This window comes from Phragmites australis, chromosome 24 (genome assembly GCF_958298935.1).
Source record: "Phragmites australis chromosome 24, lpPhrAust1.1, whole genome shotgun sequence".
Taxonomy (NCBI): domain Eukaryota; kingdom Viridiplantae; phylum Streptophyta; class Magnoliopsida; order Poales; family Poaceae; genus Phragmites; species Phragmites australis.
In genome coordinates, this window is record NC_084944.1 from 8208863 (window position 1) to 8269672 (window position 60810).

Consider the following 60810-nt stretch of genomic DNA (forward strand, 5'->3'; position numbering starts at 1 on the left):
ACGAAACTTAGATATTGACGAAGTCACCACATGCATCTCACTGTACCCGTCGTAGTCTACTATTGAAAAAATTCGTATTTATGAGACACACAAGAAGAGTATTGAATTAGTTGCACTTAGTGGAGAAACCAAAGCTAAGGTATTGGTTCCATGCATCGACTAAACATTTATGTCAATGCCAAAAGAATAAGCAACTCGTATAAGCCCACCTGCCAATAACACTGATGTTGGGGGAATGCCCAGTCTGGAGCTAATTTAGATGATGCATTGTGGTTTTACTATAGCTATCATAATATCTTAACCACCACGTGGTATGTAAAGAGGTGAAATACTCAAAATACCCCTCTATGCACATGATTGTAACATAATATCTTAGGGACAGACTGGTAATTTTTCTGTCCCTTCTCTCTATAAATAAGCCCTCAATGTGCAAAAGAGGGGGATCCCCAGAGGTGTTTTCCATTACACAGATGATGTTTCTCTCTGCTCTCTCCTTCCAGCTCACTATTCATATTCAAGCTTGAGCCTCCTCTTATGAGCGGGGCTCTCGTCGTATCCGTTCGAGGCACGTCTTCGTGCCCCAACAGCGTGCCGTCCGTGGGGGAGGTCTGATACAAAAAGCCATGAGAGGAAGGGAGTTGAGAGGACATCAGGAGAGCAGAACATGTTCTCAGACCGGGTCATGGAGGAGCACTCGTGCTGCTTGAAGGAGCCCATCATTGCGCAGGTGGCGCCCAAGAGGCCAATGCTGCTGCCAGTCACCAAGTCGCCATTGCACCCCAAGCGGATGCGATGTGCATGCCGCTCTTCGCTGCCTTGACAACGATATAAAAAAGCCGCAACAAGCGTAGCTCTGAGCACGTGAGAGCATTGTATCCTGGGGACTCGCCGCTGCGGACATGTAGGCCCCCGCCATGTGGTTAAATGTACGCGGGCTCGCCGTTGTGGTCTCATTGGGCCCTCCACCGGGCATGGTAGACCCAAAAGAGCTCCCTCGCAGAGGCGTGCTTTCAGTCTCACAGCTCGAAGGCAGGCTACGCACGGGTCTATAGGCCAAGACGGCGGCTCCGAACATAGCTCCATGTGGAGGTAAGCACACACGGCTCTGAGCACCGCTCCATGCAAAGGTAAGCACATGCGAGCCCTTCGCTATCAGAGGCACGCATGCCACTTGCTTATAGATATTTGCATATGCGCACGGTGCTAGTGGGTTTGTGAGTAACACTGCACGCACAATACTAGCAGCCCTTATTTTTATCCCCTTAGTTTGCTACTCTGCAGCCTAGAGTGTCGGTTGGCAAGCACTGCACGAGGCAAGAAAAATCAAGGGGCAGGTCATGACCACTCGATGTGGGTTCCTGACACACGCATCATCCACAGCAGGGCTTGGCGCTACAAGGCTTGACTAAAATACTCGCGTTCACACCTTGACCTCTGGATATTTATTCTCAGGGTTTAGGAAATAGTAGCATATTTATTTAATTGCCATGCACAAACACGAGTCTTTGTAGCCTGCGGTCTGCGTAGAAAGCACATGTAAGAGGACAAGGATAGCCTGTAACCTTCACGTGGCTGGAGGATAACTCTTGGCTATTGTGGTGCCCATGTGCCCTTGCACTAACAAGCTTATCTCTTTGTCAGACATAACAACCCAGCGTGCCCGTGTTATTTAGGCCCACCTTGTTGCACCTTAAATAGCTGAGTGTTATGCTGTAGTAGCTTTTTGACTATCGGGCTGGCGCGCACTTGCGTGTGACTATTATCATGACCCATAGGAACCTGTGTCCATAGGAACTCATGTAGACCATGTGGCCAGCCAGCAAGGGCGATCTTTTTGTGTCTAGGTGCCAAGCGTGTGCTTTTGTCTCTATCGGCTCTCCATGTTTGCAGGCCAACGAAGCAAATGGAAGCCCCCTCCCCGCTCACTCACGGGCATCGACACCATCGTGGTCGGAGGCCACATCGCCGCTGGCTCCTTGTCCTCCAGAGGCTCCTTCGCACCTTGCACGTTCGCCGGCGCCAATGACTCCTGGAGGCTAGCACTGGCTTCGAGGCTGAGTCCGAAGTCCCCTTTGTCCTCCACGCGAGGCTCCACGTGCCGGCTCCGCAGTCGCCGGAGGCCTCACCGTTGTAGGATCAAGGATACCGATTAGAGGGGGTTGAATAGGCGGGTTTAAAAACTAATTGCTAAGCGATTAGGAAAACTTCCAAAAATAAACTAAGGATCACTAGAGCAATAAGTAGAACAACTAAGAGCTAAGTTGAGGTTTGCAAACCTAGGGTGACATGCAACAATTTATAATCTAGAAAGATAAATTACTTGAAGTAAATTGCATGAAAGTAAATAACTCAATGATAAGGTAAATAGCTCAAAGATGACACAAGAGATTTTTTTTCCCCATGGTATCAGCGATTTGCCGATCACCCCTAATCCACGTTGAGGTGAGTTCAACTTCAAACCGCTTCTCTATCAAGTATTTAATTCTCACATGAGAAAGGGCTCATACGAGCAACTTGACCTTAAGCCGGAAATGAATAAGAACTACTCAAAACCTTGATTTCACTAGCGAAGCACTTTACCACTCCGGCATGGCGTGCTCAAACCTCTCACAATCACCACCGCGGCTCCTTCACAATCTTCCTTGAAGGGCTCGATGGTGCAACAACCTTCAAGCCGTCTAGGAGACGGCAACCTCCAAGAGTAATAAGTTGATGATGCTTGCTTGAAGGATCACAAGTGCCAAATTGCTCAAACTCTTTGAAATTATGCACTAGTTGCTCTCAACCTCTCAAAGATGCAATCACCGAGTTAATGGAGAGGGAGAGTGAAGGGCTAGAGCTCAAAGTATTGTATTTATGTGCGAGAGTCAAGAGGTGCATTCAATGAACCAGCCATGCCCTTATTTATACCCCTCTACCCAAAAACTAACCGTTACTGCCGTTCTGACAGCTCTGTGCAAGTGGTGGTCAGACCGCAGCACCATTGGCGGTCAGACCGCTCCCGTACAACGGCTACACATAACAGTTGAAATTAATTCTGACATAGCCTGGCGGTCAGACCGCCATCCTTCTCGGTCAGACCGACACAGCCTTGGCGGTCAGACCGCCATCCTTCTCGATCAGACCGACACAGCCTTGGCGGTCAGACCAGCAAACCCTGTAGTTAGACCGTAGGACCCAAAACTCTCTATGTGATTCTCAGTTAGATCGGTCAGTGTTTTGAGAAGATTTTATATAGCGGTCAGACCGCCCGAAGGGCTGATCAGACCGCCATTCTCAAAGGGGCAAGACTACCCTGGTTCATTATACAACGGTCAAACCGTCGCCTGGCCCGATCAGACCGCCAACACACAGGAGCACCCAAATACAGTCTTTTCGATGGATTTTCTCAAACTATATTTTTCAACTCTATATGAAATGCAAGTTTGAGCAATTTGGTACCACAGAAACCTTAAGTAACACACATCAACCCTTCTTAATAGTACGACACTTATCCTATCAATCCGATCAATTTTTCTTCTCTAATCTCCGTTGACCGGTAAAAGAAAATGCCCTACAATTATACCTTTGCCTTGAGCTAGCCATTCTTCATGTTTTCCACTCGTGCAACTTCTAGCTCCGCAACATCACTGTGACTAACATTTTCGTAACTCATTCAAACATGTTAGTCCACAAAAGATATATTGTCATTAATTATCAAAACACGAATTAGAGGCCTAAATGCTTCAACCGTCGCCAGCTCCGCAGATGCCGAAGGCCCCTCTGCACCCTGCATATTCACCGGCAAAAAAGACAAAGGTCCACTGCCCCGCACAATGCACCAGCATCGAAGCTGCAGGAGGCTTACGCTACAATATGCTCACGGGCGTCGGCTCTGCAAACCACCGGAGTCCACATCGCCGTTGGCTCCATAGCTGCCGGATGTTCACCTCCACGCCGGACCCTCGTTGCCTTTGCGCCGTGGGCCACTTCTTGCCAACCACCCTCCGGAACACCTCCGCGCCGAACCCTTGAAACCTGCGCTCCACCTCTATGCTCAGGCTGCTCCACGTCAGAGGTCCCCTCCGGCCTCGCCGAAGCCATCCCTCCGGGTCATCACCTCGTCTCCGGCTCACCCTTCACTGAAGGCTACCGTCCGGCCCACCTCCGGTGCCAAAGGCCCTACCTACGCTTCACCTTCGCACTCCAACAGTCTGCCTTGCCGGAGGCCACACTCCGCACACGGTTGCCATCCCCTCCATTGGAGACCCCTTTTGCGCATTGTAGCTTGAGGCCCTCCATGCCGCTGCCGGAGACCATCAGTGCAGCCGCCAGAGGCTCCTATAGCTGGAGGACCACTCCGAGCCCCACAGTAAGGGACCCTCCGTGCCGCCGCTGGCGGCCATCTGATCCGCACCAGGAGGTTGTCTGATCCACTACCAAAGGCCGGCCGTGCCGCCACAGGAGGACCTCCACGCTACAGCCGAAGGACCTCAGCACCGCGGTTAGAGGATCTTAGTGCCGCAGCCGGACGCTGCTCGAGCTGCCACCAGAAGCCCTTGCGCCGTAGCCTGAGGACCTCACCACCGCAGCCCGCCCGCGCCGCTAAGGGAGGCCCTCCGCACCGTAGCCGGAAGTTGTCTGATCTGTAGCCAGAGGCCGCCCTCCACTGGAGGCCCCTCTCTGCGGCAATTTGATCTTCAACTTCCCATTCGGCATCGGCCCCCTCTGCTCCTGCAGTTCCAACTTGTTCGCACTTGGGACAACGCCACTCAACCTCCAAGGCTCCGGTGGGCATGTGCTCAAGCTGGTTCTATCAGAAACCTCGATTCTAAAGTAACAAAAGTTCAAGGTGTGGAGGCATGTTGGGCCTTAAGGTTGCAGCCCATCTGAACCGAGAGGCCCCACTGCTAAGTGATGTACGCGTCGTCCACATTAGCTGCCAAGAAGGGGCCATGGAAGCTCTCTCGGTACGACAGCACCAGGTCATCGACTATCTTCAGAAATATCTCTCCCAGGTCAGACTGCTAGGGATTCATGGTACGGCCGTGTGGTGACACTGTTGATGTCCATGTTGGCCGGTTTCAGGTAGTACTCATTGACAAGCCATGTGTGGAGCTGCAGCAGGAACAAAAACCAATTCTATGACCTTGTGATACCTCGTTGCTTTGCAACTGGATGGCAGTCCTAAAATTGAACCCACCACAACATTACTCATACAGGGAGGCCCTGCACCAATCCTCTGGTGGTCGGGATAATAATCTAATCAGACTCAAGGTTCGGAGAGTGCCATACCAATGGTGGACCTTGGTGAGTTCCTGCACGGCAACGGTGTCGTTCCGTGCAACATGGTTGAGGTGTGCGAGAAGCACGGGTTCTCCTAGTGGTGAACTACGGCTTGGGCTCGGCACTGCTCGCCGAAACACACCACTGCCTAGGCACCTTCTACGTGTGGCTACCCACCGAGTAGCACCACGCGCAACACCACCCAGTACAAGTACCCACACAACCCTTTTAATTGTGCAAAAACCAGGCTAAGCTCTCAACGAGTATTTACATCAACTAGATGAGAACACATCAGCTATATAGTAACATATTTAGCTCTTGGCAAATATTTACGTAGATCATACTCGCTGCCTACATTTGACCTAGTCATGACTTGTGCTGCAAGGTGCTATTTACTGATAACAGTAAGTACAAAACTTAAGTTATACCTTTCCTCAAATAGTGCCTAGAAATTGAAAACTTCCTCACGCGGAGATGTTTAAAAACCTCCGCACGCGAAGAGCTCTTAGAAACATGTCTTAAAAACCGCCGCACCTGAAGGCGTTGTCTCGGTAGCGTAAAGCTCTTAAAACATGTCTTAAAACCTCTGCAAGTGGAGAACTCTTAAAAACATATCTTAAAAACCCTCCAGCATTGCTACATGTCAAAGAAGTGTGGAACCTTTGGCATTGCTACATGAAGGAGAGGTGTGGACCCTCCAGCATTGCTACATGCTGGAGAGTTGTGGACCCTCTGGCATCTTTAAGGCTCAGCCTACGTGCCAGAGAGATGTGGACCCTCGGGCACTGCTACATGCCGGAGAGGTGTGAACCCTCTAGCATCTTTAAGGCTTAACCTATGCGCCGGAGAGGTGTGGACCCTCCGACATTGCTACATGCCGGAGAGGGTTGGACCCTTCAGTATTGCTACATTGCAGAGAGGTGTGGACCTTTCGGCATTTTTAAGGTTCAACCTATGTGTTGGAGAGGTGCGGACCCTTTGGTATTACTACATGTCAGAGAGGTATGGACCCTTCGGTATTGCTATATACCAGAGAGGTGTGGACCCTCCGGCATCTTTAAGGCTCAGCCTATGTACCGGAGAGGTATGGACCCTCCAGCATTGCTTTATACCAGAGAGGTATGGACCCTCCAGCATCTTTAAGGCTCAGCCTACGTGCCGAAGAGGTGTGGACCCTCTAGCATTGCTATATACCAGAGGAGTGTGGACCTTCCACCATCTTGAAGACCAAGCCCCGTGCCGGAGAGGTCGCATCGAACCACTAGCCAATGAAGAGTTTAACGCTACTCACACCCAACGCAACTAAGCACCCCTAAAAATCGCACCCAATGACCGCTAGCAGCCGCAGAATGCGAGGGAGCCAGGATAATGAGACAAACGAAGTGTGGTACGACCAAAATTAAAAGGAGAAGTCAAACACAGTACAATTTTATTCATACATACATATACACACATTCATACATTGTACATACATACTTAGATGTACACATGCATACATATATACCTGCGTGCATATACATATACTTACATGCGGTATAACCACCTTAGAAGCTTCCCTACCTTGGCTAAAGCCATAGCAATAGCGCTAATAGAATGCGCCCTCCGCCTGCTCGCGGTCACAGAATGCGAGGGTGTCGGGGGGGGGGGGTCAGGGAGCCAAAAGGCTTGGTCGATCCTGCACAGGCTATAGAATTTTGCTATCCCTGTCAGAACACATTATTTTCAGAACCCTTCGGCATCTTGAAGGTAAAAGCCTTTGTATTGGAGAAGTAGAAAACCCTCTAGCATCTTGAAGGTAAAAGCCTCCATACCGGAGAGGTAATTATTTTCAAAACAATTACAGGAAAAATGCAAGAGCTGAGATTCCAACAAACTTGAGTGGGACTCGGAATATGCTACCCCTCTCAGCCTCGTCGTCGACTCCACCTCCGGCATCCACTGCTGAGAGGGTAACGGGTTGCCCCTCTTAGCCTCGCCGTCAACTCCACCTCCGGCATCCATCACTGAGGGGGTGGTGAACTGCCTCCCTCAGCCTCGCCGTCGACTCCACCTCCGGCATCCTCTGCTAAGGGGGTAGCAGACTGCCCGCCTCGGCCTCACCATCGAATCCGTCTCCAATAAACGCTACAGGGCTCCGGATGGCACTGCCTCCATCAAGCCTCGCCGCGTCCTCTGTCGAGGGGGTAGCATACTGTCCCCTCGGCCTCGCCATCCACTCCGCATCCGGTAAATGTCGCGGGGCTCCGGATAGCTCGCATCCGTCAAGCCTCACCACGTCCTCCGCTGAGAGGGTAGCAGATTGCCCCCCTCGACCTCATTGTCGACTCCGTTTACGGCTAAAACGCCGTGGGACTCCAGACGGCCCGCCTCTGTCAAGCCTCACCGCATCCTCCACTGAGGGGGTAGCATATTGCCCCCTCGGCCTCACCGTCGACTCCGTCTCCAGCTAAAACGCCGCGGGGCTCCGAATGTCCCTACCTCCATTAAGCCTCGCCGCATCCTCCACTGAGGGGGTAGCAGACTACCCCCCTCAGCCTTGTCGTCAACTTCGTCTCCTGCAAACATCGCGGAGCTGCGAACGGCCCGCCTCCGTCAAGCCTCACCGCGTCCTCCGCTGAGGGGGTAGCAGATTGCCTCCCTGGGCCTCACTATCAACTCTGTCTCCGGCTAAAACGTCACGAGGCTCCGGATGGCCCTACCTTCATTAAGCCTTGTTGTATCCTCCGTTGAGGGGGTAGCAGACTGTCCCCCTCGGCCTCGCTGTCGACTCCTTATCCGGTAAACGCCACGGGGCTCCGGACGACCCTGTCTCCGTCAAGCCTCGCTGCGCCCTCTGCTAAGGGGGTAGTAGATTGCCCTCCCCCCTCGTTCTCGCCGTTGACTCCGCCTCCGGTTACCGCGGCCAGGGGCTCCATGACACCAGAAGTTTCGGTTTTGGACTGGAGGTTCTGAGTTCACCATGACACCGGAAGTTCCGGTTTTGGATTAGAAGTTCCGAGTTCGTTTAACCTTTATGCAAACCAAACACAACTCAATTCAAACTTTTGTCAATGACTCATCACATGCAAACCAAGTCACATATCCACTTGGTTTCTCAGATTGCATGCTCATGCACCACGGCTAGCCAGTGAGGGCATGCAAACAACATCGATTCGACTAGCGTGTTCGATGATCTGAACCCTGGTGGCCTGATGTGTAAGTGTGTGCAGCGGTGAGGAGAATGATCAGGTGACTCACCGTCCATGATGGATATGATATAATATATGTGCAACCCATTTTAATTAGATTCACTCAAATAGCCTGTGTAGATTTTAAACTAAAATTCTTTAAAAAAAACTACTTTTATAACTTCTAACAATTATTAGGGCTTCAAATAAAATCCAAAAAACCGAGAAAATTCACTAATATTCTTCTTATGTGATAGACTAATTTCTAAAATTATTTCTAACCCTATGTTATATAGTAAACAGTGAATTTTGGCTGCAGAACTGATAGAAAGGCTAACAAAGTGGCATGGAAAGAATTCAAAATGAAACCGGTGATTGATAAGGAAGCTCGTTTCCTCGAGTGGCAAATAGGGAAGAGGAAAAAATTTCGATGGCAAATAAGGAATTTCCCCTTTTTAAATTGATTTGGTGGGTCCCACAAACATTGTGACATGCAATGCTCAATTCCAACTGACAACCGTGGCCCCCGTTTTCCTTCTCTGGCTTCACTCCACACTGTGGAGGGCCTTAGAGTTTCTAGATTTTGAAAAGCTTCTTGTGAACTTTCAGCACTAGTCGGCACGTTAGCGAGACTCTTGTAGCGGTTCTGTAGAAGGTGCCACTTTGCTCATCTAGTCTCCCTTGGATAAAGTCAGAATTTAGATTCTTCAACTCTGGGCATTGGGACATATTTGCGACCTGTAAAGAATACAGTGTTAGTTTATTCATACTCAAAGTTAGTTCACGGCTCCATCGAATAAATGCAGAAGCAATTCACCGAGTCGATAATTGTTTTACCTTGCTTAGATTATGTAGCTCATTATCTTGTATGCCATGCAGGTAATCTGCAAATTTTATTATCAGATATCAAATACTTCATCTGAGGAAACACGTCTATGCAATTAGAAAAGAAACACACAGGTCTAACCTGTATAAGCCTGATCTTTGAATATCAACAGGCTGCGAGGCATCAGTAGAAGTGATGAAGATGTAGGATCAGATTCATTTAAACCTTCAGGTTCATGCAAGCCAGAGCCATTGATCTCCATCTTAGTAGGCGCCTGCAACTCATCAGATCCTAAGTTCTGCAGATCAGTATGTTCCTGCCCTTTAAGCCGTTGATGGGGCGTGAAATCAATCACAACAGGTGAAGAAAGCGATATGATAGCAACAACAGGGTAGTAGGCAGGACCATCTTGGTGTGGCTGAAACGCACAATGTTATGGTAGTTTAGCTAAGGGCAATGAACAGCATGCAGCCAGAGGGAATGAACAATGATCACAAACCATGATCCCTTGATTAGGATGATACTCATTAATCAGAACATGATTGATTGCTGAAGGAAATAAATCGCTCCACTGGCAGATTCGGTCGGTTATCTTTGTTAGCCAAGGAGGCACTGCAGCACGAGATGTATGAAAAGTTGAATTTCAATGATAAAACTGATTGATACTTGAACAATTAAAAAACACATGTCTGAGAATGCAACTTGTGAGTGTTTCAGAAATAGCGCAAGAAATGGCCTTCAAAAAGAAATAGCGCAAGAAATATATTACTGTTTCTTTTGCTATGCAGAAATCAAATAGGCAAAACTGAAAACAAATCAACCTATTCTGATAGAATTAGGAGATAAGCTAGCTCAATTGTTTGAGGGTGTGGATGTATGCCTAGACCACCCAGGTTCGAGTCATCTTCGACGCGAATTTGGGTTCATATTTTTTTTCTTATTTATAATACCACCTAGTTTCTCCTAGGTCGGTCGAGTTTTTATATTCTGATAGAATTTTGTCTGCTAGGACAGTAAAAATAAAAGGATGTGACAGTCCTAATGCAATACTTTCAGAAAGAAATTTTTCATAGAAAGCAATTGGTTGTCAATTTATGTAATTTTTAATACATTGATGGTCAAAGCTAAAAGAGTTTGACCAAGAAGAATCCTAAAACAACTTATATTTGAAATCGGAGGGAGTAATTTATTATTTTTCTAACTGAGAAACTCCCAAGTACCTAATATTCAAACAAACATACAGTCTAGATTGACTTTCCGACTGTTTGGAAGACATTTAGGTCTTGTTGGAGTAGCTCCAGCTTATGTGCCTCTTAAAGCTAGATCTAGGACAAGCAAGGTGAGAACTTGTTGGCTTATCCTCTAAGCCTAAGCCCTTTGTACTAGAATCTCCAAATAATCCAAATCGAGGTGAAGGTGGTTTAGGGGATCTATAAGTTGAAGCCCTTGCATATATGATTTGTTAGGAAAGCGCACACTAAGCCAGTCAGACACACAAGCCATTAAATGATCACACTAAGCCAGTCAGACACACAAGCCATTAAATGATCAAATGATCATTATGTTGCGCATGTGATTCCTCCACAAAAGGAAAAGAACAAAACTTCGCCCAGCTAAGAAAGAAGTAGCTGTTGTTCAAGAAGCAACACTAAATCACTGGGCTATCATCTACAAGTACTAGCTATTTGGTGGTTCTCAAACACTTGTAAATCTTTTGGAGTTATTAACAAAATGCCACTGGGGAGTGACACTTCGACAAATTTCCAGTGGCATTTTGACAATATCTAAATCATTCCTCACTTTCGCAGACAATCAGGGTGCACTAAAATTTGTATTCTTATGCAGACCAGCTAATGTTTAGAGTTCCAACAAGAAAAGCCCTTTCCACGACAAGCATACTGGGACCGAGTTATACTGAAGTGTCACTTCAATTATGCAAAGATAAGCCTGATCTCAACAGTTCAATTCACAAACAGAGCTAAAAATTTGCAAGCTTCGGTGAGTACTCACAGGCCTGCGGCAGGAGCCCCTTCTCATGCACCACACCTCCTGCACAATCCAACACCGTATCAAGATTCTAGACCTCGCAGGTCGCAAGGGCCAAGGAAAGGAACAAGCTGAAATTCCCAACCAAACACCATAGGGCACCGCGCGCTACGCACCCCAGTTCTGCAGCCTCCTGTTCTTGAGGGATTTCCACTTGGGCGCCGGCGCCTGGTAAATCTGCGCGGCCGCCGCCGCAGTCACCAGCGCGTCAAAACCACACGAGATCAGGAGAGGGAAAAAGAGCGAACAAAACGAGACGGGATTTTGGTGGATGGGTGGAGGATCAGTAGGTACGTGGTGGAGGAGCTGGGACTGCTCGGACTGGGAGATGAAGCCGGGGACGTAGACGAGGGTGGGGATGTCGCCGACTGTGTAGTCCGCGAGGCTCCTCAAGGGCAACGCCGACGAGGGCCTCTCCGCCGCCGCCGCCCTCGCTTCTTGCGCCGTCCTGTCCTCCATTGCTGCTTCCATGCTTCGAGACGAGGTTCAGATCTGGTTCGGCCCAACTCGATAGCCCAGCCCAACACAGTGAACTGCTCAGCCTACTGGTCTGTTTGTTTTGGATTTTGGATTGTGCGCTATAATCAGATTATGCAAATAAATTGATGAATTCTAAAAACAGATTGTAGCAATTCAGAACTGTATTATGGTACAATCTACAATCTATCTTAGAGTAGCTTCTATAATCATAATCTAGAATTCAAATTCTCACAATCCTCAAAAGAAACAAATAGATCCTAAAGAAACAAATAGATCCTAAAGCATATACTGCATGCCTTCCCTGGGTTCACAGGGCTACACATCAATTATATAAAAAAATCACCTCTGTGCCAATTCACAAGAGACCACAAGAGCAGCGGCGATTCTGTGATGCCCGATAAGTGATCTGCCAAGGTCTTCCACTTCCAACGCATAAAATCTGTCAAGGTCTTCCACTTCCAACGCATAAAATCTGTCACTCCAGTGATCCAACGAATTGGGTGGACGCCCGGACTCCTTTCCGGAGCTGGACGATTGGCCATGATCAAGGCAGTCATGTAGGCGATCCAGACGTACTCCATGGCCTGTATCAAGCGTGTAGACTGTGTACAGTGTACTACGAGTTGACACAGGCCATGAACTACAACGAGCTTTTCTGTGGAAAGGTGAGCGTGAGATTCCTGGAGGAAGCTGGTTGCATGGCCTTTTGTGCTTCTGCCTAAATGTCACGGAGGATTAGGCATTAGGGACCCCAACTTACCATCAAAAGAGTCCAACCCAATTGTAGTGCCCTCGTTCTCACCGTTAAACAGCTTCTAGAGTAGCGAGGCAATTCCTGTCATTTCATTTGCATTAGAGCTACAAAACAGCCAGAACATTTGTGTTCGGCTACTCCATGTAACCAATGTGCAGATGTATTTGACGGATGACAATTTACGTGGCCAGTGAAGTAGAAAGGGGAAATGGAGTGTGTATAAACACAAATACTGAATAGTTGTATACCATTTCAAAAGTAGTTGCATATAGAGGTGAAAACGGGAAATTATATTTCTCAACCGCCCAAAGTCATGCGGAGCAAATATAGATACAACAATGACTATATGATATTATCCATGCCCAACTCCGAGAAAAAAAAAGTGGAACAAGATATAGGATGAGTGGTAACCATCCGAAATATCTGAATGTCAAGTATTACAAGAAAACATATTGTGATTTTACTTCAAAACATAATAATAAATAGGTATACCGTGATATATGAATAAATAGAAAATATAGAGTGATCTTGTTTTTACATCGGAGGATCACTTTCACTATGCTAACTCTAATTGCACCCCTATATTATTTAATGTACTGTGTAGGGATGTAACTGTAACTGAGGTAAATAATTTTCATCCATCCAACCAACGAAGCTTGCGGCTATATCCGCTCCAACTCCAAGCAAAAAATGTCGGATAAGATATATGATGAAATGATTACCAAGCACTATCCATGTTCAACTCCAAAAAAAATATAAGATAGGATACAAGATGAGCTTATATCCGTCCGTATTCAATCCGATTGCACCCTATAGTTGCATACTGTTATATTAACAGAATGACATAACTATGCAACTAGTTCAGAGTTGCAAAGAGGATGCTTTCTATGATCAGAATTTGCTCGTCCATTTAACACAAGTACCGACACAACGGGATAAGAGTCAAAAAGAACATGGGGTTCAAAACAAACACCCCTTCGGTTACTCATGGGGAAGAAGCTCATAATAGTTAACATGGTATCACATTTAAATATGTTCCATAATTCTAATGCTGAATACGATGTTGTACTTAGCGGAACAATATCAGCATAAGAGACACCCAACGTAGGAGATCAGGCACTGCCATATTTCCTTTTTCGAGCATGTGGGTCAAACGCCCTGTCGGAGCTTCCTTGGCCTTGCTTGTGTGCACTGTTACAAAACAAGCAAGTGATCACGATCAGGGAAAATGATATAAGATTGAACTTGAGCACAGAGCAAAGAAAAAAAGGAAAGGTATGTAGATTAAAAACAAAATGCCAGATCACTTGGCCACTCGCTGATAATAAAAAAGAACCCCTCGTTTGTAGGGACAACTCTATAAAAATAGGAAGACCCCAAAAAACTTGTACAGACAATTTGAGTGCAAGTCACAAGATGAGCAATTGGCTCATCATAAACACCATTACACGTTATCACAATTCTAATTTCCACCATTTAATAGACATAGTGACCAACAAACCAAAAATTGAAACACGTCGTTTTATGAAATAATACTGCTTTTGTCAATTAAAACTAAAAACAGAAGGAAACTGATGTTAGAGCTACAACACTATCCTTATGTTCCACATAATTTCCTAGGGCAAAAATCAAACTGTATCTTCCTCACAAGCATCTCACCATTCCCTCTCCCTCCGTAGCTTGCCAGCCAATTATTAAAGCTCTAGTTCATCATATAGCAGGGTTTGGCACACCATGACACGGAGGGATCAAAATGCGGATCAAATTATCAGCTAATGCCATGACCCATATTGATCCTATTTTAAAAACTTGCCTCAAATTTGAGATCCTAGATACACTCAGTTTACTTTTGTTTACTGGTAAGTGGTAAGAAGCAACTTTAGGCCTAGATAGATTCAACACAAATGGGGTGAGCAAGTGTTCACATATCATGCTTCTAAGATTGGTAATCTAATGAACAAAATATGCATGGGTAAATAGACAAAACCAGTAGCAATCTGCATGCATGAATATATATTGTACCAATTAAACAAGTTACATATATGAGATGGGATTACCTGTGCAGCTTTAAGTACGTGGGGAACTCAGTGGGAATAAAGGACTCAAAGTACCCACATCTTGTCTGCATAAACATGGTCTCCTCAATACAGGGGTTTTCTCCTGCTTGATATATTTCAAGAATGGCTTGAGAGTCTTCTTAGCCATGTCAAAGACAACCAGCCACGTCTCATCGTACTCATACCCCACCTCATCCTCATTTCCCGCTGGCTGCCTCATCACAAAGTACACGATATTTTGGTCATCCAAGTTGACGTGAGAGTATTGTAAGTGTGTGTGCGGGAGTTGCGCAACGCCATCAAGCACCCAGAAATCATCTGATTTGACCACATCATCTATGTCCCAGACCATTTCATTTCTTTCTGTTATCCTCAAGGTCCAAGAGGTAGCTGTGAAACAGGAAGTGCTTGCGGATCTTGCATTGAACATCATGCCATTGCCATAGGCCACTCAGATAACCTTCATGACACCACAATGCTCACTGACACCGACGGTCATATACATAACCGATAATGATTGGCCAGGGACATGACGATCCAGGCCAGGCAGTTGAGCAGGTAATGCCAGGTACTAGAGCTCGGGGTTGTCATCGAACACCTTGTAGAGCAAAATTGCGCCTTGGCAATAATCAACCCAGCAAAGGTAGCTCCCGAACGGGATGACCGCGTCAGTGGACCAGTGCCACAGGAGGTGCTCCAAATCCAGGTCAGGGCCATGGATGACCCGCGGCTTCTTGACCTCCCACCGGATGGGCCTGGAAATGGACCTGGACGGGAAGATGACGTGGAGCTCAGGCTCCTCTGTCCTGATGACCTGCAGCTCTGCCACAACAACGTCATCGTCGCCACGGCGCAGGATGGTGACGTCCAGGGCTTCTACCCCGCGCAAGTGTTCCGGGCCCTGTTCGGGGAAGAGACCTTCCGCTACACGAACCAGCACCTGCACAGGGTAGAAGCCCTGGACATCGCCATCCTGCGCCGTGACGACGATGACGTCACTGTGGCGGAGCTGCAGGTCATCAGGATAGAGGAGCCTGAGCTCCACATCATATTCCCGTCCAGTTCCAATTTCAGGCCCATCCGGTGGGAGGTCAAGAAGCTGTGGGTCATCCATGGCCCTGACCTGGATTTGGAGCACCTCCTGTGGCACTGGTCCGCTGACACGGTCATCTCATTCGGGAGCTACCTTTGCTGGGTTGATTATTACCGAGGTGCAATTTTGCTCTGCAAGGTGTTCGATGACAACCCTGAGCTCCAGTACCTGGCATTACCTGCTCAACTGCATGGCCTGGATCATCATGTATATGGCCAATCATTGTCGGTTATGTACATGACAGTGGGTGCCAATGAGCATTGTGGCGTCATGAAGTTTATCAGAGTGACCGATGGCAATGGCATGATGTTCAATGCAAGATCCGCAAGCACTTCCTGTTTCACAGCTACCTCCTGGACCTTGAGGATAACAGAAAGGAATGAAATGGTCTGGGACATAGATGATGTGGTCGAATCAGATGATTTCTGGGTGTTTGATGGTGTAGCGCAACTCCCGCACACACACTTACAATGTACTCACGTTAGCTTGGATGACCAAAACATCATGTACTTTGTGATGAGGCAGCCAGCAGGAAATCAGGATGAGGTGGGGTATGAGTACGGAGAGACGTGGCTGGTTGCCTTTGACATGGCTAAGAAGACTCTCAAGTCATCCTTCAAATATATCAAGGCGGAAGAAAACCCCTCTACTAAGGAGAGCATGTTTATGCAGACAAGATGTTGGTGCTTTGAGTCCTTTATTCCCACTGAGTTCCCCACATACTTAAAGCTGCACAGGTAATCTCATCTTATATATGTAACTTGTTTAATTGGTACAGTATATATCCATGCATGTAGATTGCTACTGGTTTTGTCTATTTACCCATGCATGTTTTGTTCATTAGATTACCAATCTTAGAAGCATGATATGAGGATACTTGCTCACCCTATTTGTGTTGAATCTATCTAGAACCAAGTCTGCTTCTTACCACTTACCAGTAAACAAAAATAAACCGAGTGTATCTAGGACCTCAAATTTGAGGCAAGTTTTTGAATTATGATCAATATGGGTTATGGCATTAGCTGAGAATTTGATTCGCATTTTGATCCCTTTAGTTGTATTTTCATCATATCTCTGTGTCATGGTATACCAAATGTTGCTATATGATGAACTGGAGCTTTAACAATTGGCTGGCAAGCTACGGAGGGAGAGGGAATGGTGAGATGCTTGTGAGGAAGATAGCTTTTGGTTTTTGCCCTAGGAAATTCTGTGGAACATAAGGATAGCGATGTAGCTCTAACATCAGCTTCCTTCTTTTTCAGTTTTAATTGACAAAAGCAATATTATTTCATAAAACGGCGTACTTAAATTTTTGGTTTTCTGGTCACTATGTCTATTAGATGGTGGAAACTAGAATTGTGATAACTTGTAATGGTGTTTATTATGAGCCAATTGCTCATCTTGTGACTTGCACTCAAATTATCAGTACAAGTTTTTTGGGATCTTCCTATCTTTATAGAGTTGTCCCTACAAACGAGGGGTTCTTTTTTGGTTATTATCAGCGAGTGGCCAAGTGATCTGGCATTTTATTTTTAATCTGCACACCTTTCCTTTCTTTCTCTGATATGTGCTCAAGTTCAATCTCGTATCATTTTCCATGATCATGATCACGTGCTTATTTTGTAACAGTGCACACAAGAAAGGCCAAGGAAGCTCCAACAGGGCGTTTGACCCACATGCTCGAAAAAGGAAATATGGCAGTGCCTAATCTCCTACGTTGGGTCTCTTATGCTGATATTGTTCCGCTAAGTACAACAACATATTCTGCATTAGAATTATGAAACACATTTAAATGTGATACCATGTTAACTATTATGAGCTTTTTCCCCATGAGTAGCCAAAGGGGTGTTTGTTTTGAACGTCATGTTCTTTTTTACTCTTATCCCGTTGTGTCGGTACTTGTGGTAGATGAACGAGCAAATTCCGATCATAGAAAGCATCCTCTTTGCAATTCTGAACTAGTTGCATAGTTATGTCATTCTGTTAATTTAGCGGTATGCAACTATGGAGTGTAATCGGATTGGATACGGATGGATATAACTCATCTTGTCTCACAACCTATATTTTTTTCAGAGTTAGACACGGATAGTGTTGGGTAATCATTTCTTCATCATGTATCTTATCCTAAATTGTTTGCTTGGAGTTGGAGCGAATATAGCCGCAAGCTTTCGTTGGTTGGATGGATGAAAATTATTTACTTCAGTTACAATTACATCCCTACACAGTACATTAAACAACATAAGGGTGCAATTAGAGTTAGCATAGAGAAAGTGATGCTCCGATGTGAAAACAAGAGCACTCTATATTTTCTATCTATTCATATATGGCAGTATACCTATTTATTATCCTGTTTTGAAGTGAAATTACAATATGCTTCGTTGTAACACTTGACATTCAGATACTTCAGACGGATACCACACTCATCATATATCTTGTTTCACTTTTTTTTCCTCGAAGTTAGGCACAGATAATATCGGATAGTCACACTGCTGCAAAAACCCTCTTCGCTGTCGGCTGAAGGATTGAGTCAGTAGTGATGCCTTGGACTATCACTGCCGGCTCGGTGGACCGGTAGTGAAGGGCCTTATCACTGCCGGCTCAAGAATTCAGCCGGCAGTGATACCCAAGGCATCACTACTGACTCAATCCTTCAGCCGACAGTGATAAACCTGAAATCACTACCCACTAAAGGATTCAGCCGGCAGTGTTTTGCCTCTCCTCCCTCCCCTCCTCCCTCTCTCTGTCCTCTTTGTACTCCCTCTCACTCCTCGATCTCTCTGTCTCTCTCTCAATACATGCATACAATGATACATATATTTAATGTAAATCAATAATAAATGCACCTTCATTAATATATCGTAATGAACACATATTTCAAGTCATAGGCATCGATAAACACACATATGTACATAATAGTTCTCACAGGTCACGCCCTAAAAAGTCGGTCGAGTTTAGCCAGTCCAGTATCACTCTACCTCTACCTCTACTTCCTCTCCCGCGATGAGGATCGCGTCTCCGCATTGTCGACTGTTGGCGTGTGTACATCCGGGGACGGGGGGGGGGGGGGGGGGATGGTGGTGGAGCGTTGGACCTGGTTACGCCTGATCGACCGCAGCGTCGCCTAAGCTTCAGGCTCGCCTGCGTGTCAAAGACATCGAAGTCTGACGTCTGAACGCCTCAACGGTTTGAGCCTTTGACCTCCTCCGCAGCACACTGATGGGCCACCCTCTCATCCTCCTCCTCCTGAGCACGCTTGCGGGACACAGCTTCTTGCTTCTCCACAGCGCACAGCTGACAAACCAGCCTCTCATCCTCATCATAGGCACGCTTCCTTGCCGGTGCTTCTTGCTCCTCTTTCGCATCATCGATGGAAGGCCATCCCGTCGATACCAATTTCGCATCATACATAGTAATTCATATCATTTATTAATAAATAGTAATTAATGACATACATTAATATCGTGTCATTTGGCGAAATATAATACGTTGTCAAGCCCCTTGGTAGCTTTCCTCCTTGTCGCATACTCTCTACTAGAAAGAATGGTGTCATCTGAAGATCTATGACGCGTGGACAGCACGATCAGTTCATAAAACTCGCTGTTTGGGTTGATAATATGTTCTAAAAAGAACTCGATGATCTGTTCTTGAATGCATGTATTTCTGTAGGTTGTAACGTATTTGTGCATAGTTTCAAGCACTATGTTTGAAGAATCGAAAGAATTAGTCCTTGAACATGCATAGAAATTGAAAAGAAGGTATCGATATGTTATTTCATACCTCAAGATCATTGAACCTAACAGCGTCTCCGTACGTGATGAATGCGTGCATGTTAATAACAACATAAAATGCGCAGAGATTGTTGCCGGCTGCCTACCTCATATACTTCAAGAGGGAACGATTCGTTAGTGGAATGAATTGAACCTTTTGATTCAGTAGGAAATGCAAGACATGAATATTCCCTGCGTACCGAAAAGTCGATTTTTACATCATATTGCTTCCTGAATGGAGAGTAGATGATACTCTTTTTTTGGAATCTTGTGTACACCCTATACATGAATATGAATACCAATTAAACTTAGATGCAATCGTCGAGAAGATTAAATGATTGAGTTAACATGTTTAGCATGTCAATGAGGTGTTAGTAAGTTGTTTGATCTCTCTTTTGGGAGTCAAGACAATGATCTTGCTCAAGTCTGGGTGGATGACAAGGAAGATCCAATTAATACTGCAAAATATATCACCATAGCAAATTAGTACTAAAATCGAGTTGCCCATAAAATAAGGACGCCCTGGCGCACAAACACGTACTCATAATTTTAGGGTAAGAGTATAAATTTCTTGTATTTGTGATGAAGCAGACATTTCAATAAGTAGTCCTCAGTAACTGGATTCTCCCTTATAAGTTTCTGGTTCATAAGCCTACGATTGATGAATCCTACTTTCTTATCTAAGTCTTGTCCGCATGCTTGGATCTCCATTCTACGAAAAAGAGAAGTTAGCTATGCAATTTCAAGGTACAAGATCATATAACGTGAACTATATGCATAAGTCACTTATAGAGTCCACACTCTGACTATAGCCATGTCGAGGTCATCTGCCTTATACAATTCATACAAGTCCTTGAAATACACCCAGAAGGAGCCATCCCCGTTGAGGAAATAATCATCTGTATATCTTACGAGGAACGCCTGAAAACCCTGTCTGGAATGCTCCATGTATCATTGATGTAATTGGCGTATTTGAGTCGTAAGGTTTCTTTCTATATCTAGTTTGACCAAAGATTTGGTTAACTCAAACGGCTATATAACATCCATCTTTTGGATATTCACTCCCACAGTAAGTCGTGCTAGTTCCTCTACTGTTACCCTTGATTCAACTAGGAAGTCTGTAATGCTTAGAGCATCCTTAATGATTGGGCCTAACTTGCCCTTGGCTTGCTTCTTACTGATGCGTTCATAGTCAGTCGGCGGCTTTCTTGAAGCCGCCCCCGTCTGTTTAACTTTGGCCATTTTCGTGAAAAATTTCACGGCATCTTCAGGCACAATAGGTTTCGATGGAGGTGGTGCAGGATGGAAATAAAACGTGACACTGGCATCCACAATCTTTTTGGTTTCCTCGGCAGTGAGTGAATAGACATCCTTGGGTTCCACCAACTTCTTAGATGCCACCGACTTTTTAGATGATGTCGTCTGCTTGATGCTACGGAACCTGATCGTGTTTTCCGAGCTGATGGCTGGGTTTTTGATGGTGCTGGCTTCTTGAGCGGTGGACTTTTTTGAGGCGATGGCTGAGCAGGTGGACTTCTTCTAGGAGATGGGTTAGGAGAGGGGGATCTAAGAGGCGACGACAGCCCAAGGTGTACCGGAGAGTAAAGGTTCTCGGGAGCTGTCCCTGGTGGAAACACTATGTAGGACTTCTCCCACGCGATAAATGTGTGCTCGTTCTCTCCATAGTGTTTACCCCCTCCTCTGTGGGGTAGTCTACCTCAACATGGTGGTACTGGTCAACTATCTCGTCTACTTTGACGATAGTGTAGCCCTCCGATATCAAACATCCGTGCAATTGTTTATGGGAGGCACGGGGATAAGCCACGTCGGAAGCCACCTTGATGGTAATATTCCTAGCATCAATGTGTAGTTCACACGGTGTCTGTGTTGTGATGAGGTCCACAGAATAAGTGATGGAGTCAGCTCCCGGAACTCCCGTAGACGCACAACTACTCCGACGACCACCGGGGTTGGAGCACGCACCATCAGGAGATGCTTCCAGCCGTTCCTGTTTGCTCACAATGACACCCCATTGACGCATGAGGGATTAGGACACTGCTGGTGCTATTTTTATTCTATTGTATGTTTCCTCTCCTTTTTTAGCGCTTCTTCAAGCATTTCCATCATCTTAGCTTGTTCTGCCGCTCATTCTGCATCTCGCGCTGCTTGGGATCTCAATCGACTCTTGTAACTGTTGACGTCGCCTGAGAATCCAAATTTCCAACCCATCACCCCCAACGCCTCATGTGCGACCACCGTGCTCCTTGTTTCCCAGGGCCAAGATGAGTTCGTCCCTATCCTTATCTAGCTCAAAAGAGCCTTGTGAAGACTGCTCGTGGGCTTCCGCAAGCTTTTTTGCAAGATCTTACGTCGCTTCCAGGTCTTTGAAGGTCGTAAAGGATAAGCTTCCATCAGACGAGTAAGAAGCACCCCTCCCAAGAAGGAAGTGTGTCGATCGTTCGCTCCAGCCCTCCGTCTCTGGTATGACACCTCTCTGTCGTAGTTCATCTAGCCGTTATTACCACTGCCTTTCTTTCCTCATGTACCCACGACTGCTGACTCTGTGGGAGTACAAGTTCTTCTTCAAGTTTGCTTTGTTCACCTCACTCAACCTCTGTGCTTCTTCCGACAACTTGTACTCCGCAAAGGCTTGCTAATGATCTTCTAGTTGCGGTCATTTGCGAAAATCTGGCGTTGTACCTTTCTTCACATACGTTCTATTTAGTGTCCCCTTCCAGTTCTTAAATGAAAGGCTCGTGATCATTAGCGTCTTACACTTAACTACTTCCATATTTGCCTCTTCAGGGAAGTCGAACTTCTCTAATATTATGGGCCACAAGATGTCGTTCTTGATCGAATCAGGAACCACGTGCGGATCATCTCGTTCACCAGTCCACAATCTGTAGTTGATGGGCACATGATCCTTAACAGCAATCCCACAGATTGATTTGTATGGCCCCAGAACTCTCTCTGGTGCAGTTGGCTCCCCTGCTGGTGAGACCTCCGTGATCACAAATCATCCCGTAGGCATCTTCGAGGGACCTCGGACACGATGCCGCTCCTAGGATTACTCGTTATCGTGACCCTCCGAAGCATCAAGCATCTACGCATAAGCGAAAAAACTATTGGGAACCTATACGATAATATGTACAACAGATGCATTAATCTACTTATGAATTATCTCATCACCTCCACATGCGTCTGTTTGGTCCAGGTTAAGGTAGTGGCTCGGGCTACCTACTTCAATGTTTGACGGCGGCACTACATCTCCTTCTAACACCTGGCCTGGATTGGCGGTTGGTGATACCATCACTTCTTGGGAGTTCTGCATATGAAGAAGACGAGAGGTTGAGTATTCTACATATAAAGAGCAGAGGAAGGAGGAAGATAGAGATAAAGCCGACGAGGGAGGAAGGGAGGTTGTCAAAAGAGTAAAATAACCATGAAAGAATCGATAGGTTACAACCACATTTAACAAAAAAAAGCTGCATCTTACAAAGCAAAATAGGCATAAAGGTACTGACAGTTAACACATTGATCTTACAAGTCATCATCTTACATAGCAAAATAATGATGATTCTTACAACCAGAACTAGAATTATAACATATTTACACGTGAAATCACATTTCTTATTTTCAAAGTTAGCCAATTTTAGCTCAACTTAGATGACTTGACTGTTGTATGCCGCAACAGCTTTATGTTTGGACTTGTATCCTTTGTAACATGCTTCTTTGAATCTATTAACTTGTGCGTGGCATTTCTCTCAACTAGAGAACACTCCACTTTGCTGACCATGATGAACAATATACCATGTCATAGCAGTCCTAAATTTTAGAGAATATACAAAAATGATATACTACAAATCACACTAACACCAAAAAAATTTACTACGAAGAAAAGATAGTGCTCATGTTACATTACAGCAAAGTGGCTCTAGCAAATGACCTTACTAGGACTTCAGTACTATTTGGCGGTTTAGAGAGGAAGCATTCTTCTCAAGGGTACCTTTACTGCTGGCTTAATATAACGACCAGCAGTGAAATGATACTTTCACTATCAGCTCAATTTGAGCGCTGACAGTGAAAGGGTACCTTCACTGCCGGCTCACTGCCGGCCCAATAACTTCACAAAGAGTGAAAGTAGTTTCACTACTGGCCTAATATGTCCACCGACAGTGAAACCTCATTCCGTACTGGCGGCTTGGGGTGCAAATTTTTTTTCAAAGTTCTGCGTGCGCGCGAAGAGACTCGAACCCACGACCTGCATAAGTAAGACCGAACAAAACACTGCGCTACTCAAGTGATTTCGATTTAATTTGTACTATGTAAACTTATTAACATTCTGTTGACCTAAAATCCTAATACATATTTATTTAAATTTGAACTTGCTATATACCAAAATTATATTTTATATATACCTAAATTTCCTGGTTCAATTTTCTAATACGATAAATAAATAAAGTAAATATGTTCATAACTATAGGTAATTCATTAAAAATTCAAAATAAATATGCTCATAACTTTAGGTAATTCATTAAAAATAAAAAGTAGTAATATATAGCAATAGTGCTAGCTTGTGCTATTGCTAATTCATTATTAAAAATCAAAAATCAATATGCTCAATAATAAAGACATCTTCCACCACAAACTAGAAACTAAAGATTCCATAACAAAAGTGAGGTATATTAATTGCATCTGAAACAAATTCATACATAGTAATTAATACAATTTAGCTACTTTGCCTTAACGATTCGCCCTTAATTATGATCACGGCGTACATAGGGAGGTTTATCGGTGTCTTCCATGGGACGTAGGTCGACGTCCTCTCCGAAAAGAGGTAGCATGTCGAATTGATTCTAGTCTTCCTGGTCAACAGCATTCTCCACTCCGACAATCATTCTTTTTCCTTGAAGAGCCATATGGCGCTCCTCCTTGTTAACCGGGTCTGGCTCTTTTACATAGAAGACTTGCATAACATCATTCGCAAGTACGAATGGTTCTTCTCTGTATCCAACGAGTTTTTGGTCCACTATAGTCATACCGTACTTGTCGATCTTCACACCCACTGGGAGTTTGACCCATTGGCATCGAAAAAGAGGAACCTTGAATACTCCATAGTCGAGCTCCCAGATCTCCTCTACGAATCCGTAGTAGGTCTCCCTATTTCCATTGCAGTCGTAGGCATCTATACGGACACCGCTATTTTGCTTGACGCTCTTATTATCTTGAGCTCTCGTATAAAATGTATAGCCATTTATGTTATATCCTTGGAATGTGAGGATTGTAATTGACGGTCTGTGAGCCAACACAGTTAACTGAGCACACTCTATCTGCTTATACATTACCTGTCTACGTAACCAGGCGCCAAAATGATCTCGGTGCTCTCGCGCGATCCAAATATCGAACTTCCCTGGGTTTATGGTGCGTAGCATCTTCTGGTGTTCTTCGATATATGGGTCCACTACAACTGATTATTGCAGAACTGCGAAATGTGCTTGCGTGAATGAAACAGGGTCGTTAGTGCGGAATGAGTTTGCAACTATTGTCCCTTTTCCCTGTAGCCTCCCCTAATGGCGAGATACAGGCACACCAATCGATTTGAGATTCATGTAGTCGACACAGAAATCAATGACCTCCTCGGTTCCCCAGCCCTCGGCCATGCAGCCTTCCGGCCGATTTCGGTTACGAACATATTTCTTCAAAACACGGAGCAAAGAATCAGTATCTCTTTCACAATGTGAACAATGAGATGCACCATGATATCAAAAAAACGATGGAAAGAACAACGCCTCAAGCTGAGATAGAGTCTCGACCACGTCTTCCTGTAGTTTATCTAGCTTGGTCGGATCGATGACCTTCTATGATATCACGTTGAAGAACGAACACAGCTTTATGATTGGATTTCGGACCTTCGATAGCAGAATATCTCTAATTGCAATTGAAAGCATTTGTGTCATCATCACATGACAATCATGAGACTTTATGCCAGTTAATTCTAAATCTTTCATATTTACTAGTCTCTTTATGTTGGCGGAGTAACCCGGTGGAACTTTGATTTCATGCAAGCACTTGCACATTGCAATTTTCTCCGTCTTGCTCATGCCGTAGCTAGCGGGACCAAGATATTTGTCGCCTTCTTCCATATCTTCGGGATATAGATCCTGTCTGAGTTTCAAATATTTTAGGTCCTTCCGTGCTTGGAGTGTATCCTTTGTTTTGCCAGGTATGTCTAGTAACGTTCCAATCAAGCTATCACACACATTCTTCTCAATGTGCATGACATTGATTGCGTGTCGAATCACCAAATCTAGCCAATAAGCTAAGTCATAAAAAAATAGATTTCTTTTTGAACATAGGAGCTCTAAGATTAGATTTCGAAACCGGTATACTCCCGCGTCCCTTTCCAAGGATAACCCTAAGTCCCTTTACCATGTCATATACATGTCTCCCAGTGCGATACTTAGGAGGTGATTGAGTCTCAACTTTCCCATCAAAAGCTCTCATGATGCTGCGGTACAGGTGATTCTTGCGGAGAAATTTACGATGACCTAGGTAGACCATTTTTCGGCTATTCTTCAGCCACAAGCTCTCTCTTTCATCCAAACAATGCACGCATGCACAGTAGCCTTTGACAGTCTAGCCGGATAGGTTGCCAAGGCAGGCCAATCCTAGATTGTTATGAACAACATTGCGCATAGGGTGAAGTTCTCTCGTTTGTATGCATCACATACCTGCACACCATCGTTCCACAGTATTACAAGATCTTCTATTAATGGTTTCAGTATACATCGATATCATTACCAGGTTGCCTCGACCCTGGTATCAGCACCGACATCATAATGTACTTTCGTTTCATACACAACCAATGAGGAAGGTTGTAGATACATAGAGTCACATGCCAAGTGTTATGACTATTGCTCATATTGCCGAATGAATTCATCCCATCCGTACTCAACCCAAATCTTATATTCCTCACATCTTCTGCAAAGGGCTCCCTTATATTTCCTATCGATGTTTCTCCACTGTGTAGAATTAGTGGGGTGTCTCAGCATTCCATCATCCTTGCGCTCCTCAACATGCCACCGCATCAGTTCAACATGCCTTTTGTTCGTGAATAAACGCTACAAACGGGGGACTATATGAAAATACCACATCACCTTGACAGGAGGCCTTTTATTCTTTCCTTCACCATCAATATCATCACGGTCACGCTTGTACCGTGATGCACCACAGACGAGACACGCTTTCAAGTCTGCATGCTCTCTGTGATACAACATGCAATCGTTTGGATATGCATGTATTTTCTGCACTTCCAACCCCAATAGGCACACAACCTGCTTGGCCTTGTATGTGTTTTTTGGCAGCACATTTTCCTTTGGAAGCAATTTCTGTAAGAACGGTAATAACTCTGTGAAGCTTGTATCAGACCACCCGTTGCTTGCCTTCAATTGTAGCAGTGAAAGCACGGTACACAACTTTATGTGCTCCCTCTCGCAGCCCGGGAACAACGGTGTTTTAGAGTCCTCTACCATACGCTGGAACTTTTAAAACTCTCTTTCAATGGTGAAGTTCCCCTCCCCATCGCGCAACATCTGCTCCAGATCTTCGGAGTCGGCGTCGGCCAACATCTCCTCTAGATCATCATCAACCAACGTATCTCCAGCGGGGGGCATATCGATGTATTCGTCAGTCAGCATATCGGTGCACAAGTCTTCGTCTTCTCTGCCAATGTATTGCCCTTCCTGTACGATCTCAGCTTCACCGTGCTCGATCCAACGAGTATAGCCAGGCATAAAGCCCCTTGGCATCAAGTAGGAATGTATCTGCTGGGTGGTGAAAAACTGCTTCTTGTTCTCGCAATCGACACATGGACAGCACATGTATTGAGATTATGTATTTGACTTGTGTGCCGCGGCTCGTACAGGAAACAATCCACGACATTCTTGTACTCTGCGCTCACACTGCTCGCATCGTACATCCATCTTCTATCCATCTACAATTATATCATTATTGTAATCCAATTCATAACATCTAGAAAATTTTGCGATCACCAATAAATAAATTATCTCGTCATCTCCTACTGGCAATTGGCTCGGGTTGGAGGAGCCGCCTTTTGTATGCTTTCGCGTACACTTCCGATGAGTATTTATTGGTACCATCCCTAGAAATTTTCTTTATTATTCAACCCTTTTGTAGGACTAATTAAGTAAAAATAAAAAAAATACTCATAAATAAAGTTTATATATTGGAGCTTGCTAATTAAATAAAATATAAAACATATAATTGGATCTTGCTACATACCAAAATATCATGGAGAAATTTTCTAATTCCTTAAAAATCAAAATAAATATGCTCATACCAAAAGTTTTCATATATGAGTATGCTAATTAATTAAAATATAAAAATATAATTAGAGCTTGCAACATACCTAAATATCATGGCTAATTTTTCCAATTCATTATAAATCAAAAATAAATATGCTCATAACAAAAGTTTCTATATATGAGCTTGTTAAATTAATTAAAAAATAAATATGCTCCAACCTATAGCTAATGTAAATCAATAAAAAAGACATTTTCCACCATAAGCTACTAGTTGAAGCTTCCGTATAATAAATGAGATATAATTGCATCTACATTGTCTTAAAACATCATGGCCATAGGTGCATCTCCATCTTTTCAAAATCTAGAGCAATTTAGCAAATAAAATTTAACTAGAAATGGATTGAAGATGAAGTTACATACCTTACAACACCTAGGGCATGAGGATTCCTCGAAATTTTGAAGCCAAGAACTTGGTGACCAAAAATGGCCGCCACCGAGCAAACAGAGCTCCTCTCTGTTGTGTGCTCGGGCTAGGGGAAGGAGAGAGTGACTTTTATATAGTCGAGACATCACTGCCAGCTCATATAACAAGCCGGCAGTGATTCCCTACTATCACTGCCGGTCGGTGGAGATGGAGCAGGGCATCAGTGCCAGCTTAAACCAACAGCCGGTAGTGATGCCCTTATCACTGTCGGTTCGTGCCACGATGACTGTATTTTTCTTACGCGGCTTATGAACCGGCAGTGATGGATCGGTATATATAGGGGTTTATGTAGTAATGTCATTGTTGTATCCATATTTGCTCCACAAGACTTTGGGTGGTTGAGAAATATAATTTCCCGTTTTCACCTCTATATGCAACTACTTTTAAAATGGTATACAACTATTCAGTATTTGTGTTTATACACACTATGTTTCCCCTTTCTACTTAATTGGCCACGTAAACTGTCGTCAATCAAATAATCTGCACATTGGTTACATGGAGTAGCTTGTTGTCAGTCAAATACATCTGCACATTGGTTACATGGAGTAGCTTGTTGTCAGTCAAATACATCTCCACATTGGTTACATGGAGTAGCCAAACACAAATGTTCTGGCTGTTTTGTAGCTCTAATGCAAATGAAACCAAGTGGATAAGTGTCTTAGTTTGCTTGTGATGAGTCATTGACAATGTTCGAGTTAGTTTGAGCTTTGTTAGCATGAGTTTGTTGATGCTTATCTTTGATCATGACTAACACAAGTTGGCGGAGATTGGGTTCGGTGTGTTTGACTTGGGTGCAGGAAGTTTACACTCACTGAATAGTCTGGTGAGAGGGTTTTTGATCTCACCAGATAGTCCAGTGTGTAACAGGAGAGAGCTCCAGAGCTTTTCCAACTCAGAAGCAGAAATAGTGATGAACATCGGAAGGTCCGGTGTGGGAAATTTTTTTTATCACTAGAGTAATTAACAGAGTGATGCAAAATGTGTCTGGTGGATTTGCCTCATCGGATTTTCTGGTGTGGTGCTCAATGAACACTGGATTGATCATCAGAGTAATTAACAAAGTGATGCAAAATGTGTCTGGTGGTGGTCTACTGTCTGGATTGTCCGGTGTTTGAGCCCAATTGATCACCGGAGCAATTTTCATAAGTTGTCCAGTGCAGAGGAGGCAGTACAGACCGAATGGTTCGGTGCTTGTACTGGTGTGAGCACCGGACCATCCGGTGTTCACATTTTTGCTAAGATGTGTACTTTTCAACAGGATTTTTATTTGGACTAACTTCTAATAGTGTTGTGATGGTATTGGAGATGCATGTTTGCTTGTCTCATGGTATGCAGGTGATGGATGCAACTTAGCGGTCGACGGCGGGATGATCGGGGCTTAGCGGGGGGCTTAGTGCCAGACGATCGATAAGGTTGAGCGGGGTCAAAGGTGATCCTAGCGGTACATATTGGAGGTCAAGAAAAGCATGAGGTGATGGTTGAAGATGGCTTGTCAATAAGGTCAAGCGAAAGGGATGCCAGTGCAAGTGACAAGACGGGTCAAGGAATCGAGAGCGGGAGAGACTTGCCGGTGGTCAAGATCACAAGACGGAGGGCACGCGTCGACATCGGGATGCTTCCTTGAGGTCAAGGCAAGCAGTTGTGAGCCACGCTTTGAGAAGCGTGCAAAGCGGTTTCGCAGTTTGGCCTCAAAACCGTAAAAGGATGTAGTGCACGTGACATCATCTCGAAGCTAGCGTCGAGGCGAAGCTAAGTCATGAAGGTGTCTCGGCTGTTCGATGGACGGAGAAAAATTTGGACCAAAATGCCCCGTGATTAGTAGGAGACCATTGTTAGGGAGAGGTATTTTGGGGACAATGATGTTTAAGGGTTAAGCAACCACCCTAGGCCTAGAAAAAGAGAGGGAGGGCTGGTGCTTACTCTTGAGCCAGCCATTTGAGATCTAAGAGATAGGTTTTAGAGGAGAGAAGAGAAGAGGATAGGCTTAGTCTTTGTAATAGTTTAGAGCTTTTGGAGAGAAAACACTTCTTGTAATCTGCCAAAAATAGGGCTGGCCTCTTTGTTTAATGAAGTGCAAGTTTCTTCAATTGCTCGTGCTCATCTCCTTCTAGTCTCCTTCTTTTGGCTCCACGTTTCGTTGCGAGTTTGTCTTTTGGCTTCTGTTTTTCGTTTCTCTTTTGGGCAGAAATTTTCAGCAGTTGATCTTCTTGTTGCTAGGGACATAAAATGAGCGTATAATAGTATAAATTTGGGTATTGCATTCCTTTGCCTCTAAGTCATCAACTTGGAGATTTTCCTTGCCCGGTGTCCCTCTTGTATGGTATCTTTCTAAAGGTTTGAACTTTTTGTGACTAGGATCATAGATTGACCTCATATTGAACATTGTGTTCATACTTCATCCATCGAGTCATGAATCTTGGTTCCTTCCTTTGTTTCTCTCTTTTAGATTCCGCTTTTGATCTTTTGAGGTGCGTTGGGTGATCAAGTAGGAGTCGGCTATCATGTTTCGAAAGAAATTTTGTGATGCGTATATTCACCCCCCCCCCCTCTAGTTGCAATTGGTATCAGAGCCAGTTAGATCACCAGTTGACCTTAACCGGTTTTTGTGATCCGTAGGCGACATGGAGAGACATGAGGAAATTCCTTACTTTGATGGACGTGATTTTTCGTATTGGAAGGTGCACATGGAGTCTTATCTCTTAAGTCAAGTAAGTGCAATATGAGAGATTGTGGACTCCTGATATGAGATACCTGTCGCTCACACCACTCAGACCCAAATTGATTAATATGAGTCCAACAACAAGGCTCGCAATATATTGTTCGCTAGCCTGAGTAGGACCGAATTTGATAGGGTCCAGCACATCCATACGGCCCAAGAGATCTGGTCTACTCTGAGTGTCTTTAATGAAGGCACTAATCAGATTAAGACCATACACCAAAGCACTAACAATCAAGAGTATCAAATGTTTGTGCAAGGCTCCGGAGAGTATTTGGATGCAATATTTGCTCGCTTTGATGGAATCATTAGCAATCTTCGCTCTACTGGTGATTTGCCATATTCTGATCACAAGAGAGCAATCAAACTCCTCTATGCTCTTGAGCGTAGCATTTGGGAGGTTAAGATTTCGAGCATTGAAGAGTCATCCAGTTATGACACATTAACTTATGATAAACTCTTCAGCAAGCTCAAATCCACCGAGATCGCCAAGGCATCTCGTCTAGGCCATAAAAACCCCTTGTCTTAGAACATGGTGTTGGTTTCAGGTCCTAGTGTTGGCAATCAGGCTGGAGCTAGCCTTTCTTATGCAAATGCTTCTTTTGGTGGCTTTGTTTTGTCTTCCTTAGTTTCTATCGCGGAGGAGCAAGTGGATACTTTGGATGATGAGGATCTTGCTCTCATCGTGAAAAAGTTCACTCGCTTCTACAACAACAGAAGAGACCAGAGGAGGAGCGGTTCTCATGCTTGCTTTGACTGTGGTGATACCACCCACTTTAAAGTGGACTACCCCAAGCTTAAGAAGAGGGAGGACCGCGACCACTACTACAACAAGCACAAGAAAAAGGACAAGAAACCCTTCTTTCAGAAGAACAGCGACAAGATAGCCAAGAAGGCAACCAAGGCGGCTTCAAGGGTGTTCGTGGCGGCTCTCAGCAACGTCGACACTTTCTCGAGTGAGGAGGAGACCTCGGAGGAGGAGGAGCAGCCCATGAAGACAAGAAGTAGGCCAAGGACTTCACCGACCTCTGCTTCATGGCGAACAATGACGACGATGACAACGACCTCGAGCATGATCCCTCTGAGGTAATGCCTTCCTACGACCAACTTTCTGCTCAAATCGATACCTTGAATGACGCTCTCGTTAGTCAGGATAGGCTTCTTAAGAAAGCGGTGCGTGAGTTGAAGGACCTTAGGCCTAAGTATGAGTCTGCATCTTCTGAACTTGCTTTGCTTAGGTCAGGTCTGATGAGGAGGAATGTGAGAGTTGCTTGGTTGTGATGGCTGAACTTGCAGAACTTCAGTCTCTGCATGCTAAGTTGCCAGTCGGCTTGAGATTGCTAACAAGAAGTCCCTTGAGGAGGAGTCTAGGTCCACTCTCCTAGGTGCTTGCAAAAATTGCCCTTTGCTTGCAAAGGATGTTGAATTGAAAGTCAAGCATATTAAAGAGTTGGAATCTAGATTGAAGAGTTCTGAGAGTTCTAAGGATGTGCGGTCGAATTGTTCCACCTGCACCATTTTTCAGGACAAACTCAGCTGGGTAAGAGAGCAAGTTGAGAAGCTTTTGGTCGAGAATGAGTATCTCTTTTCTCTGGTGAAGAAATGCTTAGAAGACAAAGATAAAATGAACTTGATCTTGGCCAAGACCAAGATGTGTGCTGATAAGACGTGTTTGGCGCTTGGTTTGGGTTTTGAGAGGGTTGCTTATTCCAGGGATGGGAAAATAGTCTTCACCACACCTACCACCCTAGAAGCTGAAAAGTCTAAAATCAATGCCACACTACAACCTATCAATAAGAAACCCACACCACAGCCTACCAAGAAGAAACCCACTGTGAGATCATATGATGAAAAATTGGTTTGATTGATGAAATTAGCAGAGTAAAGTGATTTAGCATAATGACATTAGGATGATATTCATGAGTTGCTAGCATAGTTGGTTTGATGCGCTATCATTAGTTGGGTATGCTTATGTTAACGTGTTGTTTTTACTTGGAGTTTGCGTGGTGTTACGTGAACTGATCTTGAGTCAAGTCGGGAAGGACTTGTGCTCGTACTCTATTGTTGTTTGATTCACGTGCAGGTGTTGCTCAAAGGCGAACATGGTCGATAACGGATCCAATGTTTCACGATGGACACAAGAGACGATCTGATCGTGAGAGGACGTGAAGACTAATTCGTGTTTAAGTCAGACCAGGCACGAGAGAGTCGTGTGGTGGCTGGACTTAAGATAAGAGTTAGTGTCAAAGACGGACTCTGAGTTGGTTACGCACATGCATGTGTGCATGGGATGTGTGCATGCATGATTATGTAAGATTTGTTGGCTAATTAGTTTAATTAGTGGAAGTTGTTTGTCCTCTTATGATTAGAGTAGGATAGAGACCAGATTGAATACGACTTGGAGTTGTAGTTCGATTCGATCATGTTTGTGCGTGTGGCTACCCTATAAATAGATATGTCTGTTGTATTGGTTAGGACAACGCAAAATGAGGCAGCACAACGCAGCAGAGAAATAGAGAAACTCAAGAGAGAGCTGTTTTGGAATTTCGTGGAAATGATTTCGTGGAAATCCTAGTTGGGTGCTTTCGTAAGTTGATGAGTTGTTGTTTCGAAATTTTCTCTTTGTTCTATATTCAGCGTGCTGGTTTTGATTTTTTATTAACTTTGTGCTTTTATCAAGTTTCATCTTGATTTAATCCATCCAAAACCTTGCTAGAATATCTAGTATTTGATCTGAGAAAATTTTGAATGGATTTGATTTAATCTCGAGTAGCTTTTTGGTCAACTCGACTAGATTTCGATCTACTCAATTCTGGTTGACACAGTCTGCTTTGCCTAGGCATAATTCTTGATCCACATATCTGATTTACTCGATTCTTGTGGAGTTAGTTTCGTATTTGAATCTAGAATCTGTTGACCAAAATTGAGAGCAATCCGACTAGTAGATCTTTCTCTACATCGTTTTTACTAGAGTGTGTACAATCTTTTTTGAGTGGAATATCGAATTTAAATCGGTTTTCGATTTGGGCGAGTTAATATTTGAATTTGGTTTCCGCAATCATTCACCCTCCCCCCCCCCCCCCCTCTGATTGGTTATTTTGCGCATATTCGATCCTACACCCACTCCACAACCAAAGAAAGCTCCATAGCCTAAGATGAGACTGCTTGTGAGAGAGTCTGGAGTGACCGACAGTCGTGCTCATGAGAGATGCTATCATTGCACCTACTGCCAGAGAGATAGTCATTTTGATTGGGTTTTGCTTTCGTCGTAGGAGGGATGAGCAGCGTGAGTGGGAGTCGAGTACTCGGGACATATACTGCCCCTCCGTTGGTGTACATGAGCCTTTTCATCGCTCTTACTCACGTGTCTCTAGTGCTTCTCGGTTTTGTCCTATAGGTGATGCCCGACGTGGATCCTACCATGACTCATATGGTCTTGGATCACGTGTAAGATGCTTTGAGTTGCAGCGCTTTAGCGGACCACGCTTTTCTAGTCGTGGCTCTCGCCCCTAGTGTGCTAGGATTGATATGCATACACCTGCTTTTACCTCTGCTCCTCGAGTGTCTCGGTGCTGAATTCCCAGGAAGTTTCTTACTCATCCCAACACTGAGCACTCGAGCATGTCTTATTTGATGTAGATGGCAGACAAAGGTCTGGAGAACAAGTGGTTCATTGACTCCGGTTGTTTGCGCCATATGGACGGAGATGCATCATGGTTCTCCAGCCTCACCTCGACGAAGCGGCATAAGTACATCACTTTCGGGGATGATCGGAAAAGAAGAGTGAAAGTCAAAGACACGGTAAAAGTAAATGAGAGTTTCACTCTCAAATATATAGCTTTGGTTGAGCATCTGAGATACAACCTTCTCTGTATATCATTTGCTAGATGAGGATTTGAAAGTGCGTTTCAAATACGATAATTCTCGAGTTCTTGATTCTTCCGGCGCATTAATTTGCAAGATTTCTAAAGTAGGAGAGTTTTTAGAGCTGACCACTCACTTTTTTTTGAACACCGAATGGTCAGGTATACACGTCTCAGTTAACACCGGACAATCCGGTGAGTTAACTTTTTCAGACTGCTAATTTGACAGTTGTCAGTAGCCGTTGCAAAATACCCTGGTGTTCTTCCATATAGCATCACCGGATAGTCTGGTGAGTTATATTCTATTTCATCGAAAATATGAACCTTCTGTTAAATGGTCCGGTGATGATTCCTTTAAGACACCGGACAATACGGTCAGATCAACTCTAATTTTCTCCAAAAGTACCAAGCTTCTGTTAAATAGTTCGGTGTTTGAACATTTCAGATCACCGGACAATCCGGCGCATATAACTTAACTTTTCTTTAAAAAATAATTCTTCTATTAAATGCTCCAGTGTATTTTCTTCCATCACCGGACAATCCAGTGAGTTCAAATTAACGTTTTCTCATAAATGAAAGATAGTCCGGTGAGTAAAAATCCCTCTAACACCAGACAATCTGGTGAGAGCAATCTTCCTATAACTCGTCTAATTTAATCGACTTTGAGTTCTAACTTCTCACCCATGGATTTATTTGAGCTACCTAGTGCTAGATTTTCGCAAGTGTGCATCCAACTATTTCTTAGGCTCAACTAGATCAAGCTACAATACTTAACCCCCCTTTATAGTATGGTCAAAAGACAAAAATAAATGACATATAACTAATCTAAGTGTCCTTCATCACCTTGTGACACTTAGAACTAGAATGTCCTTAATCTTGACGTAAAAATCATTTGATCGATCAATAGAATTTCATGAGGGACCAAGAAAACCATTCAATCATTGTAGATTAAAAAATTTGAATTTTTCAAAATATACGCATTAGTCATAATGATATGGTTGTCATTAATCACCGAAATATTTACCACTTAACTAAGGGTTTAGATGCTACAAAGTCATAGATCAACTTTCTTTCAAGAAGTATATGAAGAAAGATTTTAGAAATTAAACATCATGCTTCAAATGCATTCTTCACAAAATCAACTATCACAAGTAAACACATAAAAATCATAGTTGATTTGATCTCATTCGGACCAAATAAAATCTTGAGATTAAATAGATCACTAAAGAAGTACCAATAATCTCAAGTTTCAATTTAAAACCAAATATCGATCAATGAATTCTTGCAAAATTAACCTTTATATGAGCTTGACATACCACATAGATGCTAGATAAGCAATAATATCAATTCTAAGTGGTATTTCTCAAATATTCACAATTTATAAGTAAGTAAGATGCACCAAGCATAATACTCCCACATAATATAATATTCCATTAATTTCTCCAAAGAGCCAAATAGAATTTAATAAAACGAGTAAGATCAAATGAGGCTCCAAAACCATGCTCAACACATGAATGTGCAATACATCCTACCCATACTAGTTATATGACCTACACATACTAGTTGACAAGAAAAGCTAAGCATGCTGAAAACAAATTATAGCATATTAGCAAGCAATCGAGACATGTTTAAAATTTAGAAATAAGATCATGGCTAGATTTCAATAAAGTCTACACATGTTAGTATAAATACAAACCCAAAAATATGGCATAGATACAAACCTACACAGGCAAAGGGCTAAGAACCTTCAAAAGTCTCTGGGAACATCGGATATTCTGACTTTTCAATCAAAAGTTCCGATCTTTGTGCTTTTAAAAGTGTTGTCAATGCCCTCATCAAGAAGGAGATTGAGAAATCAAGTGGATAAGTGTCTTAGTTTGCTTGTGATGAGCCATTGACAATGTTCGAGTTGGTTTGAGCTTTGTTAGCATGAGTTTGTTGATGCTTATCTTTGATCATGACTAACACGAGTTGGCGGAGATTGGGTTCAGTGTGTTTGACTTGGGTGCAGGAAGTTTACACTCACTGGAAAGTCCCGTGAGAGGATTTTTGACCTCACCGGATAATATGGTGTGTAACATGAGAGAGCACCAGAGCTTTTCCAACTCAGAAGCAGAAATAGCGATGAACATCGGAAGGTCCGGTGTCGGAAGTTTTTTTTTATCACCAGAGCAATTAACAGAGTGATGCAAAATGTGTCTGGTGGCTTTGCCTCACTGGATGTTCCGGTGTGGTGCTCAATGAACACCGGATTGATCACTAGAGCAATTAACAGAGTGATGCAAAATGTGTCTGGTGGTGGTCTACTGACCGGATTGTCCGGTGTTTGAGCCCAATTGATCACCGGAGCAATTTTTAGAAGTTGTCCAGTGCAGAGGAGGCAGTACAGACCGGATGGTCCGGTGCTTATACTGGTGTGAGCACCGGACCATCCGGTGTTCACATTTTTGCTGAGATGTGTACTTTTCAATAGGATTTGGATTTGACTAACTTCTAATAGTGTTATGATGGTATTGGAGATGCATTTTGCTTGTCTCATAGTGTGTAGGTGATAAATGCAACTTAGCGGTCGACGACAGGATGATCGGGGCTTAATGAGAGGCTTGGTGCCAAACGATCGAGTCAAAGGTGATCCTAGCGGTACACGTTGGAGGTCAAGCAAAGATGAGGTGATGGTTGAAGACGGCATGTCAACAAGGTCAAGCGAAAGAGATGCCGGTGCAAGTGACAAGGCGGCCCGAGGAATCGGGAGCGGGATACTTGCCAGCGGTCAAGATCGCAAAACGGAGGGCATGCGTCGATATCGGGATGCTTCCTTGAGGTCAGGGCAAGCAGCTGTGAGCCACGCTTTGAGAAGCGTGCAAGGCAGTTTCGCGGTTTAACCTCAAAACCATGGAAGGATGTAGTACACGTGGTATCATCTCGAAGCTAGCGTTGAGGCGAAGCTAAGTCATGAAGGTGTCACAGCCATTCTATGAACGGAGAAAAATTCGAACCAAAATGCCCCATGTTTGGTAGGAGACCATTGTTAGCGAGGGGTATTTTGGGGACAATGATGCTTAAAGGTTAAGCAACCTCCCTAGGCCTATAAATAGAGGGAGAGGGCTGGTGCTTACTCTTGAGCCAGTCATTTGAGATCTAAGAGATAGGCTTTAGAGGAGATGAGAGAATAGGTTTAGCCTTTGTAATAGGTTAGAGCTTTTGGAGAAGAAACACTTCTTTTAATCCGCTTAAAATAGGACTGACATCTTTGTTTAATGAAGTGCAAGTTTCTTCAATTGCTCGTGCTCATCTCCTTCTAGTCTATTTCTTTTGGCTCCGCGTTTTGTTGCGAGTTTGTCTTTTGGCTTGTGCTTTTCGTTTCTCTTTTGGGCAAAAATTTTCAGCACCTTGAGATGTTGATCTTCTTATTGCTAGGGGCATAAAATGCGTGTACAATAGTAAAAATTTGGGTATTACATTTCCTTGCCTCTAAATAATCAACTTGAAGATTTTTCTTGCCCGGTGTCCATCTTATTTGGTTTCTTTCTAAAGGTTTAAACTTTTTGTGACTAAGATCATGGATTGACCTCATATTGAACAGTGTGTTCATACTTCATCCATCGAGTCATGAGTTCTTGGTTCCTTCCTTTGTTTCTCTCTTTTTCTTCCGCTTTTGATCTTTTGAGGTACATTGAGTGATAAGTAGGAGTAGGTCATCACGTTTCGAAAGAAGTTTTGTAAGACGTTTATTCACCCTCCTCAATTCTAACATGCAATGCTCAATTCCAACTGACAACCGTGGCCCCCGTTTTCCTTCTCTGGCTTCACTCTACACTGTGGAGGGCCTTAGAGTTTCTAGATTTTGAAAAGCTTCTTGTGAACTTTCAGCACCAGTCGGCACGTTAGCGAGACTGGCAGATTTGGTCGGTTATCTTTGTTAGCCAAGGAGGCACTATAGCACCAGATGTATGAAAAGTTGAATTTCAATGATAAAACTGATTGATACTTGAACAAGTAAAAAACACATGTCTAAGAATGCAACTTGTGAGAAATGTATTACTATTTCTTTTGCTATGCAGAAATCAAATAGGCAAAACTGAAAACAAATCAACCTATTCTGATAGAATTAGGAGATAAGCTAGCTCAGTTGTTTGAGGGTGCGGATGTACGTCTAGACCACTCAGGTTCGAGTCATCTTCGACGTGAATTTGGGTGCATATTTTTTTTCTTATTTATAATGCCATCTAGTCTCTCCTAGGTCGGTCGAGTTTTTATATTCTGATAGAACTTTGTCTGCTAGGACAGTAAAAATAAAAGGATGTGACAGTTCTAATGCAATACTTTCAGAAAGAAATTTTCATAGAAAGCAATTGGTTGTCAATTTATGTAATTTTTAATACATTGATGGTCAAAGCTAAAAGAGTTTGACCAAGAATAATCCTAAAACAACTTATATTTGAAATCGGAGGGAGTAATTTATTATTTTTCTAACTGAGAAACTCCCAAGTACCTAATATTCAAACAAACATACAGTCTAGATTGACTTTCCGACTGTTTGGAAGACATTTAGGTCTTGTTGGAGTAGCTCCAGCTTATGTGCCTCTTAAAGCTAGATCTAGGACAAGCAAGGTGAGAACTTGTTGGCTTATCCTCTAAGCCTAAGCCCTTTGTACTAGAATCTCCAAATAATCCAAATCGAGGGGAAGGTGGTTTAGGGGATCTATAAGTTGAAGCCCTTGCATATATGATTTGTTAGGAAAGCGCACACTAAGCCAGTCAGACACACAAGCCATTAAATGATCAAATGATCATTATGTTGCGCATGTGATTCCTCCACAAAAGGAAAAGAACAAAACTTCGCCCAGCTAAGAAAGAAGTAGCTGTTGTTCAAGAAGCAACACTAAATCACTGGGCTATCATTTACATGTACTAGCTATTTGGTGGTTCTCAAACACTTGTAAATCTTTTGGAGTTATTCTAAAATTTGTATTCTTATGCAGACCAGCTAATGTTTAGAGTTCGAACAAGAAAAGCCCTTTCCACGACAAGCATACTGGGACCGAGTTATACTGAAGTGTCACTTCAATTATGCAAAGATAAGCCTGATCTCAACAGTTCAATTCACAAACAGAGCTAAAAATTTGCAAGCTTCGGTGAGTACTCACAGGCCTGCGGCAGGAGCCCCTTCTCATGCACCACACCTCCTGCACAATCCAACACCGTATCAAGATTCTAGACCTCGCAGGTCGCAAGGGCCAAGGAAAGGAACAAGCTGAAATTCCCAACCAAACACCATAGGGCACCGCGCGCTACGCACCCCAGTTCTGCAGCCTCCTGTTCTTGAGGGATTTCCACTTGGGCGTCCTGTCCTCCATTGCTGCTTCTTGCGCCGTCCTGTCCTCCATTGCTGCTTCCATGCTTTGAGACGAGGTTCAGATCTGGTTCGGCCCAACTCGATAGCCCAGCCCAACACAGTGAACCGCACGCACCCCTCTCCGCCCGGTCATGGCCTCCTCCTCTACTTCCCCGACTGAGTATTACTCGACCGCTACGTATTCTGGAGGGACGATGACTCCTTCCCCGTCGGCGAGCCCACCGAGGCGTTCGGCACCAACTCCAGGGACGACAAGATCCGCGTCTGCTTCCAGTTCGGCGACCCGCCGCGGCCCGCCCGCCTCTACCTGTCGTGGCCGAGCGGCACGGATCCTTTTGACCGGTTCTCCGCCGTGGCCACCCACCACGACGCGGTGCTCTTTCAGATGACCTACCCTATCCCCGTGCCCCGCCGCACCTACCCCTACGACATGTACGACTACTTCCTCTACAGGACCGGTGACGGCTCCCCGTCGCTGGATCTGCTCCCCTCCGTTGACGGCACCATGGTCGAGTTCCGGGCCCTGTTCGGGGATGGGACCTTCCGCTACACAAACTAGCACCTATGCAGGGTAGAAGACCTGGACATCATCGTCCTGCGCCATGGCGATGATGACGTTGCTGTGACGGAGCTGCAGGTCATCAGGACAGAGGAGCCTGAGCTCCACGTCATCTTCCTGTCCAGGTCCAGTTCCAGGCCCATCCGGTGGGAGGTCAAGAAGCCGCGGGTCATCTATGGCCCTGACCTAGATTTGAAGCACCTCCTGTGGCACTAGTCCGCTGACGCGGTCATCCTGTTCGGGAGCTACCTTTGCTGGATTGATTATTGCCAAGGCGTAATTTTGCTCTACAAGGTGTTCAATGACAACCCTGAGCTCCAGTACCTGGCATTACCTGCTCAACTGCCTAGCCTGGATCATCATATCCATGGTCAATCATTGTTCGTTATGTACATGACAGTAGGTGTCAGTGAGTATTGTGGCGTCATGAATTTTATCAGAGTGGCCGATAGCAATGGCATGATGTTCAATGCAAGATCCGTAAGCACTTCCTGTTTCACAGCTAACTCCTGGACCTTGAGGATAACAGAAAGGAATGAAATGGTCTGGGACATAGATGTTGTGGTCGAATCAGATGATTTTTGGGTGCTTGATTGTTAGAATAGGCGTCTATGGGCTGGCCACATGGGCCTTGGCGCCCACGCCTGGTGAGGCTGGGGCTGCCCCTAGGGCTTTATGGTAGATGATTATGATTAGGCAAGGATCTCCGTTGATTGGGTGTATTCTATAAACCCCAATGGATCCTTGCCTATATATATATATACATATATTGTACTTCCTTGTACTCAATAATCAATCTACTATTTTCCTATGCCATATTCACTTACATGGTATCAGCCGCCTACAATTCTTTTCCGCTGCCCTAACTCGCGCGCCGACCCTCGCCGTGCAGCGCTCCCGCGCGCGCCGGCTCGCCGCGCAGCGCCTCCCCGCGCGCTGGTCCTCCACCCAGCAGCGCCCACCCCTCCAGCCACCATGCCTGGAACTCCCCCCGCCTCCCCCAAGGCTGGGGATGACTCGGCCTCCACTGCCACCGCCGCCCAGGTCGAGGAACTCGGCCTCCAGCAGCACTTCGCCAAGGAGAAGGCCAGCGCAACAGCCGCCGCCGCCCAGCGCCAGGCCGCGCGCGACGCCGCGCTGGCGCGCGCCCTGCAGGCCGAAGAGGAGGCCGCCGCCGCTGCCAAGGACCGTGATGCCGCGGCTCTACGTGCCAGCGAGGCCCTGGCGCGCGCTGCCCAAGAGCGCGCGGCCGCTGCCTCCTCCGATGCAGACTGCTCCAGCGCTCCTCCGGCGCCCACCGACCTCCACTCCGCCATGTTACTTCACGAGGCCCTAGCCCTCCTGAACCTTCATGCACAAGCGGTCGCCGTCAACAACATCCGGACTCACGTCCCCATCGTCCTCGACGTCGACTCCGGTAACTTCAACCGATGGCGCGATCAGTTCATGCTGACCCTCGGGAAGTTCTCGCTCCAGGACCACGTCTGCTGTGACCCTCCGGTCACTGTCTCTCTGGACTGGGCGCGGATGGACTGCGTCGTCAAGTCCTGGATCGTCGGTACACTTACCGACGACCTCGCCGAAGTCATCTCTGCTCAGGGCTCCACTGCTCGGCATGCTTGGCTCGCCGTTGAATCCCAATTCCTCGGCAACCGAGAGGCGCGCGCCATCCACCTCGAGACGAAGTTTCGCAACTTCGTCCAAGGTGATCTCTCCATCACCGACTATTGCCGCCGCCTGAAGAAGATGGCCGACGACCTCACGGCCCTCAGCGAGGTCATCACAGATCGCACCCTTGTCCTCAATGTGATCCGTGGCCTCAATGAGCGTTTCGATCACGTCGGGGCGCTTCTTCGTCGCGCTCGGCCCTTTCCCACCTTCCTGGAGGCACGTGATGACCTCATCCTCGAGGAGCTCACCTTGGAGAACAGGAAGGACGCCCCTGCCACCGCTCTCGCTGCCTCCACCACGTCCGGCCCTCCAAACGCCACTCCACCGTCGTCTGGCATGGGCTCCAGCGGCGCTGGTGGCGCCCGGTCCTCCAACAACCGCCGTAGTAAGCGCGGCGGCGGTGGCAAAGGGGGCAATAATGGTGGCGGCACTGCTGGCCAGGGCCAGCGCCCCTCAGCCGGCGCATAGCAGCAGCAGCCGGCTGGCGCAGGGAGGAACTGGCCCTCCGTCCACAACCCCTGGATGGGGTCTATCCACATGTGGCTGGGCGGGCCCCGTCCTCCATTGGCACCTCTCCCGCTGCATCCACAGCTGCAGGCGTTTCTTGCACACCACCAGCAGCAGGCCCTCGTCGCGCACCAGCAGCCTGCTGCTGTCCCTGCTGCCCCTGATGGCTCCGGGCAGTGGGTCACGCCGGGCTACTACAACCCCGTCACCGGCCTCCCTTCCTGGGATCCGTTGGCCCTCGCCGCCTTCAGCACGACATCGCTAACTCCACCTCCGGCAAATGAGTGGTATTTCGACTCAGGTGCTACCTCTCACATGTCATCTCAGTCCGCCTCTCTTTCACATGTTCTTTTCCCGTGGTATCCTACTCCTTCATCTATTATTGTCGGTAATGGTTCAGTACTTCCTGTCACAGCCACTGGCTCCACAGAGTTATCACCCACTTTACGTCTTAATAATGTTCTTGTGTCACCACAACTTATTAAGAACCTCATCTCTGTTCGCCAATTTACTACCGACAATAATTGCTCTGTTGAGTTTGACCCTACTGGTTGTTCTGTGAAGGCTCTTCCGTCTCGGACCGAGATCGTCAGGTACAATAGCTCCGGGCCGCTCTATCCTCTGCGCCTCCCTCCAGCACGCCTTCCTCCAGCACATTCCCTTGTCGCTCGGGCTTCCTCTCCGCTGTGGCATCGGCGTCTCGGCCACCCCGGTCATGAGGCGTTGTCGAAGCTTGCGTCTAGTGTTTCATGTCAGATCGAAGATTGCTCAGTTTTATGTCATGCTTGTCAGTTAGGGCGTCACCTTCGTCTGCCCTTTCATGTGTCCACTTCTCGTGCGTCTAGCAAGTTTGATCTCATTCATTGTGATTTATGGACATCTCCAGTTGTCAGTATTTCCGGTTACAAATATTATTTGGTCATACTTGATGATTGCACTCATTATTTGTGGACTTTTCCTCTCCGCCTTAAGTCTGACACTTACAACACGCTCGCTCACTTCATCGCCTACGCCTCCACTCAGTTCGGTGCTCACGTCAAGGCGGTTCAGTGCGATAACGGGAAAGAGTTCGATAACTCTAGCGCCCGTAACTTTTTTCTCACCCAAGGCATCCACCTTCGCATGTCTTGCCCCTATACTTCGCCTCAAAACGGTAAAGCTGAACGCATTATTCGTTCCATCAATAATGTCATTCGCTCCCTGCTGTTTCAGGCGTCCATGCCTCCCTCCTACTGGGTCGAGGCCCTCTCTACGGCGACATCGCTTCTTAACATTTTGCCCACCAAGACCCTGCAGCTCTCCACACCACATCTTGCTTTGTTCGGCACACCTCCGGTGTACGATCATCTGCGCGTCTTCGGGTGCAAATGTTACCCCAACCTGTCCGCCACCACTCCTCATAAACTCGCACCTCGGTCCGTCCTGTGCGTCTTCCTAGGATATTCTGTTAATCACAAGGGATACCGCTGCCTTGATCTCTCTACCAATAGAGTCATCATCTCCAGGCATGTCATCTTCAATGAAAATGCCTTTCCTTTCGCTGAGCGTGATGGTCCTCGCGTTCCCACCGAGTTCGAGTTTCTTGATGCTACTGACGTCGTGCCCGTTCCGATTGGACCGTCGCACAAGCTTTTGCCTGCAGGAACCTCCCATGGCGACCCTGGCGCCTCCACTGCTGCTCCTGCTGACAACAGCGCCCCTGCCAGTTCATCTGTGGCTGTGCCTGGGGCGCCTACGCTGTCCGCGACGTCACCAGCATCGCCTGCTGCCTCCCCGGCACCCGAGCTCTACGTACCCCCTGCGCTCCGCGCACCGGGGTCCTTGGCAGGACCTCCACCCGCGCCACGCGCGGCCCCCGACGGCTCCAGCACGCCCGCGACTCGCTCTGGGGCTGGACTGTACGTCCCGCCAGCGCTTCGCGCGGCCTCGACATCTCCCGCAGCGTCACCACATCGTGGACCCCCGCCTGGGTTCCCGCCTCTGCGCCCGGAGCGCCTCTTCTCCCAGCACCTCACACGCCGGCAGCCTCCTGCCTTGTCCGCTCCGTCTCCACCGCCTGCTGCCCCGCCCGCTCCTCCACTGCCCAAGGGTGCTGTTGCGATCTCCCCAGTAACCAACCAACACTCTATGGCCACGCGTTCGAAGAGTGGTTTTCGGATGCCCGCTGCGTTCCACGCGGCGCCTTTGTCTCCAGTACCGAAGACCTTCCGTAGCGCTCTCGCCGACCCCAATTGGCAAGCGGCCATGGAAGAGGAACACAGTGCTCTCCTGACGAACAACACTTGGGATCTTGTGCCTCGTCCTCCTCGGACGAATGTTGTCACTGGCAAGTGGATCTTCAAGCACAAGTTCCAGTCTGATGGGTCACTTGAGCGGTACAAGGCGCGCTGGGTCCTTCGCGGTTTCACTCAGCGGCCTGGTGTGGATTTTGCTGAGACCTTCAGTCCTGTGGTGAAGCCTGCTACTGTGCGCACCGTGCTCTCCTTGGCCCTCTCTCGTCGATGGCCAATCCACCAGCTTGATGTGAAGAATGCTTTCCTGCATGGCACCCTGATAGAGACAGTATATTGTCAGCAGCCGTCTGGTTTCGAGGATCCTGCCCATCCGAATTTCGTGTGCCGTCTCAACAAGTCCTTGTATGGCCTCAAGCAAGCTCCTCGCGCCTGGTACAGTCGGTTTGCCACACACTTACTCTCACTGGGATTTATTGAAGCCAAGTCGGACACCTCACTCTTTATTTATCAGCGCGGATCAGATATTGCCTTTCTGTTGCTTTATGTGGATGATATTATCCTCACAGCTTCCTCAGTCGGTCTCCTTCGGCGGGTTATCTCAGCCCTCCAGTGAGGTTTCGCCATGAAAGACCTTGGTGCATTGCATCACTTCCTCGGTATGCATGTTCAGCGTTGCAGTGATGGCCTTCTCCTTTCTCAGCGGCAGTATATGCTTGATATCCTTGATCGCGCCGGAATGTCAGAATGCAAGCCGTGTTCTACACCTGTTGACACTAATCCCAAGGTTGCTGCAGCAGAGGGTGCGCCTGTCTCAGACACTTCTGATTTTCGCAGTCTTGCTGGAGCCCTGCAGTACCTGACGTTCACCCGCCCAGATATTGCCTACGCTGTGCAGCAAGTATGCCTTCACATGCATGACCCTCGAGAGCCCCATCTAGCGGCTCTCAAACGCATCCTTCGGTACATTCGAGGCACTCTACACCTCGGCCTCCTGCTGCGACCATCTACTTCGACTGATCTTGTCGTCTACACTGATGCTGATTGGGCTGGATGTCCGGACACACGCAAGTCCACCTCAGGTTATGCCGTGTTTCTTGGTGACAACCTTGTTTCCTGGTCCTCCAAGCGTCAGAACACGGTGTCAAGATCCAGCGCTGAAGCTGAGTATCGCGCAGTGGCTAATGGTGTTGCTGAGGCCACCTGGCTACGTCAGCTTCTCCAGGAGCTGCACACCCCTCTACGCCGCGCCACACTAGTGTTTTGTGACAACATTAGTGCCGTCTACATGACCTCCAATCCAGTTCAGCATCAGCGCACTAAACATATTGAGATCGACCTTCACTTCGTCCGGGAGCGAGTTGCAGTTGGTGATCTTCGTGTCCTGCATGTTCCGACTTCTTCACAATATGCGGACATATTCACTAAAGGCCTTCCTTCTTCGGTCTTCACGGAGTTCAGATCCAGTCTGAACGTGCAGAGTGGCTGACGATCCGACTGCGGGGGAGTGTTAGAATAGGCGTCTATGGGCTGGCCACATGGGCCTTGGCGCCCACGCCTGGTGAGGCTGGGGCTGCCCCTAGGGCTTTATGGTAGATGATTATGATTAGGCAAGGATCTCCGTTGATTGGGTGTATTCTATAAACCCTAATGGATCCTTGCCTATATATATATATATATACATATATTGTACTTCCTTGTACTCAATAATCAATCTACTATTTCCCTGTGCCATATTCACTTACATTGATGGCGTTGCGTAACTCCCGCACACACACTTACAATACCCTCACGTCAGCTTGGGTGACCAAAACATCGTGTACTTTGTGATGAGGCAGGCAGCGGGAAATGAGGATGAGGTAGGGTATGAGTACGATGAGACGTGACTAGTTGTCTTTGACATGGCTAAGAAGACTCCCAAGTCATCCTTCAAATATATCAAAGCGGAAGAAAACCCCTCTACTGATGATATCATGTTTATGCAGACAAGATGTGGGTACTTTGAGTCATTTATTCCTACTAAATTTCCTACATACTTAAAACTGTACAGGTAATCTCATCTCATATATGTAACTCGGGGAAGGCATGCAGTATATGCTTTTATGGAATTGCCCATAAGCAGAACCAAGGAGTCGTCAGCGTATAAATTGCAGTGTTGGGCAGGGCTCGTTGCCGCTAGCTGGGTGCAGCAGCAGGTCGTTTGCTCAACCATTTTTTGTAACCAAGATGAACAAGTAGGGTAATAGAGAATTATCTTGTCTGACACCTCACTTGTACTGAATTGTTTCACCCACGGTTCCGTTGAGTACAATTTGTACTTCACCTGAATTAATAAGCAGCATGTTAATCCAATCTCTCCATTTTAGTTGCAGTAAGCCCCCCCCCCCCCCCCCCTCTCTCTATTGTCCGGTCTAGGCAGCGCCAATCTATAGTGTCAAAAGCGTTCCGACTTCTGAATGTCCAGCATAAGCAAAATCGTTGGATGGAGTCAATTCCGACTTCTGTACCAATTCTGACGGGAGAAGAAAATTTTCTCAAATAGAGTGTTTCTGAAAAAAGCCGGATTGGATGGAGTCAACAAGAAACTTAATCGTCAACTGTAACCTTTTCGTGAGCACATTAACGACCAATTTTGGCAGACCATGTAGAAGCGAAATTGGCCTGTAATCATGTAGCTCTTCTTGTGCCTCTTTCTTTGGAACCAGGGTGGTGTTCACACCAGAGAGAGAGAGAGAGAGAGAGAGAGAGAGAGATCAACAGTTTCAGAATGCAGGCTTTGAAACAGCTGCAGCAAATCAGGCTTGAGAAGGTCAATGGAAGTTTCATAAACTTCATTGGTGAAACCATCAGGACCAGGACTTCTATTGTTCGGTGATTGTATAATTGCATTAGCTACCCAACTGAAGGCTGCTGACAGTTCTGTCAGAGCTAGGTTTGATGGATAAAGAGGTTGCAGGTCAATGCATGGCTGCCATGAGTACTAATGCAAATGATACAGAACATGCAGAACCGAAAGCAAGCATGCAGCTAATAATGAAACTAAGCTCCAGGTTGTGACAATAGAGGACAAGCTGCTGCCTAAACATCGGCCGAAATGGTCGCCATCGAGCTTGCCGTGCCGGAGTCACCGGAGTCCAGCTGCACCACACTTCCTTCATTCCTGCTGCTGATTTTGATGCCGCAACAACCAGGAAGCAGTTTGATCTTCGCCTTCGTAGTTGTTGCGAACTTATTTTAATTACCTGGCTACTAGCTGCACATTGTCCATCTTCCGCAGGTTTCAGAGGAGCTCATTTCGGAACTAACGCGTTTTCAGAGCTAGTCATCACCGTGGATGAACTGAAGCCATTCGCAGCAAGTGAAGAGCAGAGTTGCGCAGCTACCCAAGGAGAAATTGATGTTTTATCCATCTAATCTCCATGGTTCTATGATGGACTAACAGTAAGAACCGCGTAACCCGACAAGCACGCCCCTAAGCGCTGAATTGACCGTGGTGCCCTAAGGCCACCCCCCAATACTTTGTTTCTTAGCTGATGTCTAAGAGGAGAGAGTAGTAAATTGATGCTAAAAAACAAGCTTCCAATGCATACATGTGTGTTACTTGTTTCTTAGGTCTTCCAAAGCAATTTATTGTCTCACAATCATCTATGATTACTTAAAGAGCTAGTTTCTCCCATAAAAAACAAGCTCATTCTCTCTCTTCTTTAAATTGCTTACCACATCATCTTTTTCTTAGATGGATTAATATATAAAAAACTAGCATTGGGAGTGCCTAATTCAACTCATCATTTTCTTTTTGGGCAATTAATGCAACTCATCATGATATTGCTAACCAACTAAAACTCATTCACGAGCACCAGCCCTATCTCCCCACCCCAATGGCCAGTGCAGTGAAGGAAGTTTGCCCGGTTATCCAGAACAATTTACAGACAATTGATGTTCCTGTTGTGATGTCTTGTTGTTACTTGTGGCAAACTGGCAGTCCAACTGATAGGGTCATATGGAGACATTACCCCTTGTTGTTTTCTTGTTTGTAAGTATCGAATTTTCATGGCCATTCCATTTCAAACTGATTATGTCATCTGCAACATATTACGTCGCTGCTGAGATTATTGGGAAGTGATTCTGTATCTTCTCTCTCGTATGGCATCAGTATCGGGTGGTGCTACTGCTATCCTCCATGCCTTCAAGCTTCCTCTCTGCAGAGCCTAAGCATCCCTGTTCCAAAGTCTCCTCTAAACAAAGCTACTAGTTTCATAGATTGATGGTAGTTTTATCTATTTCCTTGAGTGCCGAACTGCCTCAAGGACACATTGTGTCAGTTTGATTTGTCGTGACAATTCAGATAGGATCCTTGGATTGGAATGGGGGGAAGATACTGCCTTTAGTTTTTTTCAGAAAAAATAATGGCAGCAGCTCTGTCTTTCCGGTATGTTAGCCAGCTTGTTTAGTCTTCGCAGGGTATATACCGTATATATAAACATATGCCACAAGTTAGTTGGATTGCTTTAGTCCTTACTGAATGGGTCCTGCTATGCATTGAACTGGTTTGTTGCTTGTCCTCAGGTTTTCACACACTTCTCTTCCAAACCAACCTATTTGTTCTATGTTGCATATAACTACTCCTTTAAGGTGACGAACCTCTGAGGTCTAAACCTAAAGAGATCATTCCCAGCTTTGGTTGATGGGCCACCTATTATTTCTCACTTTTTCCCATATGGACGCCTCTATTTCAATTATTTCAATGGGCAGTAGGACTTTAAGCTTTTTGTTACCTTTTCTTATGATATTGTATGATGGTATTTTGATGTGTATGGTTGCAATCCCCCGTATACGCAAACGTACACATATATGAAAAAAAAAGAAAAAATATAAAGAGGAGAGGCTCGACCGGCCTCTCTCTTTTTTGGGCCGGCCTGGCTCTCTTCCCCTTTTCCCCGCACGGCCCAATCAAATCGGCTCGGCCCGGGCACCCCCTCTCCTTATCTCCATGCCTCGCTGCCCTAGGGCGTCCGGCCGGGCATTGTCCCTCTCCTTCCCAAGGGCGTTGCCGCCTCTCTCTAGCCAGCTCGATCTCCTCGCGTGCGTGCTCGAGCCGGCCCGCTCCTCCCTCGCTCTCTCTCATTTCCCCCTCCATGCTCCCGGGCCCTCGTGTCCAAGCGCGTGCCTCGGCCGCGCCGTGCCCGAGCCGCACCGCCGCCGCATGAATCTAACCCCCCCCCCCCCATCCGAATTCTCCGCATGAGGAGCCCCTAGCCGCGGCTATATATCCTGGCCAGGGGTGCCCGTGGAGGGAGGAAGGGCGGATCTGCGAGATAGAGAGAGATAGAGAGAGAGAAAGAGGAAAGCTCTTCCACCTTTCAATCCACCACTTTGCCGTCGCATTTTGCCTCACCAGAGCTCTATGACTATCGTTCTCGTCGGTGGGTCATTGTAATAGCTACTCCTCCCCTTCTTCTTGCTCTATAGGGGTCACCGGCCCTCGTGCCGTGTGTGTGGTGATGTCGACCGGCGTTCGCATCACGTCCGTGCGTGCAGGCGTCAAGTCCGTCCATGGAGATGGTTTCGTGTTTGATTTGGTTCTGTTGTGTTTTATTCTGTGATCTGGCTAGCCTCATAGCCGTGGAGGTTGTGCCGTGCGGTGAGTTGGGTGGCCGGCTGTTCTTTGTTCTTGTGGTGATCCGACTAGTGCCCTTGTGCCGTGACCGTGAAGGTGATGCCGTGCTAATATGCTTTGTGGTGGCCGACTGTTTTGAGTGATTGGTGATCTGGCCGGTGCCCTCGTGCCGCGACCGAGGAGGTGGTGCTGTGGTTTGGTTCGGCTTTGTTCTTATGGTAATCCGTTCAGCCCTCACGCAGCGATCGAGGAGGTGGTGCTTGGAGTTGGCTGCCGGCAGTCCTTATGCTGTGATGAAATCCGATCGGCCTTTGCTGCGACCATGGAAAAGTCCCATGCTTTAGTTGCCATTTGTTCTTGTGCTATGATGAGAGCTGGCCGACGCTTAGCGCCATGGCTGTGAAAGCATGCGGGCTGTCATGAGTTGGTAGTCGCGTATGTGTTGTTGCCCCTCCTTTCTATTCGCTGAAGTGCTCATATGTTGTTGGCTGGGAATTAGAGAGCCGTTGACTTGCCGGTAGGGTGTCCGAACGTCGCCACGTTTGAACACCGTTGATTGAGTGATCTATTGCCGTGTTTGAGCGCCATAGGATGTTTGATATGAGCACCATCGTACTCGGGACGCCGGCAGCTGGCTTATAGGTGTCGTCACTGACGGTGTGTGTGTCATTGCTATGATCTATGTGTGTGGGCTGTTGCTGGGCGTATGTTGTTGTCACCTCTTGAGCCTAAGTATGGCGGGCTGGTGTTTGCACCCTCCTGTTGCCTGCTGCTGGTGCCCCCTTTATTTCGGCTGTTATGCGTACTGCTACTTTGGCAATTGTTAAGTACATTGTTGTTGGTGGCATGGCCTCGTTTGTATGGTGGCCGAGTCATGTGATGCTTGGTGCCGGCCGTATAGCTGGTATTTTTGTAGTCCTAGGCAATGACTTCATTAGTGTGTTGTTGGACTTCTGATGGAGCCCCTTCTGTTGTTTTCTTCTTCTGATCTGTCATCATTGGGGAAGTGCTGGAGCTTGCTCTTGCTTGATCAGTGCTGTTGGCTCCCCTGTTGAGCTAATTGCTGGCTTGTGTTATCTATTGTTGGTCCAGTATGGACCCGGTGAAATTGAATTCTCCGTGAAGATGCGAATCCAATTTTTCCCATTATTTAGTCGATGGATGAAGTCACATATGTCGTGGCTTGTAGGGCAATGGTGGTATGGTGCTCCTGACACTGATGTAATCATGCCGCTAATGTTGTCTTACTGTTAGTATGTTTTGTGGCTTGATCTCATCCTTTACTGATCCTGCCCTATCGGTATCATTACTTGTTGTCGCGCCTCTTTGTTATATGCGGGTTGATATCCATGGTGCTGGATGATGGAGCATTGTTTTTGATCTTTGGTCATTGTATTGATGCCTTTTTGGCTCCCCTGGTGGTTGAGGGTTCGGCCTGGTCGTGATGCTTGAGGCCCTTGTGTTGTGGCCCTATGGTTCTGAATGCTGTGATATGGTTTTATATTAACCTAAGCCCCCTTGGTTGCTGTTGTTGATAGTGTGATGCTCATAGCGGGTCAATAATGATTAACAATCTCGTTGAGTTGGGTATTATGTCGTGGCCAATGACATGCGGTGAGGCCCGGTAGTGCAGTTGCCTCTTCGGATGCCATTGTTATTACCCTTTCACCTTTGTGGTGTTTGCCTTCGTGGCTGAGTTGCCTATGGGATGTTATCGAGATTAGGGGTTATAGATAGGAGTTCAGAAACATTGTAGTTCACCGGGCTTCCTAGAGGTTGTAGCTGGTGAACTGTCGAGTAGCTAGACTCTCTCTCCCTCTATCTCCTTGTAGTACATGAGGCTACAGCCGATGATGAGGGGCTATAGATTCTGAGGCTCTTTGGCCGATGATGACCCAGAATGTATAAACAGTCCATAAAGTTCACGTTAGACTTTTTTGTCCCGTCTTTTGCTTTATTTATCACTAACGCTTACTTTGTTCTGTTTTGATGCGTGTGACTACAGCCTTGGAGACTCGGAGACGACCACCAGATAATTATTATCAGTGCAGCTTAATCGGAGGTTGTTTAGAAAACCGGACGTAATTAACTGGAGGTCTTGCGAGACCACGGGAAACAGGATAGATGAGCGCTTAAAGACTTAGTAAGTAGAATGTGCGTTGTACGTGTGTGTGAGCAATTGTAATCGGATGAAACTGTACTTTATGATTTCGATAATTAATGAATAAAGTTATGTATTTCTATTACAATTATTTATGTTTCTTTCTGTATACTGTGTGTATACTAGCACACCTGCAATGCAGCAACATACATATACAACAATTCGAGTACAAAGCGCTTGTTTCGAATACGCGAAACAGATATCATACTGACTACCGATGTAGAGCTGCCGAGGATTGTGATGTTCCGCTCAGTGTAGTTTTTGCATGCCTTGAAGAATTTTAGTTTGTTTTCCGTTCAGTCCATGATACGCTGTTTCATGCAATTTTTGTGAGATGAAATTCTGCAATGGAGCAATCAACTTATTTCTTGCTTGCAAGACATGCTCACTTGAGGGTAAAATACTTATCAGCATTACTTCAGCTTATGTATATATTTCCTTTTACACTCGAGCAGTTTTAGTTTCACAAGTAAGCTTCTGTACTACCTTTTTTTCTGCTTTTAGTACTGTATGATGCTGTTCTTGAACAGGTTTCTGGAGTGGTTTGGTCATAATCAATTCGTTATCATTTGCATTTTTCTTTCAGAGCAAAATAGCACGCTTTATTTTGTATTAAATCCGAGTTGTTCAGTTTCTGAAATAGTAGCACTTTTCTGCTTTTTTTTCTTCTCGAATACGCAGGAGAGCTACGTATCTTTGTATTAAGAGTAGAAAAAAATAAAGTTGGTTCTTACACAGCAACCTTAACAGGTCCAAGAACAGGAGCTAATTACTAAAGGGCACTTTTCTGCCTTCTTTTGTTATTTCAGCCATCAAATGACAGAGGAAGCCTGAGCATCAGAATAGCATATGGGATGCACTTTCCTCTGAAGCAGTGGAAAAGGCATGCCGAGAATTGCCCGCGGAACTAGATACAAAGCTTGCCATCAAGGTAATTCTGCACATATTTGTAGTACCTCGAAAATCCATAGGCTTGGTTGACTCAATTGCAAATTTTGGCGTCCATTATTATTTGTTAAGAAAATTCTGAAAACAAGTGGAATGAAGGATGCAGTAGTTGACATCATGCCACGTGATCATTATTTGACATCACCACAACTCAATTTTCCCCAATGAGAAACCAGAACAAGTTCAAATAACTTCTTCATATAGTTCAGTTGCAAAGTTTGGAGGCTAGTCTGCTTCCTTTTGCCTCTGTGGAAGAATCATTTGAAGAATGATCTGTCTGAAGCTCTGGTGCAGCAATGAGTAGTTGAGAAGTCAGATGTTTCTGTACCTTGCAACAATTTGGACGGATCATGAATGGAGGATTCACCTTTCAGCAGCTCGGGTCATGACTGGAGGATTGTCCTTTCATTAGCTCCAGTACCCTTCAGGGGAGCACATGGAGCAAATTCAGTGTGGCGTTGCAGGCTTGCAGTATATGTCATTAGCTTCAGCTCATGATCAGATCAGCAGTTGGCGAGAACGATCAGATAGGTCTTCCTTTTGTTAACATACTCATTGCATGGCAACTTGGCAATCCTTTCTTTCGTCTCATCTTTCTGGTAGATTGCTCCTATTGCTAGAAATGAAAGAACTCTAGCAAGGGGGCTCAATACATAGCTGTCCAGAGTGGAGTTGAGATGTAGGCTCTGAAAAGGCATCGCAACCTCGAACTGTGAGAATCGTATAATGAATTCGGGCTCAGTGATAGAGGACCTCCATCGTTGATCACACCAAGCCTGGGCTTCTTCCCCTTCAATCTTCTTCACAGCTTGTTGGCTTTCTTTCTGCCCAACTCCCATGACTAAACCACAATGAATCTCTGCACCTCCCTCCAAGTGTACTGGTTGTTATTTCCTAGATTTCTTTGGTCTACAAGATTTGTCATATCACCACATAAGCATTACCAGATTCATTACAGAGTATGGGGAACATCGATCAGTGTATATAAAATGTGAGAAATAAAGGCTTGTACAAAACATAACCATTGACCATCATATTCTGAACCTTCCACCCAACACACAAACATACACAGAACATGAATAGCCTCGGAATTATAATGATATCAAAATATATATTATTATATGGAAAATCAGTGTTACCTAGACATGGATACAGGTATCGGAATCTGACTTAGACTCGGGTGTCCGATTTAGCAAATAAAATTTGGACACGCGAAATACAATTCAGAATCCGACACGGGTGTCGAAATCTAACTCGAATTCGGATGTCCGATTTGGTAAATAAATTTGAACACGGATGTCCTGGTAACAATACGAGAGACTGAAACTTTAAACGGCAACAATCGATGGATACAATAACTTTGCTTTCAGTTCAGAACTTCATATAAACATCTCAAGCAAAGATAAATAAACGTCAGATAAATTACTCGGCAATGATGTTACTGGCAACAGACCACAGCCGTTTTGTTTTACAGGACTAATACCATAGTACCATCTAGCATAATAGTAAATATTTCAACTAGTTCAACAATAAATCTGAGCCACATGACTGAAAAGCAGATATCTTGGCCTCCACAATTCAACTTCTGAAGCCGACTGGTTTTGAAGTTAACAAAGCTCACCTGCAAGACAAGAGGATGTATTAGGTTCACAAACTAAGCCCTTTAAAATCAGTCAATCAAAATGTATGGAGAAATTACCTAGCTGGTCTTGAAGTATTTTTTAAACTCTGCTTCTCCAATGACATCGTAGATAGCTTCTTGAAGCTGTGGGGGCAAGTTTGGGTAAAAAGCATCAAGGATCCTTTGATGTTGACCAACTTTATGCATAATTAGTTAAAACACTAGCGGCATTTCTAATCTTCCTGTTTTCACACATTCGACGTTATGCAAAAAATTATCTATCGCTATTTTCCAATCAATGTACTCACACCACAAAATCCATCATAAAAAGGAAGGAATGAGAGGGTATTACGGCCTGTGGGAGGAGATGTAATAGTGGTTGTGTGGCTTTCATGCAACTTCTTCATCTTATGTCCGTGAGTGGTGTAACCATGAGGATCCATACGTCCATTGTTCGGTGGTTGATTGACCAACTTATAAAAGCGTACATTGAACATTGCAATACTATCATTGAGTTGTTTCAATATAGTATTTGATTTGGCAAGCTTCTTATCAATGGTGTCATTAAAAGCTTGGTGGTGCTCATCCAACACCATCGTTATCTCTTCCCTCAAAACACACTCTTGCGTATCCGATACTTTACCTGTCATGGTTAGTAGCAAACATGAGACAAAAAAAATATTATTCTTATCAACTATTAGGTTGTGAAGGTGAATGTGGAATCACACACTCTCAAGTATCTTACCACGCTCTTGCAAGTGTTCTTACCAATCACAATAGGTGGCGCAACCTGTGGCTAGTTTGTGATACCTTATCGAAGGCGAGTGAGACGGTTACAAGGGGAGAACTATTCTGATCAAGAGAAAGTGGAGCTCGGACAAGCAATATTTAGTATCAAGGATTAGCATTAATGCTATCAGATTAGCAAAGGTGAATAAAAAGTCTACAATACTGGTCATAGTTGCTGGTCCGAACATGTTCCTAGAACTAGCTCAAGCAAGCTGAAAAAATAGGATAAATACAAGCACAATGGAACAAAATTCGTAATGTAAAATGAATTTTCTTTCTTCTTCCTTTTTTTTAATTCTATTTCTTTCTTTTTTGCACTCTTTGTTCCTTCTTTTTTGGCATTTTTTGCTTCTTTTTTTTCAACTCTTTGTTCCTTGCTTTCTTCTCTTTTTTTTTCGAATATGACACAAACTCAAAACTCAAAAATAGGTTCAGTGAGGTGATTGGGTCAAACTTTTTCCTGGGAGTAGGGGTATAAAAGTAATAATAAGATGATACTCTCTCTCGTTGAACTTTGCCTCGCTCTATTTTGGCTATGCTCAAACTTTGTCGAACAATGCTCGATATGAAGGGTGTGGGGGTGTTCGAGAGCAACCAGAAACAGAAATTCCTACTAGATTGTGGAGGCGAAACCAGGTCGAACCTGACTAGGTAGTCAAACCCGACTAGGTGGTCGAAGCGACTAGTGATCAAATCTGATTTGGTGGTCGAAGTGACTAGGTGGTCAAACCCGAGTAAATGGTCGAAGTGACTAGTGATTGAACCCGAGTTGGTGGTCAAAATGACTAGTGGTCGAACCCGAGTAAACGGTCAAAGTGACTAGTGATCGAACCCGAGTTAGTGGTCGAACCCGAGTTGGTGGTCGAAGCGACTAGTGGTCGAACCTGAGTTGATGGTCTAAGCAACTAGTGGTCGAACCCGAGTTGGTGGTCAAAGCGACTGGTGGTCGAACCTGAGTAGATGGTGACACATTCTCGACTATAGCAGACAAGGGTAAGCCAAGATACACGATAACCAAAACAGCAAAGACTCGACGCTAGAAACTAGAACACGATCACTAGACCAGCAACAAAGATACCGACGATGGACTCAAACTTAACAACACGAAAACTGAAATCAAAATTACAAAAGGCATAAAGTGATTTGGACAGTGAAAGAACTATGATATAAATATTTTTATAGGGTAATTTTCTGGATTCTAGGTAATAGAATATAACTAAACAAAAGGGGATAATCGAGATTACCTAACGGGTAACTAAGGCTCTAATACCACTTAATGGGAGTATGTCTGATGTTCTGAAGGTAATATGATAAATTAATTGGTAGAGTTTCGACATTGATGATCCAAAGGCTTCGACCAGAACAGATCGAGAACTCTCACAACCATTACACCATTACTCCGTAGTTATCAATCGTGCCAAGAAACTGTTGACCTCACCAATAAGATTTTTCCTATAAGCGAATCGAGAACGCAAGTAAGAACATTTAGATGCAATCTGAATATTGCTAATGAACAATGAAATACTTGAGTTGGGGTTCTACAAACTAATATACGGTAAAACTATCTAAAACAGAATAATCTAATTAAAACTCGAGCTTATATATATAGGAGGATGCGAGGAGGTTGACCTAGGACTGTGCAGCTGTGAGAAGAGGTGTACACAACCTGGACTCTGACCCCGACACATTTACAAGACCCGATAAGACCCGCAACGCTGATGTAATATTTTATTTCATCGATTCTAACTAATCTATAGGGAATCTAAGGGTGAAATCAGATCTATTGGAATAGCCTCGTCATAAGTTTTCCATCAAATTCAAGATTGACTTAATTGGACTCCGGATGAGAACGTTATGCCTATTTTAATAATGTACTCGAGTAGATTTTGAAGTTCGTCTAGAGCTTGATTTTGAGTCCGAGTAGAGCTCAACTTCAAGTCCGAGTAAACTGATCTTCTAGAGATGACGTCTAGGTGAGCTTATGGTGTTTCTTTTATATTCCTAAGTAATAAAATAACAATAAAAACTCAGTAGTATCATATTTTTACCAAAAAATATGAATAATTAGAAATAATTTCATCTTGTGTGTATATCCTCATCAACCTCGTTCTAACCCCTGTAATTTTTGGCATAGAGGAGGAAGAAGAGAAAAGAATAAAGAGGAGAAGAGGAAGAAGAAAAAAAAGAGAGAAAAGATGATGAAGAAAAATTAAGTCTCTCCCTAATTCTTAACTCTAAATCCGTCACTACGGAAATACACTCGTGAGGAAGAAAAAGCAGTATCTTGTCATCCTCTCGGATTAGTTGAATTTGCTGGTGGTTGTGCGCCCTCTGGTGATGTTGCACAGCTACTACTCGTCCTCAGCTTCATCCAGATTGCTTGAGATGGGCGGTGTGCTCGTGAGAATGGAAGAAATGCAACTGCGCATGGTCGACTTGTTTACTGTAGGCTCGTCCTCCTGAAAGCTTCATCCAGATTGCTTAAAATATTTTGAAAACCCAAAAGGTTGCGGATTAGCTGGGCTCTTGGCACCTCAGGGTCTTGCTCATTAGAACGGGCATTTTCATAAAATCTTTCCTGATTGCATCATTGGAATTTTGTGAAACCTGGAGGGTAGTTAATAAGATAAAACACAACTGCCTTGCACTTCCACGAATCCACGGTAATACGGAAAAGACTCCTTGCTCCGCTTCTTACTGCAACGCTAGTCCATGTCATCAGTACGTGGTATGCTTATTCTTACTAGCACTGCGACGCAATGCACGGTCGACGTATGGTCCATGTCATGTATACATAATATGCACTCAGCATACGATCAGATATTTTTGACTGTCTAAAGATGTTTGCATAGTATTTCAAAGCGAAAAATCGGATATTCAAGATTTTTCCAATATAGGAGCTAGATTCGGATATAGGAAAACAGTTATCCGTCCGATATCAAATATTCTAGAGAAAAAAATCAGATATATGCGAAGGCTATCCAATGTGGCTACTTCTATATATGTATATTGCTAATTTACTTGTTGAATTATTAATATATTTAAGTTTTGGACATGTGGAATAGTCAAACCGTTATAATATTTATAATATATATGGTTGTTGCTTTTACTCAATATTAAAAAATATTCATAACCAATGTGGTATGTATCTAACCCATATCAATTAGTATTCGTGACTGAGATTATCTGTATCGTATCTGTATCTGATATCATCTATATATAACTTTAGCTCCGAGAAAAAAATATAAAATTGAATATAAGATCAACTATATGCGTTCGTATCCGATTTGTAATTGATTCGGGGAGTTGGATCGAGTACATGGACAGGGTGCCTTGTCTCCACTCCACGAGGCCAACACGAGGTCCACAGGAGAAATAGAACAATTAGGGAGGACCAGGCATGCATGTGGCCGCCAACCAGCAAACTCACCTCGCTGCTCCAAATCACATACGGTGGAGCAAAAGTATTAAAATCTTCTGAATCAAACTTGTGCAGCATATATAGACAACAGAAGCCTCTACTCTATGCTGAGAAGGAACATGACAAGGGACAGTGTCATTGCCTCACATGCTCACATGTCATCGATGGTTGTAAGCAGTGGCGGACCCATGATTTAGCGATTGGGTATTCAGTATTAAAAAAAATGTTCAATCCAAAATACGAGAAGACCATAATAATGTAAATTTTAAAGTATAAATTGTTCATAGTAGCGAAGTTTCAACTAATTAAAAGAAATTACAAAGCATTTAAAGAAAATTACAATTTAACTTTGTGTTCCTTTATAGCTTGAAAGCGTTTAATGATGTCACTATCCTTAACTTGCACAAAAAATTCACGCTCAACTGCTGATTGCCGAACTGGGCAGTCACAACATAAAGATCATAAATACCTGATATTTGTTGCTATGTGGGCTCTTTTCAGTTAGGGAAAAATGCAAACCCCCCTAAAGTCACTTGGATTTTAACTTTCCCCTCCAAAAATTGTTTTGTTGCGAAAAAAAAAACCCCCAAAAGTTTGATTTTGTTGCAAAAACACGTCCAAAAATTTAAAAAATTTAAAAAAATCACAAAAAATTCTAAAAAAAACTAGAGACAATTATAAGACCTTTTGTGAAATTTGTTTTCAAAAATAATATCCTTTACATCATATTACATGGAGAGTAAGTTTGAAAAAAAAGAAAAACGTGCAACTCATTTATTAATTCGAGTTAAATGCATAGTTAATTATTTACTAATCCAAAAATTATGAAACAAAATTTTTTAGTCTTCTTACATGATCCTCTATCTTGTAAAAATACATGAAATCTTGAAATAGTTATTGTAACGTGCAAGATTGAGTAAATATGTTGCAGATAGATTAATTCATAACTAATCCATAACACCCCCAAAATTAGTGAAATCACTTTTATTAGTTTACTAAAACAATTAATTTACAATTTGCTGAGTGGTCTGATGAATTGAAGCAGCAAAGATATATATACGTAGTATATGTGCTATATACTTAATTT

The 60810-nt window shown here is 45.0% G+C and overlaps 2 protein-coding genes, 1 long non-coding RNA gene and 1 pseudogene across 6 annotated transcripts; 1 reads left to right on the plus strand and 3 right to left on the minus strand.

Annotated features, from left to right (window-relative positions):
• Positions 1-8863: 8863 nt before the first annotated feature.
• Positions 8864-11843, minus strand: LOC133907793 (alkylated DNA repair protein ALKBH6 homolog). 2 transcript variants are annotated; one of them, XM_062349884.1, is made up of 7 exons: positions 11599-11843; positions 11421-11481; positions 11269-11307; positions 9758-9870; positions 9400-9676; positions 9270-9316; positions 8864-9170 (listed from the first exon to the last, which is right to left on the minus strand). In XM_062349884.1, exons 1-7 carry the CDS (start codon positions 11773-11775, stop codon positions 9009-9011), a joined length of 876 nt encoding a protein of 291 aa, XP_062205868.1. In that variant the 5' UTR covers positions 11776-11843; the 3' UTR covers positions 8864-9008. The 2 variants fall into 2 exon arrangements, with proteins under 2 accessions (XP_062205868.1, XP_062205869.1); XM_062349885.1 differs by having other exon boundaries at positions 11390-11481.
• Positions 11844-13405: 1562 nt separating this feature from the next.
• On the minus strand, positions 13406-40186 carry LOC133907794 (uncharacterized). 3 transcript variants are annotated; one of them, XR_009908027.1, is made up of 3 exons: positions 40142-40186; positions 39990-40028; positions 13406-13729 (listed from the first exon to the last, which is right to left on the minus strand). It is a non-coding gene; the product is annotated as an uncharacterized LOC133907794 (long non-coding RNA). The 3 variants fall into 3 exon arrangements; XR_009908028.1 differs by having other exon boundaries at positions 40111-40186; XR_009908026.1 differs by lacking the exon at positions 13406-13729 and having other exon boundaries at positions 39930-40028; positions 40111-40186.
• Positions 14606-15709, minus strand: LOC133907962 (uncharacterized; annotated as a pseudogene).
• A 1381-nt stretch (positions 40187-41567) lies between the features above and the next one.
• LOC133907160 (uncharacterized) lies at positions 41568-42896 on the plus strand. The gene has a single exon (XM_062349197.1). It carries the CDS (start codon positions 41568-41570, stop codon positions 42894-42896), a length of 1329 nt encoding a protein of 442 aa, XP_062205181.1.
• The last annotated feature ends 17914 nt before the right edge of the window (positions 42897-60810 follow it).

What these genes read in the sequence shown, in the direction of transcription:
- LOC133907793 (XM_062349884.1), bottom strand. Translation starts at nt 11,775, where the DNA reads ATGGAAGCAGCAATGGAGGACAGGACGGCGCAAGAAGCGAGGGCGGCG. An exon ending in ATCCTAATCAAGGGATCATG is followed by an intron (nt 9,677 to 9,757) that starts GTTTGTGATCAT and finishes TGTGCGTTTCAG; the next exon opens with CCACACCAAGATGGTCCTGC. An exon ending in CAAAGATCAGGCTTATACAG is followed by an intron (nt 9,317 to 9,399) that starts GTTAGACCTGTG and finishes TAAAATTTGCAG; the next exon opens with ATTACCTGCATGGCATACAA.
- LOC133907160 (XM_062349197.1), top strand. Translation starts at nt 41,568, where the DNA reads ATGCCATATTCACTTACATGGTATCAGCCGCCTACAATTCTTTTCCGC.